The 72,089-nt window shown below is 47.6% G+C and overlaps 3 non-coding genes across 3 annotated transcripts; 2 read left to right on the top strand and 1 right to left on the bottom strand.

Moving 5' to 3' along the window:
- Positions 1 to 14,166: 14,166 nt before the first annotated feature.
- TRNAG-GCC (transfer RNA glycine (anticodon GCC)) lies at positions 14,167 to 14,237 on the bottom strand. The gene has a single exon. It is a non-coding gene; the product is annotated as a tRNA-Gly (tRNA).
- Positions 14,238 to 27,260: 13,023 nt separating this feature from the next.
- On the top strand, positions 27,261 to 27,331 carry TRNAG-GCC (transfer RNA glycine (anticodon GCC)). The gene has a single exon. It is a non-coding gene; the product is annotated as a tRNA-Gly (tRNA).
- Positions 27,332 to 50,165: 22,834 nt separating this feature from the next.
- TRNAG-GCC (transfer RNA glycine (anticodon GCC)) lies at positions 50,166 to 50,236 on the top strand. The gene has a single exon. It is a non-coding gene; the product is annotated as a tRNA-Gly (tRNA).
- Positions 50,237 to 72,089: the final 21,853 nt, after the last annotated feature.

The following is a 72,089-nucleotide window of genomic DNA, read 5'->3' as shown; positions in this document are numbered from 1 at the left end:
TGCTGTCGGTTTTATTTGAGCAGTCTGGCATCATTGGGGGTGCAAGCTGCAGCGTTTTTGTCATGCCGTGGGAGTGACGTGCGTTTTTCCTGGAAGAAAATTAATTATCCTTACACAGATAACATTTTATTGCTGTTCTTTTTCGTCGAACGAGTTCCTAACCACTCACCAGAGTAAACGCGCTGCTGAAGATAATGCTCACGTACGCTGCTTGAAAGCGTTTGATTTTTCTATAGAGTTCGACGCAACTCTACCGGCTTAATAGCCCGCGAAACTACCTGAGGGCCAGCGCCTACTTCGAGTTAAGTATATAGATTATTGTTCCGAAGGGCTTTAGGATGGCCACGTGACAACGCAATAAAAATTTAGTATTCCTGGCACACCAGGTATCCACGACACAAAAACTACAAATGAAACGTCATTGGAACCAAAAGAAAGATGGGAAAATAGATATTAATTCTCTTTGCATTACCTAAAGGTTTTGCTTTGTGCGCTCTCACTAAAGCTGTCGAGGAATCTTTGCTTGCCGACACTGTGCAAACATGTTCATTGAGACAAAAGCTAGCATATCACGTAACGTACTCAACAGTTCATCGGTGTCCTTATTTTGTTAGAAATGCACCCAAAGGTTGAGCTCATTATCAACTGCATCATGTGCTAACATCGCTGGGCGGCGTCTTCGCAGTGACTACCAGCCTAGGGGGCACTTAAGTCGACAACCTCCGGAATCGTGGTTTTTGGTGTCAGCCCTGCAGGTTTCCACGTCGTCATCAACGCTAGGCAGTTGTTTTTGTCTCGATGAACACCGTCCGCTTCTTAAGCAGCTGTGTACTCCGTTTCAGAATAGTAGGCAACGCTCTGGAAGGTATACGCAAGTAGTGCGGCCATATAAGTCTTATTCCGCGCGTTACGCAATGCCGCTCATATTGATCCGCAACGCTTTCCACACAATGGCTACTTCAAATATTAAAATTACAACTTGTGAATGTCAAGTTACGTCAGATTACGCATTATTGGTACCCCTGTGTGCTTCCAGTATGCGACGTACAATTTTGTGGCCGCTGATAGTAGATACGTGTCATTTGTATAGCCCGTTCGATGGCGAATGGGTTAAGATTTTCTATGTCTTCCATATAATAATTACGTCACATATTGAGGCCTAGAAGTGTGGAGCTCCAATTTAGATCTCACTGCACGACCAATCTATATATATGTTACATTCGTGCGTGACGAACCATTTTTGTTCACGATTGCCAGCAGTGAGAAATGCCTCTCCAGTCGTTTGTATCGATGCCTGCTGTGTATGAAACTATGGTGCCTAGAGGGGGGTAGTGTGACAGCGAGAGCAGCTTCCAGGTTTATTTTATGCGGACGCATTGTGGTTGCTAGCTAACAAGCAAAGTGATTTGCAACGTCTGGCTAATATCTGTGGACAGGAAGGCAAGAACATTGAAAGGTTTGAAATTTAGTGTTAGAAAATCAGGTGTCATGGTATTCAATGAAAACAGTGAACAGGCAGTGGCAATACAGGGCCATAAAATACCTCGGGTAAGAGAATATAAATACCTTGGCATATGGATAAACGAAGGCAATAGATATATGGAAAAACAGGAAAAAACAATAACAGTAAATGGGAAGATAAATGCAGCCATAATGAAGCACAGAGCGCTATGGGGTACAATAGGTACGAGGTCCTCCGAGGTATGTGGAAAGGTGTAATGGTTGCAGGACTTTTGGAAATTGCAATTGTTTGCTTTAAATCAGGGGTACAGTCAGGACTCGGTGCGAACCAAAGGTCAGTGGGATGCCTCGCATTGGGGGCTCACGGGAAGACTACAAATGAAGCTGTGCAGGGTGACATGGGCTGGACTAGTTTTGGAGTGAGGGAAGTTCACAGTAATATTGATTATGAAGAACGATTGCGGAATGTGGAAGAAAGTAAATGGGCTGGGAGAGTGCTGAGGTATCTGTACAGGAAAAAAACATTGATTCACAATGGAGGAAAAGAATTAGGAAGCTTACCAGCAAGTATACGGCCTGTAGGTTGGAAAAACAGCACCAAAGAACGTCAAGTGGAAAGCCAGAGAAGCCGAAATAACCTCATGGGTGGCGACAATGGAAAAGAAACATGTCATGAGAAACTACTTAGAGGCAAAAACGAAATAAGGAAAGAAACAATTTATGATAACTCAAAGGGAAGCTCATTACTTACTGTTCGAAGCAAGATCAGGATGCCTTAGAGCACGCACCTATAAAGCGAAATATAAGAAGTAAGAAGAAGCATGTGCTTGCTGCGGTAAAACTAGGGAAACGATGGAGCATGTTATATTAGAATGTGAAGACTTCTTCCCAGCGGTCGATTTAGGCGCCACTGGCCTCCTTGAAGCCCTTGGGTTCAGCGAGAGCAGTGGAAAAGTAAACATGTCCGCGATGGGAAGATTGGTGCAAGAAAAGTAGGGAAACGACAAAGAACGGAGACATGCAAAAGCAAAGTTCGCAATAGGGCGTCAGAAAATTTGGTTGTGGGAGTTCATAGTGTTTCTTCTTCTTTTTTTAACCTAGGTAGGACATCAGGCAGAGTTAATAGCAAGAGCTTGGTGGCGCAACTCACCGCCCCGTTCGAAAGGGGACGCTCATAACTTCCTTCCATCCATCCCGAGCGGAGGGCTGCACAAATTTGCGATGAAAGATGGCGGCCCCGGCAGATGGCACTGGATGTGCAACAGGTGATAGCGGCACCGGCGCTGGCTGGTTTTGCGTAGGGCCGCATGCAATTACTTTCAGCGTGTTTACAATAAGTACACGTCGTGTCCGTGTTTTGCGATAACAGGACATGAACTAGACATCTTGTTATTTCGTTGAAAAGCATGCTTTTGAAATCTTTAATGGTGCTGCTTAAGATATACAAAAACTACTACTATGCGAAAACTGGTATGAGTTTATAATAATTAAATGTTTCTTATTATTGTCCAGTTTTTACACGCTTCGCCTACTTCAGTTGAATTAATCCGTTTGCGCTAGTCAATGATAGCATGTTTACAACGTTTTTTTTTTCTTTTTCTCCCTCAGTGAAACTTGTTTGGCGTGTAAAGTACTTAACATTCCCGTTTATAGCGAGTAATGGTTCGAGTGTAGTGCGTTTATTTTTCACTCTCATTGTTCCTCTCTCTCATAAAGTTTCGTTCAGTGTGAAGGTTCAAGGTATTTAGATTTAATTTACCCTTATAACCCTTTTCCTTGGAGCACTTCTTTATATATTAGTGTACAAATGGCAATGCTGGTAGCCGGGGGCTCTGATGCATTGAACATCTTCATTTATTACTTTTTTAGCTCTCTTTCTCCTTTATACCGCATCCTTCACTTTATATGCACGCTCAATACACGTGAGGGAAATTGAAAAACACGTTTGTTCATAACACATTTCTTTCCACATGTTTTCACCACATTGGGGAGAGGTCAAATTACCTGCACCTCATCAACTTAAGATGCTTTTGTCCCTCCCTTTGGGGAGTCCTGACTTGGTTTAAAGACTCTCAAGAAGTGCATGCGTGTGAGTAGATAAAACTGCACTAATTTTGCCGTCAGTTCTTTGCCGTGAACATCACAGTCAGCACGATCCAGTCTCATGCCAGCTAAGAACTGCATGAAAACTTGTACGCTGGATCACTCTTTCTTCAGCAGCAAAAAAAGAAAAAAAGGAGAGAAAAAAGAAAAACTAAAGCCATCAACTAGGGTCTTGACCACTTTGGCCAGATTCTCACAAGAATGAAACAATCCTCCCTAGTCAAAGTGGTTGACTAGTTCAGCGTTTGGTATAACTTCGGCTTCTCGTTTCTCCGTGGCAAAGGTATATCAAACGATATGTATCTTCCTTGCTTCTCTTGTTTCACGCCACAACCTCCGCACACTATAAGTGCATGTGTGCTGTCGAGCACCGACAGCGCTTTCTCCGGCGAAAGAACAGCACAATGTTAGCGCAGTTCGCCCCACAGGAATGCAGAGCGAAACAACGATTCCGGTTGGTTGCTTTCTGACTTGAATTTCATTAACATGGGTTCCACGGCGTACAACATATCCGACATTTCCGCCTCAGGATACCTGTCATCTGGCTGCTCCTGGCGTAGCTTCGCGTGCGCTGTGGTGTCTTCTTGCTGGGCGTCTTGCCTGCTCATTGCGTTCAGCTTTCCTCGTTTTGAAGCAGGTTCACGCTGCTCACATATACTTCTGTCTTTCCTTACTTTTTATCGGGACTTTCTTCGTGAAATATTTAGGCCCATCAGGGGACACAGTAGGCATGCAGTCTTCTTTCAAACGCGGGCGATAGTGAGGTAGTAACACAACGTCGCCGTTGATTGGGTGCCGGTAAATCCTCTCGATGAATCTGTCATCGAAGTGCCCTTTACAAACCACGCTGTCGCGCATCAGGCCATTTATTATTCCGGGCCCTTGCTCCCACTGCAAGAGATCATTTGGGGCCCTAAGCACAAAACGTTTTTCCGAGTACTATCTATATCCGCCTTTGCCTCCAGGTACAAAGCACGTATACTTGAGCAGCGTGACAGCATGCTTCGCTGCATCATCTATCAGTCTGAAGAGCCGATTCCGCGTGTGGTAACACATCGACCGAACGCCATCGACGAATCTCACGAACGACGAGTATGAAGAGGTGAAATCGAAGCGTCTGCGCAGCCAGCGAAGCCTAGTCAGCGGCCGGCCGTCGCAAACATGGCATGAACGCGTGGATGGACGCTGTGAGCGCCCCCTTTTGAACCGGGCAGTGGCTCGCGCCACCAAGCTCTCGTTATGATATTGCCTAAGGCCCTACGTATGTTACAAAGGAAAGAAGGAAACAAACGAACGAAGAATTCCCGTAACCAAACATTGTGAAGACCTATAGGGAACTTTGCTTTTGTACGCCTCCGTTGTTTGTCGTTTCCCTACTCCCACCAATATTCCAATCGCATCCTACTAATCTCTATTGCAGACATGTTAACTTTCCCCCTGCGCTCGCTGAACCGGTTTCACGGAGGCCAGACCTGCCTAAATCGACCGCTGGCCAGATATCTTCTTCGAACAAAGCAGCGCCCCTAGAGAGAGAGAGAGAGAGAGAGAGAGAGAGAGAGAGAGAGAGAGAGAGAGAGAGAGAGTAAACTTTAATGACGACCAGCAGTTCAGTCGGCTGGGCCTAGGCCTCCCACGATGGGACGTCGAGGTCTTGCCTCTTCGCCGCTTCGTAGGCCTGCTGGGTCGCCCAGAGTTGGTCGTCGAGATGGGAGCTGCGCAGGGCGGCGTGCCATCTCGACGAGAGGGTCACGGGATTAAGGTCTTGGTATTGATCTTTGCACTCCCATAGCATGTGGGGGAGTGTTGCCGATTCAGTTTTACAGACCTTGCACGTCTGGCTCGGGTAGATGTCGGGGTATATAGTGTGATAGCGCGTGAGGGAGGGGTATGTATTCGTCTGTAACAGGCGAAGGGTGGTTGCCTGTGCCCTGTTTAACTTGCGGTGAGGGGTGGGGAAGGTTCTTCTTGCGAGGTAAAACGACTTTACAAGGTCGTTGTATCTTGTAAGGCGGTCGCGTCCTGCGGGTGCACCTGCACCGTCTCCGGCACGGTTGACTAGTCCTCGTGCTACGGAGTGTGTAACCTCGTTGAGGTTGGTGAGGTGCGGGTGGACAACACCGGCGTGTGCTGGGATCCAGACGAGGGTGATTTGATTTTCAGGCGAATGCGGGGCTTGTCGTAAGATACGGAGTGATTGATGAGAAATACGACCTTTGATGTAGTTGTTGACTGCTGCGCGAGAATCACTCAGTATGGTGTGACAGGCTGGGTCAAGAGTGGCCAGGGCGATGGCCACTTCCTCGGCCGTCTCGGCATTTTTGGTAATGATGCTGGCAGCATGTCGGAGCAAGCCGCCTACTGTGGTGACCGCCGCAAAGCGCCGTCCATCTTGGTACTCAGCTGCGTCGACGAAGGTGACGCCCGCGGTGTTGGCGTAAGCTTTGATGAGGGAAGTAGCTCGTGCCTTCCTGCGTTCTTTGTTGTAGTCTGGGTGCATGTTTTTCGGAATAGGGTCGGCGTGTATCCATTGCTGAATGTCGCGTGGTATTGGGTGTTTGTTTCCATGTTGACGGTGGTAGGCGATATTAAGCTTGTTTAGAATGCTGCGGCCCGTTTCCGTGAGAGTAAGCCGCTCTAGTTGAGATCGACGTTGGGCCTCGATTAGCTCGTCCAGCGTGTTGTGGATACCTAATTGTAGTAGAAGTTCCGTGCTGGTGTGGTTGGGTAGTCCTAAGGCCTGCTTATAGGCTCCTCTAATGATGATGTCCAGTTTAGTCTTTTCAGCTTTGTACCAGTTGAGAAAGGGTGCAACGTAAGTAATGTGACAGACGATAAAAGATTGGACAAGGCGGATGAGGCTTTCTTCCTTCATACCCCCTCGCCGGTTGGTCACTCGTTTCAGGAGTCTGGATGTATTGGCGGTCTGTCGAAGGATCTTTGAGATAGTCGTAGAGTTAGCTCCGTTGGCTTCTATGGTCATACCAAGAACGCGGATGCAAGGGACCACGGGTATAGGCCTTCCATCCCTCAGGTTGAGCTCTATTTCCTCGTATTGGCGTTTAGTCGTGGAGCCCCGCGGGGGGCGTCCACGGAGTGTGGGGCGGTATAGGAGAAGCTCCGACTTTTCAGGGGAACAGCGGAGTCCCGAGCCTTCAAGATAATTTTCTACGACGTCAATGGCGTCTTGTAGGGCAGTTTCGATTTGGCCGTCACTGCCCTTTGCAGCCCAGATTGTAATGTCGTCGGCGTATGTGGTGTGTTCAATGCCGTCGAGTTTTTGTAGTTCTTGTGCTAATCCGAGCATAACCAGATTAAACAGTATTGGGGAAATGACAGAGCCTTGCGGTGTGCCCGTGCTGCCGAGGGAGAGTTCCTCCGATCGAATGTCTCCGACCGACAGGAAGGCCTTCCGATTGGATAGAAAGTCTCTTACGTAGTTGTAAGTGCGTTCTCCAAGGTTGAGCAAAGAGATGCGCTCGAGGATGGTGGAGTGCCTTATATTATCGAAGGCGCGCTCGAGGTCGAGGCCCAAGATCGCCTTCGTGTGACGGGATTTGCCATCTAGGATTTGATGCTGAAGTTGGAGCATAGCGTCTTGGGTGGAAAGATGCTGTCTAAAGCCAATTATCGAGTGGGGGTAAGCGCATGTGTCTTCGAGGTGAGTGTTGACACGGGTTAAGAGTGCGTGCTCCATGTCCTTGCCTAGACATGAAGTTAGCGATATGGGCCGGAGATTGGCGAGGCTAGATGGCTTACCGGGTTTGGGGATGAGTATTACTTTGGCCGTTTTCCATGTCGGGGGAATGGATCCCTGGCGCCAGCAGTTGTTGATGTATTCGGTGAGTTGTTGCACCGAGGGGTCATCTAGATTTCTTAGTGTTTTATTCGTAACACCATCTGGGCCTGGCGCCGAACGGCTGTTCAGCTTATGTAGGGCAGCATGAATCTCTGCCACGCTGAAATCTTCATCAAGGGCAGGGTTGGAGGTCCCTGTGTATGGGCCGTGAGGTTGAGTGGGCCCAGATGGGATGTACTTTTGACATAAGGTATTCTTAACGTGGTCTTGGCCATGCGTCTTGCTTTCTGTGAATAAAAGCTTGGTGAGGCGATCTTGTTGATATGAGCGGGTGGCGGTACTATCAGTCAAATGTTTGAGGATTTTTCACGAGCGGGGGTGGTGGAGTTGCCCGTCTAGAGAGTGACAGAGCTCTGTCCATTGCTGTTGACTTAGAACGCGGCAGTGAGCTTCAATTTCCTTGTTGTGAAGTGCGACCTTCCGTCTGAGTCTTCTATTGAGCCGTTGTCCCTTCCATCTAGAGAGGATGGATGATTTGGCCTCGATAAGGTGGGCGAGTCTACTGTCCATGCGCTCAGTCGGGGCGTCTGTTGTGATATTGCGGGTGGCCGATTTAGTATCAGACAGTAGATCGCATGACCATGATTCTATGTCGGTAATGGGAGTGTCCGTCGCTGCTGTTACACGGCGTTTACGGAACGCATCCCAGTCCGTCCAAGTAAAGTCCCTTGTTCTTCTCATAACGGCTGGTAGGTGTGGGAGAGTAATTTCGATGATAGAGTGATCACTCCCGAGGTCGTGTTGGGTGTTGCGCCAATGGGCGTTGTCTGCGTTTTTGGTGAAAGTGAGGTCTGGCGTCGTGTCTCGTTCAGTAGAAGTGCCGAGGCGAGTGAGGAAGGCTGGGTCAGTAATGAGTGTAAGCCCGATATCATGGGAGTCTTGCCATAAGTTACGACCTGCAGCAGAGCTGTGTCTGTAACCCCATCCTGTGTGCGCGAGATTGAAGTCACCTCCGATGATAAGGGGGCTGCTGCCTGCGATGTTAAGGGCCTTTTTGTAGAGGGTTAGAAATCGGCTATGGCGTTGAGATGGAGTATTGTAGATATTGAGGATAAATATTCCTTCCTTTCGCTTTCTGTGCGGAATGAGCTCAATGAAGAGGTGTTCGGTGCGCCGATCGTTGAGATCGTGTTCGATTGCGGTAATTCTTTTTCGAACGAGTGTGGAGACTCCGTGTGGAGCGTTGTTCGCAGTGAAAGAGTGATATCCTGGAAGGCTGACCGGAGTATTGTGCGTTTCCTGGAGCAAGATTACGTCGGGTTGACATGCAGTAGTACGGAGGTGTTGACGGAGAACGGGTTGTTTATGGAGGTAGCCTCGGCAGTTCCACTGCCACAATGTTGTGTCAGTTTTAGTGTGGGCCATGATGAAGGGTAGGGGATGCCACAGGTGGCAGGGTGGCGGCGACGGTTCCTGTGGTGTCCATAGCTACGGTTTGAGCGGTGGAAGCGGTGTGTGTGAAAAGGGTTTGAATATTAGCTTCCATCGCGGTGACTCTGTGCATAAGGGTGATTAGAGAATTATGTAAAGTTTCCACCGTGCTTTGGAGTGTTACGAGCATATCCTTGACCTCGGAGCGTACTTGGCCCTGAGCTCCTTCTTGGAGGGCTCGCTTTTTTGGGGCTGGTCTTGAGAGTTCTTCTGTTTGGATGTTGGTAAGGGGTTCTGGGGTGTTAGGTGCGGGTTGGGTTTTGGGTTTGAGGCTGTGAACCTACTGGGTAAGCTTTTGGATTAAATCACGCATAACTGCGTTTTCTTTCTTAAGGTGTTCGATGTCTGTGTTGTCCTTGTTGGGTTTAGGCAGGGGGGGGGATATTACGTGACCCTCTCGCGAGACGCCCGTCAGGGCCTCTGCGAAGCTCACCTTTTCTGAGGTATATCTGGCTCCTGGAGTCGACGTGGATCTTGATCTGGACCGACCTCGGTCCGACCTCGGTCTGGAGAGGGAGTGGGACCGGGACCGGTGCTTGGTCTCCATGGACGGGAAATCTGATTGAAGGGCTGAATGCTGTGCTACTCGGCGTTCTCCGAGGCGTCTTCGTATAACGTACGGCGTTTTGTATCTGGCAGTACAAGCTTTGTCCGCTGTGGGGTGGGGTCCACCACACAACATGCACTTGGGTGTACACTGATGATCTTGATCTGGGTTGCGAGCTCCGCAGCCCCGGCAGAACTTGTTAGTAGGGAGCGGGTAAACGTCCATGCGGTGCCCGAGACGGCCGCAGTGGTAACAGATATCGATCTGCTTGCGGTACAGGGAGCATGGGATTAGTGTTGCGCCATACCGAACCATGTATGGTACGTCAGGTCCGTCGAAGGCAATGACGATGGTCGTGGTGGAACCGATTCGCTTTGCGGCCAGGGCTAGAGGATTACGGTCATTTATGATGTTAGCATCGACTTGTCTGGCGTCATCGGTGAGAGGGATGCCTCTGATGGCCAGCTCTGATGAGCTGGCCAAAGTTTTCACCGCGTTCCCCACACTCCTCCCTCATGTCTCGGATGAGGGAGGCGTTTGTCTAGCCACCATAATGAAACTGAGCTACCAGAGAAGTCTCCTCCAAGTCGGTCGATGTGGTACTTTCGCTGAATCGTGTGTGTAGCAGGCGTCAGCGGTGGTCACGGAACTTGTGCTTAACGGAACAAGCAATTGGTGTCACGCGGATTTCTTTGGTGTAGGGCTGATGAGAAACCAACCAATTATTCACACACTGTTCCTCAATCAGAAATTCGGCCACACTAGGTTCCTCTTGCCGGCGGTCAACTACTTTAAAGATTAGTAGTTTTCTTTTTCCTCCCTTAAACTCGTTCTCTTACTTACTACACGCAGAAACAAATGAACAGCGCTCGCATTCAATCCCATAAAGGATATATATATATTCATAGCACTCGTAGTACAGCCCCCTGCGCCGTTCTCTTTTCGAAAGTAGTCATATTAGGGTTATTATAATAAGACAAAGGTGTTTCGCTCTCGTGAGCAGCAATCCTTGGGATAGTTACTCGGACGAGCTTCCCACGCTAAGCGTGCCGCGCCCCCACTCGCACATGCTTAAGCTTTTCCTAGTCTCTAAAGCAGCTCGACTTCGCTCTCATCGACGGGCGGCTATTTTTCCAAGACAGTATGCCTTCCAACCACTCGAACCACGGGAGCTATGCCGTTTCAATGTAACCCGGGGCCTGACGGACCTACCGACTGAGCCATCTCTCCGGGCAACATCCAAGGGTCACGAGTTCAAATATCCTGTTCTCTTCCTTATTTGTGTGTTTTCCTTTTTCTTTTTTTATCTCTGTTTTTCTAGTTTATCACTATATCAGGGAATGCCATACCTTCGCCTCGACCGTTCGCACTTATTTATGACCACTCATGTCCAGGTCATAAACTACAAGGTTTCTCCAGTTGGATGCCATCTGTGCGGTTTAACCGAGCTCACATTGGCGTAAACAGGCTTGGAGTGCGACCTGATCCCGGTGACCAGAACCGGTAACGCACTCTCTCACCAGAGCAGGATTGACCACCCTGGTGCAGTACTTGGCCACAACCTCCTATATGAATACAACAATAAAACCTCGACCCTCAGTCCCCAGCAGCTGCGAAGCAATGACCACGGCGGCGGTCAGACCTGTGACGCAGCAGAGGGTGCTAAGAATCCCTGGCTCCGGACAGGCCGCCATTGGAATCTAAACCTGTCAACGTTTAACGTTAGAACGTTATCTAGTGAGGCGAGTCCAGCAGTGTTATTGGAGGAATTAGAGGGTAGTAAATGGGATATAATAGGGTTCAGTGAGGTTAGGAGGACAAAAGAAGCATATACAGTGCTAAAAAGCAGGCACGTCCTGTGCTACCGGGGCTTAGTGGAGACACGATAACTAGGAGTCGGATTCCTGATTAATAAGGATATAGCTGGTAACATACAGGAATTCTGTAGCATTAACGAGAGGGTGGCAGGTCTTGTTGTGAATCTTAATAAGAGGTACAAATTGAAGGTCGTACAGGTCTACGCCTCTACATCTAGTCATGATGACCAGGAAGTCGAAAGCTTCTATGAATACGTGGAATCGGCGATGGGTAAAGTCAAAACAAAATACACTATACTGATGGGCGACTTCAATGTCAAGGTAGGCAAGAAGCAAGCTGGAGACAAGTCAGTGGGGGAATATGGCATAGGCTCTAGGAATGGCAGGGAAGAATTATTAGTAGAGTTTGCAGAACAGAATAATATGCGGATAATGAATACCTTCTTCCGCAAGCGGTATAGCCGAATGTGGACGTGGAGGAGCCCGAATGACGAGACTAGAAATGAAGTAGACTTCATACTCTGCCCTAACCCTGGCATCATACAAGATGTGGACATGCTCGGCAAGGTGCGCTGCAGTGACCATAGGATGGTAAGAACTCGAATTAGCCTAGATCTGAGGAGGGAACGGAAGAAACTGGTACATAAGAAGCCAATCAATGAGTTAGCGGTAAGAGGGAAACTAGAGGAATTCCGGATCAAGCTAAAGAACAGGTATTCGGCTTTAACCCAGGAAGAGAAGCTTAATGTTGAAGCAATGAACGACAATCTTATGGGCATCATTAAGGAGTGTGCAACAGAAGTCGGTGGTAACTCCGTTAGACAGGATACCAGTAAGCTATCGCAAGAGACGAAAGATCTGATCAAGAAACGCCAATGTATGAAAGCCTCTAACCCTACAGCTAGACTAGAAGTGGCAGAACTTTCTAAGTTAATCAACAAGCGTAAGACAGCTCACATAAGGAACTATAATATGGATATAATGGTACATGCTCTCAGGAAAGGAGGAAGCCTAAAAGCAGTGAAGAAGCAACTAGGAATAGGCAAGAATCAGATGTATGCGGTAAGAGACAAAGCCGGCAATATCATTACTAACATGGATGAGATAGTTTAAGTGGCCGAGGAGTTCTATAGAGATTTATACAGTACCAGTGGCACCCACGACGATAATTGAAGAGAGAATAGTCTAGAGGAATTCGATATCCCACAGGTAACGCCAAAAGAAGTAAAGAAAGCCTCGGGAGTTATGCAAAGGTGGAAGGCAGCTGGGGAGGATCAGGTAACAGCAGATTTGTTGAAGGATGGTGGGCAGATTGTTCTAATGCCTCATGACCTCGAGCGTAGCGGAATATCGGAAGAACGCTAACATAATCCTAATCCATAAGAAAGGGGACGCCAAAGACTTGAAAAATTATAGACCGATGAGCTTACTGTCAGTTGCCGACAAACTACTTACTAAGGTAATAACAAATAGAATCAGGAACACTTGATACTTCTGTCAAGCAAAGGACCAGGCAGGATTCCGTAAAGGCTACTCAACAATAGACCATATTCACACTATCAATCAGGTGATAGAGAAATGTGAGGAATATAACCAACCCTTATATATAGCTTTCATTGATTATGAGAAAGCGTTTGATTCAGTCGAAACCTCAGCAGTCATGGAGGCATTGCGGAATCAGGGTGTAGACAAGCCGTACGTAAAAATACTGAAAGATATCTATAGCGGCTCCTCAGCCACTGTAGCCCTCCATAAATAAAGCAACAAAATCCAAATAAAGAAAGGCGTCAGGCGGGGAGATACGATCTCTCCATTGCTATTCACAGCATGTTTACAGGAGATATTCAGAGACCTGGATTGGGAAGAATTGGGGATAAGAGTTAATGGAGAATACCTTAGTAACTTGCGCTTCGCGGATGATATTGCCTTGCTTAGTAACTCAGGGGACCAACTGCAATGCATGCTCACTGACCTGGAGAGGCAAAGCCGAAGGGTGGGTCTAGAAATTAATCTGCAGAAAACTAAAGTAATGTTTAACGGTCTCGGAAGAGAACAGCCATTTACGATAGGTAGCGAGGCACTGGAAGTGGTAAGGGAATACGTCTACTTAGGGCAGGTAATGACCGCGGATCCGGATCACGAGACTGAAATAATCAGAAGAATAAGAATGGGCTGGGGTGCCTTTGGCAGGCATTCTCAGATGATGAACAGCAGGTTGCCATTAGCCCTCAAGAGAAAAGTGTAAACAGCTGTGCCTTACCAGTACTCACGTGCGGGGCAGAAACCTGGAAGCTTACAAAAAGGGTGCGACTTAAGTTGAGGACGACGCAACGAGCTATCGAAAGAAAAATGATAGGTGTAACGTTAAGGGATGAGAAAAGAACACATTGGGTGAGGGAACAAACGCGAGTTAATGACATCTTAGTTGAAATCAAGAAAAAGAAATGGGCATGGACAGGACATGTAATGATGAGGGAAGATAACCGATAGTCATTAAGGGTTACGGACTGTATTCCAAGGGAAGGGAAGCGTAGCAGGGGACGGTAGAAAGTTAGGTAGGCGGATGAGATTAAGAAGTTTGCAGGGCAACATGGCCACAATTAGTACATGACCTGGGTAGTTGGAGAAGTATGGGAGAGGCCTTCGCCCTGCAGTGGGTGTAACCATGATGATGATGATTACAGTGGACCATCTGAGAAGATACAGACATGGTACCGAACCACACTACAAGGAAGTGTTTCTCACCGAACCACACTACAAGGAAGTGTTTCTCTCCACTAATGGAGCATGCAATTTCTCTGGCTTTGCTCCCCACGTGACCTTGACATGCACCTACCAACTGACAGCTCAGCCCGAGCACTTTATAATAGCCGGAAAGAAAAAAAAAAAGGGGAGAATGACTGCTTGACGCAGTAAGTCTAAAATAAAGTGCCGACAGAAAAAAAAAGCACTGCGTCGGCCGGGAATCGAACCCGGGCCACCCGCGTGGCAGGCGAGTATTCTACCACTGAACCACCGACGCCAATGCCCCAGAAGGCATCAGCACCGTTTACTGTAGAACAAGGAAAATTGCGCAACGTTTAGCTGTTTCTGGGTCAGTCCGCTCGCGAGCGCTTGCTAGGTCAAGCACGCCTTTCCGACTGACCAGGTGCTTTGGTAAAAGAACAAGGAGCTCTGCGATGCAAAATGCCGCTTGATATGAATGCATGGTTGCAGTACAATAGCGTCCTCATAGAGCTAGGCAGAATTGCAACTTTAGAAACGGCGCATGTGTGGGCGGAAAATGTTCACGCTGCTCCCTTTCTTCTGAAAGCGGTTCCTTCAGTTGAATGGCATGTGATAAAGCTCTTCCCGACGCAATTAACAAATAAATCTACACAGAAATCGATACTATAAGATGTACACCATCTTTTAGAAAGGCTGTCAAAGCACTTGCACAACCCACTTGCTCAACTGCTCTCACAGCTCTCCTTTAAAATTGGAGCCTTATTTTATGTTCGTTCGTTGCCAGCCACCTAGCGTGAGAATAAAGCAAATCGTACACTTTCGAAACTTTGTCCTCATCGCCTGTGGTTCTGCTGGTCTTGCTTCGGCGCCCTTACACTAGTGGGATACATTACGAACTAAACAAAGTTAACACGCTTCCAAAATGCGGCGGAGCGCGGTCGCGCGCGCCGTATCTTGAAAGCGATCTGTGGACGGCTTATACTTTTGTGCTTGCTGTTTTATCGTTGCTGTTTGCTTTGCAGCGATAGACAGCACGAAGGTCACTTCACTCGCTGCTGCTACCTCGCTTGCACCAGCCAGCGTTTTGACAGCGAGTCTCCGCGGTGATCGAGTTCGTGCTTGCCTGTGCGCGCTGACACCATGCTTGTAAACTTAGTAAGCGAATGTTTCCTAGTTTATACGGCTGATAAAACTACTATACTTACTGTCTATAACTGTGTCGAAATCGATACTTCTACTTTGAGGTGAAACTGCGGCGTTTTTTTTTCGCCACCTGGCGCGCCCCTCAGACAGAGCAGACGAATGAGGGCGACCGCGTCACCCACTGTCCGTGTGGCAGCTGGCGTCATCCATAGCCGCCGAGCGGTTCGTTTTGCACTCCCGTTCATCGGGCTGCGAGCTTACGCGCGTTCGCGTTGCCACATGACTGTCGACCGCCAGTCGGTGTGGCCACACAAATCTTTGTTGGGCCGCGCAGCCGCACCTCCTCCTGATCACCGGCGTCGCACAGCGCCTTTGTATGACGGCGATGATGACGTTTATTGGCAACTACTTTGAAACAGGGCGGCGACGCGCAGTCACGTAGCCTGATTGATTTTACTACATCTATCGCTGCATAGCCTTTTGCCTATCTGATCCCTATCTTGAATTCGCATTTGAAACCTCTATCACTATATTGTCCCGTCACCTAAGATTGCAATGACTCCGGTTCTATCAATAGCTTGCCCGCTTTTTTTCCAGGAACCCCGTAAACGAGCGTCTCTTACTTATCTGGACTGCTGACCCGTTAATTCTTCCATATTCTTTGAATCGCAGCGCTTCTGGAAGGTGAACTTTTTCTGCATGTCTCGCTGGGTGACTATCTTGGCATTATATTACAATTTCACGTTTAACAGTGGACATTTTGGTGTTTACACCAAAATGTCCACTGTTAAACGTGAAACATGGACGTGTCAGACATGTAGCTCTGGTGCTGGTTCCAGTCATAGCGACGGCTCTGTCGGCCCCCACTTTTCGTTTATTAATACCAAACTTGACCAATTAACCAGCACTGTTCAGACGCTCACGGTAAAGGTTCAGGAACTTCTCTCTTTCAAGGCAACTTGTGAAAAGATGGCTGATACGGTGACCGGCATTCAAGCCTCTATCGCTTTCCTTTCTGAAAAGTATGATTCTATGCTCTCCACTGTGACTACTTATCGAACCGAAGTGTCTCAGCTACGGGCTCAAGTGGAATCACTTTCCGGTACAGTCGCCCGTCAGGCTGAAATTCTAGACCAAACAACGATGCAAATAGGTGAACTTGATCAATATGGCAGACGTTGCAATTTTGAAATCCATGGCCTCCCTTTGAAACCTAGTGAAGACTTGAAGTCCTTCATGTGCGACTTAGCCGGACAACTGCGCCTAAGTAACTTCCAGGAAGATGAAATTTACAGGATACACCGTTTACCGACCGGGAATACATTTAGCTCTAGCCCTCCTATCCTTGTGCAAGTACAGAACGCTTCAGTGAAAGCAAAATGGTTTCGCGCTCGGAAGTGTCTCTCGGATATTGCTTAGCCGGAGAAGTTTCCTCGTCTGTTATTCAACGAAAACTTGAGGCGGTTGAACCGTGAGCTCTTCCGGTTGGCTCGCTCCAAAGGAAAGGAAAATGGATATAAGTTCGTGTGGACGAGAAACGGAAAGGTTCTGGCGAGAAAATCTGAGGGAGCACCTTTCATTCGAGTTGAAAAATTCTCGGATTTGGATAGGATTGCCTAGACATGGCTGGCATAGAGAGGTTGAAATGCACTGACTTTGCGGATGTAAATAGTTTTTTTTTCTGATGCCTCCACCAGCAGTTTCAAAGTTGCACATGTGAACATTCGCAGCCTTCGGAAACATTGGAATCAGTTTTATGCCATCATTTCATCATCTCGCCTAACGTTCGAGGCTTTTGTACTTACTGAAATTAATATTCCTTCCGAGAGCATTCCACGGTATTCATTGCCGGGTTTCCAAGCCTTCTCGTACACGCGTCCAAGCAGAAAAGGAGGCATCGCTGTTTTTTAAGTAACAGATTGGCAGCTTCACAGTTAACTTTTTCCTTTTCCCAAGCTGAAGTGATATCGCTGCGCTTGAGCACACCTGTTTTTTCGGTGATACTGTTATCGGTGTGCCGACCTCCTAGTTTTAATGCGCGGCTTTTCTTATCCGAACTCGATTCCACATTGTCAACCTTATCGCTCGAAGAGCACGTGTGTATCATAGGTGATATCAACATTGACCTTTTGCATCCTACTGTAGGCTTGGTCGCAGATTACCTCGATAGCCTTTCCAAATGGGGCTTGGAATGCGTCATTTATCAAGCGACTCGTGAGGAATTTTTGGCTGGTAAGCTCGCTGTGTCCTGCATTGATCACGTTATCATTCGCGCTCAAAATCTAGCCATAAAATCCGCTATTGTAGAAATTAAACTTGCTGACCATTATTTCGTTTGCGCCTCAATGAGTTATCCAGATACTGCGACAGCACCCACAGATTCCAAAAAACTAATTTCAGTGCTTGATCCTAAAATATTTGATAATCTGGTGGCTCAATATGACTGGAAATCTTTTTAGCAATAGAGTCTCCTGCTGCCATATATGAAACTCGTAGAAGTGTTCAAAAACTTAAAAGAAAGTTCTACCGGAACAGTACATATCAAACAACGTAACGTGGATAACAAGTGGATGTCGTCTGACATACTCGCCGCAATAAGAGAAAAAGACTTGCTGAGGGCCCAATGCAAGCGTGCCCCGAATTGTGCAGACCTACGGGCCCAATTTAAGCAGCTCAGAAATAATGTTACTGCCATGATCCGCTCCGCAAAGCGAATACATTTTCGAGACAAATTTAAAGCCACTAGTTACAGTAGTAAGAAAACGTGGTCGTTAATTAACAGCATTAGAGGCACTAATACGCCAGCTGATATAATGAATTATTTTCCTTCCAGTTTATCCAGCGGCAGACAGAATATTTCTGATGAGTTTCATAATCACTTCTCTCGTGTAATGAGAAACGCAAACTTACAGGTAGATTTGTGCACTTTGCGTCACAGCATTAGTGAATCGGCATATCTGCCTTCAGTTTCCCAGGAAGAGCTAAGATCGATTATATTCAATTTAAAGTGTAATAAATCTCCTGGAATTGACGGCATTTCCATTAATGAGTTGCGCAGAACATATGAATACATCCAAGAAGTTTTGCTAGCACTACTTAATCGCATAATTTCAAGTGGTGAAATTCCTGTACAACTGAAAACAGCAAAAGTTATACCTCTTTATAAATGCGGTGCGCGTAATAAAACTGAAAATTATCGCCCCATTTCAATTCTGCCTTCTATCGCTCAAATACTTGAAAAACACTTATTGTTAACAATGACAAGCTTTCTGGACGCCCACAGCATTTTGTCGCCTAGTCAGTATGGTTTCCGACCCGGCAGGAGCACTCAAACACTCCTGGAAGATTTATCCGATCAGTTGAATATAGCTTTCGATAATAATAAAGTTGCTTGTGCGCTCCTTCTTGATTGTAGCAAGGCTTTTGACAGTGTTCATCATGGTCTGCTGTTAAATAAGATTTTATTGTTAGGATTTCGCGGTGCTTTCTGGTCGTTGCTGGCAAATTGCCTTCGGGGTAGGCGTCAGCTTGTCTCAGTTGGGCAAGCTCATAGTGCATCCTCCATTATTAATGCTGGAGTTCCGCAGGGATCTATACTCAGCCCGTTATTATTTAATATTTTTGTAAATGACATCTCTAGCGTGATACGTACCCGTTTCTCTTTATCAATACGCCGATGATACGATGCGTAACGTCTGCCCACAGCTACTATGATGCGATTACTTCTTTACAGTCTGCTGCCACAAAAGCTATGGGTTGGTTTCGAAGCAACCTAATTACTATAAATGTACCCAAGACGCAATTAATCTGCTTCCATAGTCCTTTAAGGAGGGTAGCCCTTGACTATCCTCTTGTTTTGCATTCTTCAGATTGTTCAGCTTGTTCTTATAGACCATTACAGTACTCATCTGTTGTAAATTATCTTGGTTTGTATCTTGACAGCGACCTTTCTTGGAACAGCCACCTTGCTTACGTTTGTAAAAAACTTAGCGCCGTATCCTGTCTACTGTACAATATAAGATACTACATGCCCTTATCAGTAAGAAAAACTATAACACATGCTTTACGCTACAGTCTACTCCGGTATGGAATAACAATTTACGGGCACTGTGCTGTCCGCTGGCACAACAGAATAAATGGGATACTGCACTCCCTCTTAAAAAGCATATCTTATGATCTGAACCTGAATGCTGACACAGACCGTTTCAAAGTACTTTCGATGCCGAATTTCAACGATCTTTTAATGCAAACGGTTGTTTTAAAACACTTCTGGTCCAGTCAATTCCTAGTTCCGTGCACAGCTTGCCGTTGCTTAAGGCCCAGGGATCCCTTTTGGAGGCCACGTTGTTCCACAAGGTACGGCACTAGAGCTCGGGCCCATTATGCGCCCACCTACTTCAATAAATTACCGCACAGCTCCTTCTGTGCAAAAGCGAAATATAAGTTAAAGAGACTGCTAAGGCGTATCTGTTCGTAAAGGCGCACTTGTTCCGTTTATTTACCGTTATTGCTTGTGTTCGTGCATGTGATTGTGCAATTCCTTTGCACCATGACGGTCAGTCTGGTATATGGTTATGCATTATCTCATGGTAATTTTTGTTCACACAAATTGCTGTACTTCTGTGTTTCATTATGCTCAATGAAATTTCTTTTCATAGACACTGTATAAATTCTAATAACCTTTTTTGGTGTTCTATACTTGAGTTCGCTGCTTATAACTGGTCTATCAATGTACCGTGTATGGTTTTGCTGCCTGCCAGGCGCTGCCGCTCAAGCCTTCAAAGGCTTTGGCAGGCCTGTATGAATGTACTGATTTGATTATTGGCAATAAAGGTATTATTATTATTATTATTATTATTATTATTATTATTATTATTATATTTGCCGAGTAGTTCTTAGGCTTTTTTTTCTTTCAGTACACACACATCCCCATGCTGTGGCGCATGTTTGCTCCGGTAAGCCTCATGTAGCCAGCCCGTGCCTCAAATAGCAAGGCACTCCGCTTTGCATTATCATACAGATCTGATTTTTTTGTTCTATTGTTTGCATCCAAATTACGGTCTATGTCTGTCTCACTTTCCTTTTCATGATTCCTTGTTGTCCATTTGAATTTTCAAATACCATGTACTAGATTGCCAACTTTCTTCACCTCTTCCCGCATTCTGTGTCCACGTTTTTGAGGTACAGATATTTGCGAACTCTTGCCGGCCATTTATTTTCATTCACGTTCCTTAGTTTTTCTTCAAAACTAACTTTGCCTTGCACTTCTCTGACTTCAAAAGCAGCCCAACCCATGTCACCTATCACTGCCTCGCTTGTGGATTTACCGTGGGCCGCCAAAGCCAGTCACTCCATTGTCCAGTGGCTAATCTCCAACTCCGACAAGATTTCTGATTTAAAGCACTGAATTGCATTTGTCAATGTTAGTTGTGCTGCCATCATTACACTTTTCCAAATTCCTCGCACCGCGTCGTATGTCTCGAAGCCCCACCTTGCACTTACGTTAGTACTGCCTTCCGCTTCCGTTTCATTTTTTAAAATAATCTTCGTTGACTCTTGAGTAGGTCTTTCGTTGACAACAAGGCATTTATATTTCTTCGATCGGTGCTACAGAAAGACACGAACAGGGGATGGCACTAAGATTTACCTTGCTTGGCTACGGGTTTATGTTTTCTTCAACTGATACCGCGTCATGGCTCTACTCTTTATTAAAGATCAGAAATCCCGATTTTAATGGGCTGAACCAGTAAACTTAGTGCCTAGATTTGTCGCTTCATTGCCGTACATATTCGCAAGTCTTTGTAATGATGTCTCGCATTGTCGAATAGTAGCACTATGTCATCCACATAAATCAGCCCAGTGACCTTCTGTTACACCCTTTGCCCGTTAGCGTTGTGAGATAAATTAAAAACTTATTTACTTTTTCCAGCCGTCTTTCTACGCCCTTAAAGCATGGACACTGATGACGACAGATGGAATCCTTCTTTCTATACTCGGTGAACTGATATAAGTTCATTGCATTTCCGACCTTCCCATACAATTTGCACTTGGTTGTTTCTATAGATATACATCAGAAGCTTCACAATATCGTGAACTGTGTACTCGTGCTTGAGAATATCCCATAGCAAATCACTGTACACGTTGTCGTACACTTCCTTAATATCCAGAACTGCTATCCACAAAGTTCTCTTTTGAGCTTTTTTGAAATATCCATGCAGTAAGTTAGTACAAAAAACATTATCATCTAAGTATCTGCCTGACGGAAACGCAATTGGTACCTCGCACAATACAATAATTTTTTCTGCCAACTTCGACAGCTCTAATTTTATGGCTTGCATTTCCATTATATACATTACTGATGTTGCTGTGACCGACCTGTACGTGCTCGTCTTTTCCTTATCACCTTTCCCGTTATACATAACGTTTCTGCTTTCACGCAACCCAATTGGTGTTTCCTTCGTTTTAATAACTTGCTCTATGGCACTAGTCAGCTGTACCTCGCTGTTTGGGCCTAACTATTTTATTAGCTCTGTTCGTATTTCATTTGGTCCTGCTGAAGACGGTTACCAGTTCCTTGCATTCACAGAGTACTGGAAATTCCTTCGTATCCTTGTCTATGGTTTTTGCGATATTTACTATCTCATTTTTAATCATTTTAAATGATTCAGCTCCTGACGCTTGTAGTCTTACTTAGGTATCCCTCCCAATGTTTAAGGTTATACGTTTACGATCGTTACCCAAGCCATATTTTCTTTGTTCATCTATCATCTTTTGGTTCAGTCCTTCGTAAACAATTTCTGAGATTAAGGCGTAGTCGATTGTCTTTTACATGATTGTCTATTACAGCATTACCACGTTACCTGCCCATGACGCTTGTTTTTCTTGTTAAAAGCTACAAGGTAAAGCTACGCGTACAAATCTAGCACTACAGAACCTATTAAATTAATGTATTCGTACAGATCCTCCATTTGCGCATTCATATATCATACTAGTATCACCTGGGCCGATTTCGTGAACACGTTAATATCACTTCGATACAGTCAATCTATTCATTATTTTGACCTCTGCTACCACTACCTGTTCACAGATAAGCTACTCTCAACCATGACTTTTTTTCTTTCCTGTGTGCAGCTAATCCATAAATGCTCATTACGTGTCTCCTAACATTCATTACATGTCACGAGAAAAGCATATGCCGCCTAGAAAAAGTCCACTTGTCAAAGCACTGGCTCCCGCTTTTACATTGTTCTCGTTTTGCTCTTCGATTTTTGCCCTTTGGCACTTGATGCTTCGCTTAATCAGCATGCCTATGGTTCCGCCTTTCCTTGACCAAGTCATCCTGTTTGACGCTGCACATAACAAATTGTCAATAACAGGCGGCTTCTTTAAACCTCGTAGATGTGTTTCGGTCAAGGCGTACGCAACAAAGAGTTCAACGGACCGAGTTAGCTAACATCGCCATGTGGCGCTTCCGGCGGACTAACTTCGAAGCGTACAAGAAACGCTGCGACCTCGCCAGTCGCGCGGACAGGGACTGTCACCAACCACGTGGTATTTATGCCTCTTTGCGATTGGTTTCTTTACTCCTGCAGCGTTTACCAGCCTAAACTACTGAGCTCACATAGCTTGGTTAAGTAATTAAATGCGGCTTTTTCGTTTAGAAAACAAAATAAAACTGCTGACTTAACAGATTATTAAAGCCTACTAACGGTTCGATGCACTGCATACAGTGCACACGGCCTGGAAGATTCACGTCCGCTGCACTGTAGTTATTCAAAGAAAACGAAACAATAGTCCATAAACCTGAGACACACATATTTACATAGACAATCTAATTGGTGCAACAACACGTACAAATGATGTGCTGCAGACATGGAACCGTTTACAATTATGCATGCAGCAGATGTGTGCGTACTGCTCAAATAGAAGGTTTATTGCATCCCGTAACATACTTAAAATTTACACGCCCCCAATGTTTGCAACGTTTCATCTTCCCTATATAAGACTTAATTTTAACTAATCAACCAAATTGGGTTAGGACAGTTTTGGTGGTGCCGAGTATCAGCGACCGTAAAGCTGTATATTCTGTGAAATGAAGCTGACGCACGAAAAAGACGCGAAGCTCGAAAGCCACACGGACGTGTAATTACAGCCAAGCCAACGCAAATGAAATAGATCATGCATTACAGGAATTCCTTCCGGAATTTGAACTGCTTTTTGAAACAATCGGTGCTCGTGAGTTATGGGTCCTTTTTAAAACGAAAATTATTGAGATACAAGAAAACTATGTGCCGTCGTGGGTGCAGACCCAACAGCGCACTAAATCTAAGCCATGGTTTAATGGCGAGCTACGACGCCTTACTAATCAAAGGAATAGGGTATACAGAAAATATAAAAGAAACTCCATTTCGGGAACTTGCGATCAACTCGCGACCATAACGAAAATCTTGCAAGCAAAAATCCGCCAGGCAAAAAGAAAGAATTCTTTGACGCTTTGCCTTCTCGACTTCAAACAACGAAAAAGATATTCTGGAATCTTGTCAAATGTAACAGAAAAGACAAAGTATGTATTCCATCTCTTTATCACGAGGGAGTGGAAATAGAAAATAGGTTAGAAAAAGCCAACTTCTTCAAGAAGTCTTTTGCTTCCATTTTCTCACCAAGTGCATCGAGCGCAATTCTGCATCCGTCTGCTAATGAGTTCATCGAAAACATCGATGATATAGTGATTGATGAAAGTGGAATACGGTCTCTTCTTTAACGTCTAGATCCCAGCACAGCAGGGGGGTCGGATGGATTGACAGGCGCTTTTCTCAAATTGTGTGCGTCGTTCATCCCGCCCTTTCTTACGGTACTCGAAGTCATTGGGCACCTGGGTCCTACCACACGAATGGAAGATGGCGTGCGTTGTGTCAGTGTATAAATCGGGGCCTCGGGAACTAGGCAACAATTACAGACCGATATCTGTAGCAAGTATTGTTTGCAAAGTATTAGAGCACGTCTTGTGCAGTAACATAATGGCACACATTACCAATCATAACCTCCTGAATGCGAAACAGCATGGTTTCAGGCAAGGGCTTTCCTGTACAACTCACTTAACAGAATTCGTTCATGAAGTTTGTGGTGCACTGGATGCTCGTTCTTGTGTTGATTCGGTATTTGTAGATTTTAGAAAAGCTTTCGACCTGGTGGATCACACATTGTTGGTATGTAGACTACGCTGGTTTAATATCAATGAACAAGTAATTGCATGGCTTCAGGAATACCTTTCTTTGCGGTTTCAGCATGTAGTGGTGAATGGCGCAGAATCTAGTGCGGCCCACGTAACGTCTGGCGTCCCCCAGTGCTCGGTATTGGGCCCGTTACTTTTCTTAATATCTATAGATGACCTTCCCAACACCTATTGTTTCTTCCGTAAGATTGCTGATGACCTGATAATATAGAGGGAAATTACAAGCATTGCCGATACTGTCATTTTGCAAAATGATTTATTTAAAATACAACGCTGGTGCAGAGAATCACATATGCAAATCAACACACAGGAAACTGTCCAGGTGCGCTTTACTAAAAAGTGTATGCCAGAAGCAGTATATTATCTATCCGGTTCCCCATTGCAAATTGTTTCCTAGTATAAGCACTTGAGTGTGTTTCTCACACTGTCCATATGTTGGCACAGGCACGTTTATTTCATCACAGCAAAGGCATGCAAAGTGTTAGGATTTCTACGGCGCAATACAAAACTGTTTCCCCAGCAGGCTCGTGATCTTCCGTACAAAAGCTACATTAGACCCATTTTAGGATACGGATGCACCGTATGGGACCCTCCTGCGTGTACCGACTGAGATACACTTGAGACAGTTTAGAATATAGCAGCACGGTACGTAATCGGAAACTATGAGAGAAACCTTAGCATTACTCCTGCAAAACAAACGTTAAAATGGGACACTTTAGAAAACAGAAGGCAGACGTTACGCTTGAAACATCTTCAGAATTGACCTCAATAAGTATATTCTTCAGCCGCATTATATATCCAGACAAACAGATCACGAGCTCAAAGTTAGGGAATAGAGTTGTAGAACAAAACTTTTCAAAAGCACTCTTTTTTCCCCAGAACCATTTTAGAACAGTATCGACTGCCTGATGCCGTAGTTAATACACTTAATAATGAACATTATGCAACTGATCTTCGAAATTTCGTTCTTTATTTTACACTATATAGTTAATGTAGAGTTCGCTATCATTACATAGTTCTTTGTTACTTAGTTGTATGATGCCGTTTCTAGCCTAAAAATTTTTTTTGTTCGTGCTGTACATTAATATCCTGATGCACAACTTTTATTCCCTCACGTTCTTTTTTTATTGTATTGCATAGCATACTGCTGTTTATTGTATGCCTTAATCTGTTTACATTGCTGCATGCAATGCCCACTGGCGGGCATTCACTGTAATGCCTAAATAGCGCTGTGGGTATGAGAGTAAATAAATAAATTAATAAAGGGTGATAATTTTTATGTTTTATGGAATTTTTAACGATAGCCTGTTGCAGATAACATAATTCTACTCCTTCAGTTGGATTATTCAGAGGGGCGGATATTTCTTGCGCGAGAAATTGAAACACATACTCAAGTAATCAGTAAGAATGCACCAATTACATTCTTAATTAATTACTTTACGGCACATATTACAATCACGAATTGTAGCCGGTCAGTTTGCAAGGCCCATCCAGTTGAAATAAACTTACAGAACGATGGCAGTTTAGAAATGTGCGCCATCAAGCTTGACGTGAAAACGCACTGTTGTTCCATCTGCTTTTTTAACAAAACACTCTTGTATACATTGAAGCACTAAAGTACCTGGAACGCCTGTGCGTATTGTTCTACATTTTGGGAAGTAGTATGTCGAAACTGGTGTCACCTTGGAAATTCAGTTCAAGTGGATGTGTCTTGCAAAGTCAGCGGCTACAATTCATGAATTGCAATATATGCCGTAAATTTAGTAATTAATTAAGACATTAATTAGCGAACTTTTTGTAAATTAGTTGAATACGCGTTTCGATTTCTCGTGCTAGTAATGTCCGCCTCTTCGTATAATTCAGCTCAGGAACACGAATTATGCTATCTGCCACAGGCTATCTAAAGATTCCATAAAACTTAAAAATGGCGAACGAACATTCCTAACAGACTCTGGAAATTACCTCGTGTTTTGTAAACGCATCACAATCAGTGCTTAATGTCCGGGCAGACTCCCCACTCCCATTCACATTCGTTAAGGCAGGTTGTGATAGATTAAATGTAAACATTCGAAGAAGTTCTGTACTTAGGCAATTGCTGCCGTTGTTCGGCGTAGAGAGGTCTGTCGCACCATGATCCATGCTCGGAGCGCTGAGCTACGTTCGAAAAGTGCGTGTTCAACTTTTCTTCTTGGGAAGCAGTTCGGAACTCTTTGGCGGTGCTTTTCGGTGGCTGAGTCGGTGGGGAGCTTTGACCAGTAATGATGCCGCACTTTAGAAGCGTGATGACTTGGCTTAGGGAGTAATGTTGCAGCCCACTAGTTTAACGGCGCCAAAGCAGGACCAGCAAGACCACAGGCGATGAGGACAAAGTTTCGACAGTGTAGGATTTGTTTTATTTTCACGCTAGGTTGCTGGCAACAAACGAACATAAATAAGGCTCCAATTTTAAAGGAGGGCTGTGAGAGCAGTTTAGAAACTGGATTGCCCAAGTGCTTTGACAACCTTTCTAAAAGATGGTATACATCTTATAGTATTGATTACTGTGTAGATATTTATTCGTTCAAATTGCGTGAGGAAGAGCTTTATGACAGGTGATTCAACTGAAGTAACCGCTTTCAGAATAAAGCGAGCAGCGTGAACATTTTCAGGGCCACACATGCGTCATTTCTAAAGTTGCAATTCTGCCTAACTCTATGAGGACGCTATTGTACTGCAACCGTCTATTCATATCAAGCGGCATTTTGCGTCTCAGAGCTCCTTGTTCTTTTCCCAAAGCACCTGGTCAGTTCGAAAGGCGTGCTTGACCTAGCAAGCGCTCGCGAGAGGACTGACCCAAAAACAGCTAAACGTTGCGCAATTTTCCTTGTTCTACTATAAACAGTGCTGATGCCTTGTCGAGCATCGGCGTCGGTGGTTCAGTAAAGAGAAAAAAAAAAAAAGAAAGCGTCGGTGGTTCAGTGGTAGAATACTCGCCTGCCACGCGGGTGGCCCGGGTTCGATTCCCGGCCGACGCAGTGCTTTTTTTCTGTCGGCACTTTATTTTAGACTTACTGCGTCAAGCAGTCATTCTCACCTTTTTATTCTTTCCGGCTATTATAAAGTGGTCGGGCTGAGCTGTCTGCTGGTAGGTGCATGTCAAGGTCAGCTGGTAGGTGAGGTGAGCTGGTAGGTGCATGTCAAGGTCACGTGGGGAGCAGAGCCGGAGAAATGGTGTGCTCCATTGGTGGAGAGAAATATTTCCTTGTTGTGTGGTTCGGTACCATGTCTGTTTCTTCCCAGATGGTCCTCTGTACGAATCTTTGAAGTAGTTGGCTGCCGTCAAGACGAACCTAGTGTGGCCAAACTTCTGATTGAGGAACAGTGTGTGAATGATTGGTTGGTTTCTGTGTGAATGATTGGTTGGTTGGATGATTGGTTGGTAGGTGCATGTCAAGGTCACGTGGGGAGCAGAGCCGGAGAAATGGTGTGCTCCATTGGTGGAGAGAAATATTTCCTTGTTGTGTGGTTCGGTACCATGTCTGTTTCTTCCCAGATGGTCCTCTGTACGAATCTTTGAAGTAGTTGGCTGCCGTCAAGACGAACCTAGTGTGGCCAAACTTCTAATTGAGGAACAGTGTGTGAATGATTGGTTGGTTTCTCATCAGCACTACACCAAATAAATCCGCGTGGCACCAATTGCTTGTTCCGTTAAGCACAAGTTCCGTGACCACCACTGACGCCTGCTACACACACGATTCAGCGAAAGGACCACATCGACCGACTTGGAGGAGGCTTCTCTGGTAGCTCAGTTTCATTCTGATGGCTAGACAAACTCCTCCCTCATCCGCGACATGAGGGAGGAGTGTGGGGAACGCGGTGAAAATTTTGGCCAGCTCTAGGGTCGCTGCTTTGTTCGAAAAAGATAATAGCCGGAGAGAGATCTTGAGATTTTGTGGCTAATGGACGTACTTTCCGGGGCTCTGTGGCGGCGACGAAATCATAAGTTTTGTGCATGCTTTGAGCTTGCTTCTGTTTTTGATTTGTTGATTTCTTTGCCTTTAAATAGTAATTGGGTGGTTTTAGTTCTTTTTCTTTCTTTCTTTTTTGTCTCTCATATTTCGTGTGCGCGTGTGTGTTTCGTGTACATTTCGTTTTGCAGGATGGTTAGAGCGTCCTTTCGCGCCACGTGCTTCAACACGTGCAGCCGGATGGGACGCTGAGTGTTTGTAGCTTTTAAATGGTAGCTTGGAGGTGGCAAGACTAATAGCTATTAGTGGTTTTACTGTGCGTGTTTTGGTATGAAAGTGAGAGCGTGGCCGCGTGGTTGAGCGCGTGCGAAAGCGTGTCATACCTTCGGTCTCCGCGGCATTGATTGCTTTTGAAACGGTGCTGAGAGTTGCTTTGCGACAATTTGAGGATTTGGATCCTGTGCGTATCGGTTCTTGCTAAAAGGCACGTGCTCTGCATTGATATAGTGGTATGGTATTGTAGTATTTGCATCAGTAGTAGCATTATTATAGTATTATAGCATTTGCAAAAAGCCGTGCAATACATGGCGAGAAAGCTGGGAAAGCATGCAATGCACTCAAGGCAGATGAGGATATGGATGAGAATGGAGAGGGCATCGAACCAACCGGCACACAATGTGATGTCGATACTAGGTTGCAGAAAATGGAGGCTTTCCAGGAAGAGCTTGTCAAACAGGGGCAAGAGTTCAAAAATGAGCTAAACAGGGAGCGTGATGCACGGAAGGAAGTTGAAAAGAGACTTGAAGCAGCCGAGGAAAAGGTGAACAGTGCCGCCATTGTGAACGAGAATGTGCGTGACAATGGAACACAGACCTCCGACGCGACAGGCGAGCGAGCGTCACCAGGGTACGTGCTATTCGTGCAGCGTGATGAAGGGTTAGCTGGAAATAGCGGCAGCTACCTCGAGGCCGCCGCGAGGAAAAAGCAGGAACCTAGGGGACAAGGCCCCTTGTCGAGTTCGAATCACGCACAAAATGACAAAGGGAAGCAGGGAGTGGTAGGAGAGAGTGAAAGGGTGATTATCGCCGGCGACTCAAACGTGGCTAATTGCCCACAAGCAATTGTGGAGAGGGTCAAAGGCGATAAAAGAGTGGTGGTAGGGACATTTCCAGGGCAGACACTGGTTTCTGTCATGGGGCGAGCAAAAGAAAATCTCGCGGAGAATGCCCATGTGCGCAACCTTGTCATAGTAGCAGGTGGGCTAAATGACGTCCTGAGCAGGAAAGGGACAGGTCTAGCCCAGCGCTCGGCGAAGGGGGTGGACGACTTGCGCGAGCTATCCCCTCAGGAGCAGATCGTGGCGTGCACGGTGCCGGAGGTGCCTGTGCGTGACAGTCACGTACAAAGAGCCGTAATGGCTGCCAATGAGGCAATATGGAAAATGAGCCGAGAGAAGGGCTTCGAGGTTGTCGATGTAAACGGGGAAGTGAGAAGGTGTGGTGGTTTTAAACGAGACGGGATCCACTTCAATTACAGGCTGGCACGAGAAGTCGGCTGGCGACTTGGTGGTCGCGCTGTAGCTTTCTTGGGGGGCCCGCGGGCGCTCAGGAGGCCAGAATAGGTAGTAATAAAGAAGGTCCCCTAGGGGAACTTCAGAAGAGCATCGCCGTCGATAGTAAGAAAAGGACGAAAGCAAGAACAAGAGCTCGCCATGCAATAGGCTACATAAACATGCAGGGCGGCAGAAGAAAGGAAAAGTGGGCAGAGATTGAGGAGCAGTTAAATAGAGAACAAATAGGGGTGTATGCGGTTACAGAAACGCACCTTAGAGACTCAGAAGAGCCGCCAGTTATTGAGAATTATGTTTGGGAAGGGTGCAACAGAACTAAGTCGGAAAGAAAGGGAGGAGGAGTGGGAATGCTCATCCATCAGGGAGCCAAATGGAAAAGAGTAAATTCAAAATGTCGAGAGCATCTTTGGTTATCAGGTATAATGAGTGGGAAAAAACTTGGCTGGGCATTACGTATTTGTGGACCGGAAATAATTGCACAGAGAAGAATAAAGAGTTAGTGGAATGCATAAGCGCTGATATTAAGGGTTTCGGGAATGGTGCTGAAATTGTCCTATTAGGTGACATTAATGCCCACATACAGAATTTAGATGGCTATACCGACAACAACGGGAAGTCAGTGCTAGACCTTTGCGAGCAACATAACCTCGTGATTGTGAATACAGGGCCTAAGTGTGAAGGACAGATCACGTGGGAAGTGGGAAACCATTGATTACTGTCTGATGACAGAAGGAATTCATGATAAGTTGAGAGAAATGGTCATCGATGAGGAAGGGTTTAGCAGCATAGGGCGTGACCATAAACGCTTCATATTGAAAATTGGATATGTAGTTGGGAAAGAGAGCAAGGAAAGCACAATTGCCAGTCCAAATTTGAACGCTGAACAAACAGCAAATATAGTCACTAGAGTTGAGGAAGAACTTGGCAAGTGGCCAAGTAAGGAGTGGGAATATGGTGAGCTTCTAAGTGTAATAACGACAGAAATATGGAAAGAGAAACAACATGTTCGTTGGAAAGGAAAAAAGAAACCGAAAAGCTGGTGAAACAAGGAGATACGAGAAGCGATCGCCGAACGACAGAAAGCATCTCGAGAGCTCAGGCAGGCAAAGAAGGCGCAGTTGCCACAGGTTGAAGTAACCAGTAAATGGGAAATATACCGGGAGAAAAAGTCTGTGGTTCAAATACTAGTGCAAGCAAAATTAAAGAGTGAAAGTGAACGTTGGTTGTCAGAAATACGTGAAGGAGAATTAACTCGTATAGACCGTTGACCATTACATCGGTAATATACAGGCTAGCAATGCAGGCAATCAAATTAAAGCTTCAAGCATGGGCAGAGAATAATGACATTTTGGGAGAGCTTCAGAATGGCTTTAGAATAGGTAGGCGTTTGGATAATAACTTGTTTGTTCTTACTCAGTGGATTGCAATATCAAAAGCAGAAAGCAGACCGTTGTATGTGGCCTTTTTGGACATTACAGGAGCCTACGACAACGTAGACCGCAACATTTTGTGGGATATTCTGAAAGGGGAAGGCTTAGGTGACAATTGTCTACAGCTTTTGAGAGAGATTTACCTAGAAAAAAACCGTTTGCGTTGAATGGGAAGGGATGAGAAGCGAGGAGAATGTTCATATCAACAAGGGACTGAGGCAGGGGTGCCCTTTATCCCAGCTGCTGTTTATGATGTACATGGTGAGGGTGGAGAGGGCGCTAGAAGGAAGTAATATCGGGTTTAATCTCTCATACAATCAGGCGGGTACGGTAGTAGAGCAGCAGCTCCCAGGTTTATTTTATGCGGATGACATTGTGTTGCTAGCTAACAAGCAAAGTGATTGCAACGTCTGGCTAATATCTGTGGACAGGAAGGTAATAATATAGGTTTTAAATTCAGTGTGAGAAAATCAGGTGTTATGGTATTCAATGAAAACAGTGAACAGACAGTGGAGATAAAGGGCCAGGAAATACCTGGGGTAACAGAATATAAATACCTTGGCATATGGATATACGAGGGCAATAGATATATGGAAACACAGGAAAAAAACAATAACAGTGAAGGGTAAGAGAAATGCAGCCGTAATGGAAGCACAGAGCGCTATGGGGATACAATAGGTACGAGGTCCTCCGAGGTATGTGGAAATGGGTAATGGTTCCAGGACTTACTTTTGGAAATGCGGTTGTTTGCTTTAAATCAGGGGTACAATCGGGACTCGACGGGAACCAAAGGTCAGTGGGTCGCCTCGGAATTGGGCGCTCGCGGGAAGACTACAAATGAAGCTGTGCAGGGTGATATGGGCTGGACTAGTTTTGAAGTGAAGGAGGCTCGCAGTAAAATTGAGTACGAAGAACGCCTGAGGAATATGGAAGAAAGTAAATGGGCTGGGAGAGTGTTGAGGTATCTGTACAGGAAAAATACAATGATTTACAGTGGAGTAAAAGAACTAGGAAGCTTACCAGCAAGTATGCGGCCTGTAGAGTGGGCAACACAACAACAAAGAACGTCAAGCGGTAAGTCAGAGAGGCTGAAATAATCTCATGAGCGGCGGCAATGGAAAAGAAACCTGCCATGAGTTACTTAAGAAGAAAAAACGAAATCAGGAACGAAACAATTTATGATAACTCAAAGGGAAGCTCATTACTTTTCGAAGCGAGATCGGGATGCCTTAGAACACGCACCTATAAAGCGAGATATAAGAAGGAACAAGAAGCATGTGCTTGCTGCGGTAAAGCTAGGGAAACTATGGAGCATGTTTTATTAGAATGTGAAGACGTCTACCCAGAGGTCGATTTAGGCTCCACTGGCGTCCATGAAGCCCTTGGGTTCAGCGGGAGCAGTGGAAAAGTAAACATGTCCGCAATAGACATTAGTAAGAGGCGATGGACGATGGCGATGGACGAGTGAGAGGCGAGGTGGACGAAAAGTAGGGAAACGACAAAAAACTGATACGTTTTTAGGGGATCAGAAAATTTGGGTGTGTGAGTTCATAGCGGTTATTTATTCTTTATTTTTTATTGCTTAACTTAGGTAGGACATTAGTCAGTATAATAGCAAGAGCTTGGTGGCGCAACCGACCGCCCCGTTCCAAAGCGGACGCTCATAACATTTATCCATCCATCCAAAATATCTGGCCAGTGGTTGATCTAGGCACTTCTGGCCTCCGTGAAGCTGGTTCAGCGAGAGCAGGGGGAAAGTTAACATGCAGGGGGAAAGTTTTTACTATGCACTCGCGTAAACGGATTAATTCAACCCAAGAAGGTCAAACGTGTCAGAACTGGTCAATGCTAAGAAGCATTTAATTATCATAAACTAAGCGCCGCATACCAGTTTTCTAATACCAGTGGTATATAAAACCACTGTACAATATACATGAGCACTATATACCAGTACTTTCACTGCGATTCCCTCTTTCCCATTGCAGAGTAGCAGACTAGGGCGCACTAGCTCAGGTCGACCTCTGTCTTTCGTGTCAATAAAATCTATCTATCTATCTATCTATCTATCTATCTATCTATCTATCTATCTATCTATCTATCTATCTATCTATCTATCTATCTGTAAAGGGCGCTACGCGCCATGCGTTCTATATATGTGGTTGTGGAATAAAGGTGTGAGCATTCGTTCGGTCAAGGCGGCTCCGAGTCACTTGCGTAGACGCGGCTAGCGTCTGTCAGCACCCCACGTCGTACATGGTGTCAGAAGTGGGATTCGAACCCACGCCCGGAAAACCGGGCGTCGATGCCTTTTATTCCGCGTTGCGAAACATGGTAAAAAGATGCAACTACGGCTCAGCGTCCGTTGAGGACAGGCTCGTTCGAGACCGATTTATTGTTGGTCTGCTGGATAGCAGGTTATCGGAGCAACTCTGCCGTACTTCTGACTTGACGCTCGATAAAACGCTTCTGCATGCACGGCTGCACGAAGATGCGGAACGAGAAAAACGTGAACGAGAAAGCCAGTTATCTGGGCCAGTCGCCGTTGACGTAGCGAAACACAGGCCAACGAGAAGGCCGTCACGTAATCAAGCGTCGGCAGCAAGAGAAACGCTCCTCGCCGGCGCGCACAGATCGTGTCACTTCTGCGGACGAGATGAGCATCAGCGGAAATTTTGTCCTGCCACAAAAGCTGTTTGCAAGTTTTGCAAAAAGAAAGGACACTTCGAAGCAGTTTGCTTAGCCAAACAGCGCACGCAAAGCCGACAGTCACATGCCATCGAGATGCATGCTGTCAAGAGCAGACAAGAGGCAAAGGCTAAGTTTGTTTGGGTCCACGTGAATGGAGTCCCACTCAAATTCAAGGTCGACTCAGGAGCAGAAGTTACCGTCATTCCAAGCACTTTTTCAGGAGTACCGTCGCGACTCGAAAAACCGGAGGGTCTTCTCACCGGTCCAGGAAATTGCCCGTTGAAAGTAACAGGCCAATTCACAGCTACGTTGGAGTGGAAGAGCCGCACCTGTGTACAGTCAGTGTACGTCATGCCTTCGCAGTCTACACCTCTACTAGGCTACCCTGCTATCCTCGCATTGGGAGTCGTGAAGTTCATCGACGCCGCACAGCGACCTGAAAAGCAAGCTAGCTCTGCAAGCGACGCAACTCCTGGCCAGGACATCTTCGAAGGGCTTGGTACTGTAGGGGAGGAGTACACTATTCGACTCAAGCCAAATGCCAGGCCATTTGCTCTCAGTGTACCTCGCAGAATTCCCATTCCTCTGTACAACCAGGTAAAGGAGGAGCTGGACCAGATGGAAAAACAAGGTGTCATCAGGCGCATTACCGAGCCGATGCCATGGTGTTCCGGTCTGGTCGCAGTACCGAAGGCATCAGGCGGAATCCGAATATGTGTGGACTTAACGAAGCTCAACAAGGAAGTTCTCCGTGAAAAGCATGTGCTTCCAACGGTCGAATGGGTACTCGGGCAACTGGGTGACGCCAAAGTGTTCTCAAAGCTCGACGCGACAGCAGGATTTCACCAAGTGCGATTGTCCCGAGAATGCCAAGAGTATACCACATTCATCACACCATTTGGACGCTACTGCTACTGTCGTCTACCTTTTGGCTTGACTTCAGCACCGGAATATTTTCAGAGAGAAATGGCTCGGATTCTGGAGGGGCAACCGAACGTCGTCAACATGATAGATGACATTCTGGTTTTTGGCAAAGATCGAGAAGAGCACGACAAGCGACTTGTGGAAGTTCTTGAACGTCTAAAGACAGCCGGAGTTAAACTCAACAAGTCAAAATGCTGCTTCGGTCAAGACAAAGTAGAGTTTCTGGGTGTGGTGATCGACGCCAACGGTATCTCGCCAAGTCCCAGCAAACTCGAGGCACTGCGCAACTTGAAGCCACCTAAGGACGTCGCCGGGGTTAGGCGATTCCTCGGCATGGCTAATCATATTGGTCGCTTCCTGCCCAACCTTTCGCAAGCAACCGCCCCTATTCGCGCCTTGCTAGGTGAGAAAAATGCATGGCAATGGGGACCGCTTCAAGAGACCGCTTTTAATCAGGTAAAAGCGATGCTCACCTCGGACCTGTGCGTCGCTAAGTATCATCCCGGTCGTAATACCATTGTCTCATGCGACGCGAGCTCGCTTGGATTGGGCACGGTTCTTCTGCAGGAACAACCATCAGGCGAGCGACGCGCGGTAGCGTTCGCATCCAGGTCGCTTACTGAAGCGGAAAAGCGCTACAGCCAAACAGAGAAAGAAGCGCTGGCGGTAGCATGGGCAGTGTACCGTTTTGACCAATATGTGCGTGGCCTAAACTTCACGGTAGAAACCGATCACCAGCCGCTGGTAACACTACTTGGAAACGCTGACTTGGACACGATGCCCCCACGTATTCAACGGTTTCGCATCAAACTTATGCGCTACCAGTTTAGCGTGGTCTACGTTCCTGGCAAACAGCTAGCCACTGCGGATACTCTTTCTAGGGCTCCGGATGAGAAGCCGTCGATCAGTGTGGTGGATGTGGTAGAGGAGTTTGTTGAATTTCAAGTTGCTACTGTCACAGACACGAAGCTGGTTACCGTAGATGAGGTTCGCAGGCACCAAGAACTGGACTGGGAATGCAACCAGCTCGTCAAATACTGCACTCAAGGCTGGCCTCGTCGGGACAGGCTTCCGGAGCACCTCAAGAAGTACTGGAGCCATCGAGGTGATCTCTCTTTGTGCAACGGCATCCTGCTAAAAGGTAATCGCTTTGTCATCCCAGCTTTGCTGCAGAAGGATACACTCGAACTTATCCATGAAGGCCACCAGGGAATTAACCGATGCCGACTAAGGGCGAAGGATTCTGTGTGGTGGTATGGACTTTCGCAGCAAATACGTGATAGAGTCACTCGCTGCAGACAGTGTGCAGTCACAAGAGCGCAAAGAAGAGAGCCTTTGGTCGTAACAAAGACTCCAGAACAACCGTGGCAAGCAGTAGGAATGGACTTGTTTAGTTACAAGGGACACAACTATCTACTAGTAGTTGATTATCGTTCTCGATACCCTGAAGTCATCTACATGCGAAGCACGAACTCTGAGGCGGTCATCAATGCAGTCAAAAGCATTTTTGCTCGTTTTGGCATTCCCGCCGTAGTACGAAGTGATAATGGACCGCAATTTGCTTCACGAGCCTTTGCAGCTTTTGCGAAGTACTATGGCTTCCAACACATCATCTCAAGTCCAAACTACCCGCAGTCAAATGGGGAAGTGGAAAGGATGGTGCGTACGATCAAAGAGTTGTTTGCAAAAGCAGACGATCCTTTTTTGGCTCTTCTGTCGTACAGAGACACTGCGGGCGTCACAGGGTTCAGCCCAGCGCAGCTACTGTTGGGTCGCAGCTTGCGAACCAGGCTTCCCAAGACAGTCGACCGCCTGGAACCGAAGTGGCCTGCACCAGATGATGTGAAGTGCCAAGACGAAGAGGTGAGAGGGCGGCAGAAGAAAGACTTCGATCGCCGTCATGCTGCGACCGTACTTCCTCCGCTGCAACCGGGTGATACGGTGTGGGTTCGAGACATCAAGGATACGGCGTCTGTTCTCAGCCCAGCCTCCAAGCCGCGCTCGTACGTCGTCGAAACACCCAACGCGGTGCTTGTGCGTAATCGGATACATCTAGTGCCCTATTCAGACACAACGATGAGCCAGCTCAACGAGCCAGCTCGGAGTGAAAACCGTGAGGAGCATGAAGAGCAGACCACGGCAACAGACGCCACGGCAACAGCAACACCGCAAGTTTCCAAAGATTGTAGAGTGAGAGTCACCAGGTTTGGTCGTCGTGTCAAGACTCCGAGAAGACTTGACTTGTGAAATGTTTGGTGTTTCTTGTGTGCATATCTCGGGGGAGAGATGTAGAGGGCGCTACGCGCCATGCGTTCTATATATGTGGTTGTGGAATAAAGGTGTGAGCATTCGTTCGGTCAAGGCGGCTCCGAGTCACTTGCGTAGACGCGGCTAGCGTCTGTCAGCACCCCACGTCGTACACTATCTATCTATCTATCTATCTATCTATCTATCTATCTATCTATCTATCTATCTATCTATCTATCTATCTATCTATCTATCTATCTATCTATCTATCTATCTATCTATCTATCTATCTATCTATCTATCTATCTATCTATCTATCTATCTATCTATCTATCTATCTATCTAAGTAGCATCATTTCAAATTTCAAACGCTTGCTTTTCAACGAAATAAGAAAATGTCTAGCTCATGTCCTGCTCATGTAGCACGGGCGTGGCGCGTAATTATTGTAAACATGGTGAAAGTGACCAGATGCGGCCCTACGCAAAACCGACCAGCGCCGGTGCCGCTGGCCCCTGTTGCACATTCAGTGCCATCTACCGGGGCCGCCATGTTTCATCGCAAATTTGTGCAGCCCTCCGCTCTCGCCCATCACACTACGTCCCTCTATGCACCGTAGTTTCATACACAGCAGGCATTGATACAAAAAAGTCTAGAGAGGCATTTCTCACTACTGGCAATCTTAAGCAAAAATGGTTCTTCTCATAATAACGAAACATAGATATACATCGGTCGTGTAGTTTGATCTAAAATTGAGCGTCACACGTTTATGCCTCGAAATGTGGCGTAATTATTACATGGAAGACATCGAAAATCTTACACCATTTACCGTCGAACGGGCTCAATGGCACGTATCTGCTACTAGTGGCCACAGATCACGGCTAGCGCTCGTGGCCACAACATTGTACGTAGCATACTGGAAGTGCAAAGAGCACAAATAATACTTAATCTGACGTAACCTGACATTCAAAAGTTGTAATTTTAATATTTGAAGTAGTCATTCTACACAAAGCGTTGCGGATCAAAATGAGGGGCACTGTGTAATGTGCGGAGTAAGACTTCTATGGCCGCACTGCTTGCGTATACCTTCCAGAGCGTTGCCTACTATTCTGAAACGGAGTACACAGCTGCGTAAGAAGCGGACGGTGTTGATCGAGGCACAAACAACTGGCTAGCGTTGATGGCGACGTGGAAACCTCCAGGGCTGACACCAAAAACCACGATTCCGGAGGTCGTCGACCTAAGTGCACCCCCTGGCTGGTAGTCACTTTGAGGACGCCGTCCAGCGATGTTAGAACATGATGCAGTTGATAATGAGCACAACCTTTGGGTGCATTTCTAACAAAATAAGGACACCGATGAACTGTTTAGTACGTTACGTGATATGCTAGCTTTTGTCTCAATGAACATGTTTGCACAGTGGCGGCAAGTAAGGATTCCTCGACAGCTTTAGTGAGAGTGCATAAAGGAAAACTTGTAGCTAATGCAAATAGAATAACTATCTATTTTCCCATCTTTCTTCTGGTTCCAATGATGTTTCATTTGTAGTTTTAGAGCGCAGCTCTTTGGCGTCCGTTCCTGGGTTTCGCGTCGTCGTCGGCGTTGTCGTCGGCCTCGTAACCAGCTCCGCCTCCCTTTCATCCCCCCAGCGCTAGCAGCGACCGACTGATACCGCTGGATGCCGCTGACGTCGCTAGAGAGTCAAGATAACGTGACTGCATAGAACACCGTCGCCGCCATGCAGAAAGAGGAGGAAAGGGTCCCCCCCCCCTGTTCTTGTGTGGCGGATAGGGTGCTCTTCAGTTGCCGACGCGCCGGTTATTTCACGTAGGCCCCGGCACGTCGACGAATACGTGACCACCTTCCCACGGCTAGACCTGGTTCTTAGCGCTGCGGAAGCGAGGGTATCATATTGTTTGTGTCGGCATCGGCGGCGTTGTCCCTGAAACCAACTCTGCAGCTGGGGTTGACTCACTATCGGCGTCAGCGGCATCAGTCAGTCGCTGCTATCTCTTCCCTCCTCCCTTTATCGTGTTGTCCGCTTGCTGCGCGCGCTTCTGCCCCCATCGTTTGCCGCTGGGTGTACACGCCGCCCCCCTCCCCCCTCTTCCTGCGAGTCTCCGGTTGTCAAAGCGCCGGCTCGAACTTAATTCCTTTCTTCGCTCCTCCTCCAATGCAACCCCTGTGCGGTGGCAATCAGAGAGCCAGATCGGTGGCGGCGGATCTGTATATGTGCACCGCCCGAGCCGAAATTGCCGCTGCCGTTCGCCCTGTGCGGTGGCAATCAGAGAGCCAGATCGGTGGCGGCGGATCTGTATATGTGCACCGCCCGAGCCGAAATTGCCGCTGCCGTTCGCCACTGCGAAATTATCTGCCAGTTCTTTCTGAGCCATGAGCGAGACGACCGATGGAAGTCCTCCGTCTGCTGCTGCTGCTGCTGCTGCTAAACGAGCTGCCAGAGCAGAGGCCCAGCGCCGTCGCCGTCAGAATCCAGAGGTGCGTGCCGCCGAAGCAGAAGCTTACCGTCGCCGCCGTCGAGATGATCCAGGAGTACGGGAAATATAAAAAAAAAATTCTGTGATAGCGCATACATGTGTTGCTTGATTTCTTTGCCTCAATCTATCGAAAAGGTGAAACAGCTTATTTGCTGCGCTCAAATTTCGCATTAGGAAGTAACGTAATCGTCGGTAATTTTTTTTGTGTTGTGGGTATCTGGTGTGCCAGGAATACTATTTATTTTGGTATCATGCGGGCATCCTAAAGCTCTTCGAAACAATAATCTACGTCTACTTGCATATCTTTTACGGGTAAGCGCTTTTCACCGTCTAACAAATGTTATCGCTCAGCGCGAGGCGCGCCCGCATGTATCGAAGTTCCTCGAATGTTATCGATGGTTCTGTTGTCTCCGAAGCTTGTGTAATCTGGTTGCATGTGCGATGCGGAGTGTGTAGAACTTTCTGGAAGACCATGCGGGCACCACCCATTACTCTGGAACCTTCGATGACTCGTTTATAAAAGCCGACGGGCCGGCGCGCTTGACCGGCAGATCAGATTTTCGATGACCGCCGACTGTGTTCGCCGCTATCGCCGTTCTTTGAGTCTAGCCTGTTTTTTGTGGGCACAGGTTCACCCAATAAAACGCCAGTTTCGTCATTCCCAGTTTTTTTGCTTTCTTCACCGTGACTACTAGATGACACTATAGACTTAACACGAAGTAGACGCTGACCTTCGGATATTTTCGAGGGCCACTGAATCAACAGTCTACCGAGCCGATGGAGTTGTGTGGAACTCTATAAAAATATTGTTACGGACGAAGCGTGTTTGTTTACAGATGATGTATGAGTCTAGGAAAAACAGCCCAGCACCGGTTTCGTTCTGCATGCATGCGCTTCGCACCAAAAAGATCTGTCGTCCTTTTCCTTTCGCCTCAACCAAAGCGTTACATTCCCCGTGTCGCAGACAAAGCCCACCATGGGAGTCAGGGCTGAGTGAGTGTGATATCGCTTGAGGCGCGTAACATGCGCAAGTTGAGTAGCGCTAGAGCGGCGTCCTGGTGTCTATACATGGGCGACACACATACATTAAATCACTAATGCGGTCAATGACCGTGAAGGGACCGGTATGCTGAGCCAAGAACTTTTGGCATAACCCGTGTCTGCGCTGAGGGGTCCACAGCCACACCTAGCCACCTTTTTCGAATTAAACTGAGTCGTGGCGGTCGTCGTATGGCTATTTGGAGCGATCTTGTGATACCAATGTGCGCAGACGAGCAATTTGTCGGGCTTCAGCATGGCACAAAGTTTCGGCAACTGAGTCCTCTGTATGGAGCGTAAAAGGGAAAATGGCATCGAGACAGCTGCGCGGTGCCTGCGCACAGAGTAGGTAGAAACGTGTGAAGTCCGTGGTTTCGTGTTTCGCTGTATTGTAGGCATGGTGATAAACATTAAGATGTCATCCCAGTTATTGTGATTGGGTGATACATGCATAGCCAGCATGTAGGTCAGGGCGCAGTTCGTATGTTCGACAAGGCCATTCATCTGGGGATATGGTGTTAAGTGGCGGAACTGCGAAGTGCAGAACCTAAGCAATTCTTCCACGGCGTCGGCGACGAATTGGCGACCATGGTCGCTGATGGTTACGCGTGGCGGACCATGGCGAAGAATTACGTAGCGTAACGAGAACGCAGCGATGCAAGCGGCTGTGGATGAAGATATCGCAGTGTTTTCCACGTATCTAGTAAGGTGATCGACACAGACGATGACCCAGCAATTATTGTTCGAAGATCGTGGGAACGGTCGATACCACCTGCTACCGAAAGGTGTAGCAGGCGGCGCTACAGGATGAAGAAGGCCTTGCGGAGCGCTTGGAGGTCGCTTGTGACGCTGGCAGTTGTTGCAGCTCGACACGTATTGTTTAGTAGAATATTGCATATTAGGCCAGTAAAACGGCTCCTGTATTTGATGTAAGGTGCGAATGAATCCAAGATGGCCTGACGTCGGATCATCATGAATGACACGGAGAAACGTCACTTTGCAGGCTTTCGGGAACAACCAGTAAATATGGCGCGCCACTTGCTCAGTAATTTGTCTTGTATAACAGTCCTTCGCGAAGACAAAAGCGACCACTGGCATTGGGACTGCGGACATCGGCGAACAAGGGGTCCAAACATAAATCATTGCGCTGTTCCTGCTGGAAAACGGTGGCCTCAGGAAACGTGTGAGAAACAGCAGCAAAGCTGGTGTCGAGATTGCCCGCGTTATCCTCCGTTGTGGACAGAGCAAGGCGAGAAAGGCAATAAACGTCGGCATGACGTGTGCCACTTTTGTACGAAACAATGAAGTCAAATTCTTTGAGCCGTAAAGCCCAGCGTGCTAGACGACCGGAGGGGTCACGGAGGGTAGCAAGCCAACATAAGGAATGAGGTCAGTTACAATGGTGAATAGGCGCCCCTAGAGGTAACAACGAAACTTCTGAACAGCAAACACATCCGCTGAGCATTCTTTCTCCGTCACAGTGTAGTTTCGTTCAGCCCTGCTGAGAGAACGGCTCGCATAGGCAACCACATACTCTTCATTATTATGGCGCCGCACAAGCACCCCTCTGATGCCGATCCCGCTGGCGTCACTGTGCACTTCAGTAGGAGCAGACGGATCGAAGTGACGAAGAATGGGTTCTGATGTCAGCAGAAACTTGGGGTTGAGAGTGCCGCGTCGCATTCAGGTGGACACTGGTATGAAATATCTTTTCGCAAGAGACTTGTCAATGGATAAGCAATATATATGTCCGCGAATTTGGGCGCGAACTGTCGGAAATAGGAGCATAATCCCCGGAAGCTGCGGAGTTCTTTCAGGGTCTGAGGTGGCTTAAAGGCACTGACTACTATTTTCCGGGGGTCTGGCGTGACACCATCTTTGTCAACCAGGGGACCAAGGAATAATGCTTGTCATTTGCCAAACCGGCACTTAGAATTCAAAACCAAGCCGGCCTTTTCGACTAAGTCTAAAACGAGACCTTAACGAGCGTTATGCTCTTCGAATGTACGTCCGAAAATAACAATGTCATCTAGATAGCACAAACATACCTCCCATTTCGAACCGCGAAGAATCAAGCCCATAAATCTTTCGAAAGTAGCGAGAGCATTGCTAAGGCCCAAACGGCATAACATTAAATTGATACAGTTTATCGGGCGTCACGAACGCAGTATTCTCCTTGTCATCAGGGCGCATGGGGATTTGCCAATAGCCCGATCGTAGATCTAGTGAAGAAAAGTAGGAAGCCGAAGACATCGTCTATCCGAGGCGATGGATATACATCTTTTTTGGTGACGGTGTTTCATCGTCTATAATCAACGCAAAACCTCCAAGAGCCGTCTTTCTTCTTAGCCAAAATGACAAGTGCTGCCCAAAGGCTGCACGATTCTTCAATAACGCCCTTCTTCAGCACATCCCGAACATGTTCGGCAATAACTTTCCCCTCCGATGACGACACTCGGTAAGGTTCTTGCCGGACCGGATGAGCAGAGCTTGCATCGATCCTGTGCTGAGCTCGAGAAAAGGGTAAAGATGGTCGCTTCTCCTTTTCGCAGAAGTCAAACAGAGAAGCATGTCTCTCCAATAGCCCGACCAAGTTTTGTCGCTCTTGTGGCTGTAGGTTCTTACTAACCATGCTCAGCTTCGGCGACTCGTAGGAGCAACTGCGTTCACAAACGGTGAAGCGTTTTTGATCTTCTTCGTCGTTAACGACAGCCATGTAACTTCCGATGCCATCATCAAAGACGGCGAGCTTCATTCCTCGAGGAAGTATAGCCGGCACTGACGAACAGTCAAGTGCCCACAGAAACGTGGCTCGGTTGTTAATCGACACAATACAGCGAGGCAATCAGACGTCTTTCTTAGCACACTGACCAGTCATAGGTTGAACGGCGTCGTCAAAGGGAGATACGGCAGAGGCGGAAGCGAACACGCCAACTGACCGCGTGGACCATGTTGGCCCTGTCAGTTTTTCGGAAACAGTCAGTGTGTCTTCCGCGGGTGGCAGCTCGTCACCGAGGACAGCTATAACTTCACTGCTGACCGAAAGTTCACCGGTGCCACAGTCGACGAAAACACCACTCTTGGAGAAATCAATAACGAGAATAACTTGGTGTGTACACCTCTGCAGAAACAGGAACTCAGTTGCGAACACATTTCCGGCCAACAAGACGTTAACGAGGCAAACTCCGAGAGGATGAAGTATTTCCCTGCCGACAACACGAAATCTTGTAGATTCGTGCCAAGAAAACATAACTTTGTGGCCAATGCAATCTTTGAAGGAACGACTCGCAATTGAAATGGTTGCACCAGTGTCCACTAAAGCCGTTGCACATACTCCATCTATTAACACATGTATATTGTTCTTAAGCATCGTAACTGGCGGAGGCATCCGAGGTAAATCATTTTGTGCGACCTCACCTCCATTGGTCGTGCCGGCGAGTTTCCCGGCGGTGAAGGCGAGCGTTGCAGTCGGGCGGACGGCGGTGTCAAACGACGGTGTAGAAGCGGGAGAACTATTGCGCCGAATCGTTGGTCGTGAGGTGCTCCTGCAATAGGTGGACCAGGGATCGTTGTTGTGACCACTGCCGGCTCGAGGAAACGTTGATGGCGATCGCGTCGTGATGTTTCCCTGCACTGACGACAGAACCGAGCTATGTGCCCAGTAGCACCAGAACAATAACAGACAATAGGTTGGCGATATGCGTTGTACTTCGGAAAAGCTTGGTCGCGGCACTGTGGGACCAACGCATCTCCACACGGCTCCTGGTGTGTAACGGCCTGCTGACGAGGATAGCTGAAGCGGTGTTCGTACCTCGACTCTGGGTAGTGATTGCGCTGCGGCCTCGGTGGCGAGCGAGAACTGTTGTTGTAGTCCTCGACGCCAGTTGCAGCGATAGAAACATGACGAGAGAAGCCCGGGATTGGCGCACCGTCATAAGGTGTCGAGTGCGCATGTCGGGTAAGCTCCTCCCGTACAATATCGCAAATACAAAATTTAGGGGTGATACGTCGCATCTTCAGGGTATCGAATGTACGACAATGCCGCATGACGTCTGCTACCGTACCAAGGTTGTCCTTGCCGATGAGGAAACGATATACACACTCAGCAATTCCTTTTAAGACGACCTTATCTTCCTCTAACATACGAGGACTGACGGTCGTGCAGAGCTTCAATATGGCCTCAATATACGTCTCGCACGTCTCGCCTGGGACTTGGTCCCTTTGCAGCAGCGTTTGTTCAGTCTTTTTCTTTTCGCGACTGAGTCCCCCAAACATTCCGTTATTTCGGAAACAAACCGATTCCACGTCCTGACGGTGTTCTCGTGGTTGTCAAACCACACAAGCGCCGTGTCCGTTAAGAAAAACACAACGTTGGACAGCTGAGTTACCGCATCCCAAGGACAATAGCTGCTCACCCGTTTGTAGTGCGTGAGCCACTCATCCACGCACTCGCGAGATTCGCCTCCGAATGTACGAGGCTCTATCAGGTACTGACGCTGCCAGGGACTAGCGGCGACTGATGCAGGTACCGAAGGGGCCACTGTAACCAGGGCAGCGGCTACACCTGCAGGAACTGGGACATTCCGGGTTCCGTCTTCCCCGCGAGACATCTCGATCAGTAGCGGCAACGGGGGCAGGCCAGCAAGGCGGCGGCTTCGGCGTAGATCAGGTGGTTGCAGAACCGTGCTGCTTGGTTGAGTACCCAGCACTTCCACCACAAAACTGTTACGGATGAGGCGTGTTTATTTCCAGATGATAGATGAGATGGGTGAGTCTAGGAAAAAACAGTCCAGCACCAGTTTCGTTCTGCGCTCCGCACCAAAAAGATCTGTCGTCCTCTTCCTCTTCCTTTCGCCTCAACCAAAGCGTTACAATATCAAAGGCTTTCAAGCAGCGGATGCAGACATCCTCGTCAACAGCGTGTTTACTCTGGTAAATGGTTAGCAACGCGTTCGATGAAAAAGGCCAGGAAGAAAATGTTATATATGTAAGGATAATTATTTTTTTTGCAGCACGAACGCACGTCATTCCCAACGCATAACCAAAACACTGGAGCTTGCAGCTCCAATGTTGCCAGAGCGCTCAAACAAAACCGACAGCAATTCGTAGAAAATGGGCAAATGCGATCATCACGTAATCTAAGAACAGCACATTATTTCGGCGTGTCGTTTAAGTACCCTACAGCAATGAAAACGCGCTGTTTAGGTATTTAGCATAATAGTTAGGGGTGCGCCTACTTTCGGGGATGAAGAATTGTCGCTCACTATAGAGGCGCAGCAGGTACTTGGTGTCAGATTGCTGAAACATTTCGGCGGCTTTAAAGTGTGCTGTATAGCAGCGATACAATTCCTTCAAATTCTGTAGAGTTTGATAACTTCGAACGTCATCGACTCCGTAGCAGTTGAAAAGTGCCTGTGGGACCTTTCGTATCGTAGGTTACTTTGTTGTGACGAATTTCTGATAAAAAGAACAGATTTTGACGCACCCTTCGAATTCGTCATTTGATAGCGTCTAGTTTGTTTTGTTGTTCCACCGGATGGCTATAGAACGATCTTAAGTCACTAATTACATGGTTCTGAGAACAGTGCAGCAGCGGGATTACGCGAGTGCTCTGAACATTTACGACAGCCTTTCATAAACCTGGTTTCCCTTTCCTTGAAGAGAACGTTGCCTAGCATTGTCTTTTGAAACGTGGGTTCTGTGATATGCGAGGCAGCTGAAGGGATCGCGTTTATAAGAAAGCGACACGAACGTTCATATTTTTTACGACTGCCTCTATGTTGTTTTGAACGACGCAGCCTTGCATTGCGCACTGATGATCCATCTTGTGATCAAGTGGCAAAAACCTTTGTTGCGCTTTTAAGCATCTGGTCGACGGAGAGAGAGAGAGAGAGAGAGAGAGAGAGAGAGAGCAAACATTTTTATTAGGTAAATGCAGCTTTGGAGAGGCGTCCTCGTTCCATAATGCCTTGAGCTCGTGCCACGTCCTGGGCCCTCTCAATCAGCCGTAGCTAGTCCTCGAGGTTGGAGCTGGCCAACGCCCTCTCCCAAATCTCGTTGGTGTGGCAAGGGTTTGGATGATTAAATGGTGCCGCTCTGCAACTCCCTACTATGCGCATGAGGGACCCGGGCTCTGCACAGAAGCGGCATTGAGGAGAGAATTGTGTACGGGCTATGAGGTGATTTCTGGTTGGGTGGGGGAATGTATTAACCTGTAGAGCTCGGAGGAATCGCTCCAGCTCGCTAGGTAGCGACTTGTAATCATCATCATCCTCCGTCTGGTTACGCCCACTGTAGGGCAAAGGCCTCTCTCATATTTCTCCAACAACCCCGGTCATGTACTAGTTGTGGTCATGTCGTCCCTGCAAACTTCTTAATCTCACCCGCCCACCTAACTTACTGCCGCCCCCTGCTACGCTTCCCTTCCCTTGGAATCCAGTCCGTAACCCTTAATGACCATCGGTTATTTCCCTCCTCATTACATGTCCTGCCCATGCCCCATTTCTTTTTCTTGATTTCAACCTAAGATGTCATTAACTCGCGTTTGTTCCCTCGCATAATCTGCTCTTTTCTTATCCCTTAACGTTACACCCATCATTCTTCTTTCCATAGCTCGTTGAGTCGTCCTCAATTTGAGTAGAACCCTTTTCGCAAGCCTCCAGGTTTCTGCCCGTAGGTTAGTACTGCTAAGACACAGCTATTATACAATTTTCTCTTGAGGGATAATGCAAGCCTGCTGTTCATGATCTGAGAATGCTTGCCAAACGCACCGCAGCCATTTCTTATTCTTCTGATTATTTCCGTCTCATTATCCGGATCCGCCGTCACTACCTGCCCTAAGTAGATGTATTCCCTTACCACTTCCAGTGCCTCGCTACCTATTGTGAATTGCTGTTCTCTTCCGAGACTGTTAAACATTACTTTAGTTTTCTGCAGATTAATTTTTAGACCCACTTTTCTGCTTAGCGTCTCCACGTCAGTGAACATGCATTGTAATTGGTCCCCTGAGTTACTAAGGAAGGCAATATCATCAGCGAATCGCAAGTTACTAAGGAATTCTCCATTAACTTTTTATCCCCAATTCTTCCCATTCCAGGGCTCTGAATACCTCCTGTAAACACGCTGTGAATAGCATTGGAGAGATCGTATGTCCCTGCCTGACGCCTTTCTTTATTGGGATTTTGTTGCTTTCTTTATGGATGACTACGGTGGCTGTGGAGCCGCTATATATATCTTTCAGTATTTTTACATACGGCTCGTCTACACCCTGATTCCGTAATGCCTCCGTGACTGCTGAGGTCTCGACTGAATCAAATGCTTTCTCATAATCAATGAAAGCTATATATAAGGGTTGGTTATATTCCTCACATTTCTCTATCACCTGATTGATAGTGTGAATATGGTCTATTGTTGAGTAGCCTTTACGGAATCCTGCCTGGTGCTTTGCTTGACAGAAGTATAAGGTGTTCCTGATTCTATTTGCTATTACCTTAGTAAGTAGTTTGTCGGCAACTGACAGTAAGCTGATCGGTCTATAATTTTTCAAGTCTTTGGCGTCCCCTTTCTTATGGATTAGGATTATGTTAGCGTTCTTCCGAGATTCCGCTACGCTCGAGGTCATGAGGCATTAGAACAATCTGCCCACCATCTTTAAACAAATTTGCTGTTACGTGATCCTACCCAGCTGCCTTCCACCTTTGCATTGCTCCCAAGGCTTTCTTTACTTCTTTCGGCGTTACCTGTGGGATTTCGAATTCCTCTAGACTATTCTCTCTTCAATTATCGTCGTGGGTGCCACTGGTACTGTATAAATCTCTATAGAACTCCTCAGCCACTTGAACTATCTCATCCATGTTAGTAATGATATTGCCGGCTTTGTCTCTTAAGGCATACATCTGATTCTTGCCAATTCCTAGTTTCTTCTTCACTGCTTTTAGGCTTCCTCCATTCCTGAGAGCATGTCCAATTCTATCCATATTATACTTCCTTACGTCAGCTGTCTTACGCTTGTTGATTAACTTCGAAAGTTCTGCCAGTTCTATTCTAGCTGTAGGGTTAGAAGCTTTCATACGTTGACGTTTCTTGATGAGATCTTTCGTCTCCTGCGATAGCTTACTGGTTTCCTGTGTGACGGAGTCACCACCGACTTCTATTGCACACTCCTTAATGTAGGTTGTTCATTGTTTCAACACTAAGGTCCTCTTTCTGAGTTAAAGCCGAATACCGGTTCTGTAGCTTGATCTGAAATTCCTCTATTTTCCCTCTTACCGCTAACTCATTGATCGGCTTCTTATGTACCAGTTTATTCCGTTCTCTCCTCAGGTCTACGCTAATTCGAGTTCTTACTATCCTATAGTGACTTCAGCGCACCTTGCTAAGCACGTCCACATCTTGTATGATGCCAGGGTTAGCGCAGAGTATGAAGTCTATTTCGTTTCTAGTCTCGCCGTTCGGGCTCCTCCATGTCCACTTTCGGCTATCCCGCTTGCGGAAGAAGGTATTCATTATCCGCATATTATTCTGTTCCGCAAACTCTACTAATAACTCTCCCCTGCTATTCCTAGTGCCTATGCCATATTCCCTCACTGGCTTGTCTCCAGCCTGCTTCTTGCCTACCTTGGCATTGAAGTCGCCCATGAGTATAGTGTATTTTGTTTTCACTCTACCCGTTGCCGATTCCACGTCTTCATAGAAGCTTTCGACTTCCTGGTCATCATGACTGGATGTAGGGGCGTGGACCTGTACAGCCTTCATTTTGTACCTCTCATTAAGTTTCACAACAAGACCTGCCACCCTCTTGTTAATGCTATGGAATTCCTGTATGTTACCAGCTATATTCTTATTAATCAAGAATCCGGCTCCTAGTTCTCGTCTCTCCGCTAAGCCCCGGTAGCACAGGACGTGCCTGCTTTTTAGCACTGCATAAGCTTCTTTTGGGGGTGCATATGTTCGGCGGGTTAGCTTGCAGTGTTGCGTGATGTCTTGGTACGAGACTAGAGGGTGCATTCCCTCGGGTTCAGATTCCTCGGCTTCGGCTCGGTGGGTCAAATCTCGAGCCGCGTGGTTGGCGACCTCATTGCCAGGAATGCCGTGATGAGCTTGCGCCCAGATGATAATGACTGATCTCGTTGGCGGCTTTTGATTGATGACCTTGAACGTAGTGGTATGAATTCTGCCGCTATCGGCACGCCTGTTGCGGCACGCCTGTTGGGAGTCGGTCACTATGACTTCAACCTCTGTTTGGGAGAGCGCGAGGGCTATGTCCGCTTCCTGGGCTTGGAGGGGATTGTTTCGGGTGAACGAAATGCTGCTCCGATGCTCTTTGTTGACGACTACGGTGGTTGTTGTGGCTGCGCGTCTGGGGTAAGGCCTCGCATCCGTGTAGGCTGCAGACGGAACATTTGCAGGAACGAGCAAGCACTCGCTAGTACAGACTGACCTAAATAAAGCTGCACGTTGAGCAATTTTCCTTGCTCTATTTTTAGCAGTGCTGCGTCAGTCCACAACGTTGGCGTCGGTGGTTCAGTGGTAGAATACTCGCCTGCCACGCGGGTGGCCCGGGTTCGATTCCCGGCCGACGCAATTTTTTTTTTTTACATAGCAGCTTTGAATTACGGCTTAAAGCAATCGATCAGCTTTCTAGCTGGCTGTTAGGCTATTATGAGGCGCCTAAGTGAAGCTTTGTGCCCGAAAGGAAGGAAGGAAGGAAAACTTTATTCAAGGTCTTGCAGGCCACGAGAGCTTTGGGGCACTCATGGAGTGGGAGCCTCCCACGACGGAACCAGGAGGTTAAGTTTCCTGGCGACGTGTACTTCTGAGAAGTGGGCTTGCCGGACGGCCCAGAGTTGGGGAGCGAGTTCTTCGCTCCGGATTGCTCCTTCAAACTTGCGCTTGTCCGGTTCAGAATTTATGTAAGCTTGCTAGCACGGCCAGAATAAATGATAGAGGTTAAGAGATGTATTGCAATTGGTGCAATAAGACTTGTCGTAGAGCTCAGGCATGTAGTAGTGTAATTTGTTTTGCGTGGTGTATGTGTCTGTTTGTAGCATTCTGAGTGTAACCGCTTGAGATGGAGTGAGCGTGCGGTGTTGCGTGCTATACTCTCTACGTTGCAGGTAGTAGTATTTAGTGATTTCATTGTATGTCCTTGTTCTCCGAGTGGTCGGGTGAAGCCGCGCGGTCTGTAAGCGCGCGCGCAGCCTCGTCTGCCGCCTCGTTAAGGTTGGGAACGTCGCCGATCTTTGCTCCTAAGTGTACCGGGAACTAGTATATGACGTGGTTCTTAATCTCGTTCTTTGTGACAATTCTGAGGGTCTGTGCACAGACCGTGCCCCTTTGAAGCACATGACAGAATGACATGGTGAGCAAAGCAAGCGTAATTGAGTGCTCGCACTTGTGGAGAGAAACACACGATTGAAGCAGGGCTTGGTAGCATGGCCGCTTATTCTGAGACGTTAATCTGTGATAGCCTTTAATATATAACTAAATTGCACAATAAATGGCCTCTGATTGAACATCTTGATGCAAATAGAAAGGCATTCCTGTGCGTAATAATGCTAGGATTTATTAACGTGACATTGTTTTCCAGTTTGGGCGCCCGCGTTACAGGTGATACAATATTGGCGATTACAGGAGCGGCAGTTTGAGGCAGGACAGCAGTTGAACAGCTAAGCGAGTTATTTGGTTTCCCAAAGACCATTTCGAGATTTAAACGCGGTATTTGGAAAATATAATTTTTGTTACGTTGATAAATTTACCAGTGAAACGCAATATCGTACAACGATAAGAAAACAACCTTTTTTTTTACTATTGCGCAATTGTTGTGAGATGCTTCCCGCGTTTGGGGGGGGGGGGGGCGGGCGGTTGCTGATCCTGAATTCAAAAGCAATATATGACATAGCTGTATTTCATATAAATTGAGATAGCAGATATTGTGCTACCGATTTAGAATCATAGTGCAATTGCATTTGCGAATTCACAGGCAAATGTGCGACCGACCTTTCGTTCAGTATGTACGATATGCAAATATGTCAGCATTCCGCAGAGGCCTACATCTTCTTGCGAACCGTACGATCTCCTAGTGCACTTTCTATATTACCACCTATATCTGACCGTACATCGTCCCAGCAAGCCGCGGGGCAGTTGCGCTAGGGCTGCATTTGCATATCGTACGCGGGTGTCTCAGACACGGTCTTATCAAAGAACAGCCGAGCTGCGACCCATTTGCGAGCACGTGTCGCGTGTAGCCCACCGTCGACTGGATGGCCGCGAAGAGCACTTCACCGAGCGCGCTGAACTCACCGAGAGAATTGGCCGATTATGAACGGCAGCTTTTGCGCTCAGCTGCGTCAAAACCGCGTCTGTTTCACATGACCGTAAACGCTTTGCATTTTTCAGCGTGAACACATTATATTCTTTGTCTCGTTCACTTCACTGAATGTGCGATCACATGAGTGCAATGACCGGCGACATCTGTCTAGCTGCCGGTATATATATATATTCTGTACTTACTGTGAATGAGCGTCAAGAAAGAGGGGTTCCGGTATACGCATTTAGGTTCTGCTTTATTTGTTTATGTATTTATCACTTTTTTGAGCTGCTGTTCCGCTCTCGAACCTCGGCACAAAGAAGTCGACGATACTCAAACGAGTAACCTACCTGAATTTATTCACACAGAGCATACACTAGAGGTTATACTGCGAACGGTGAAGCAAAATAAGTCACAAGGTAAGGTAAGCCCCCCCCTAGACGGCTCCTCCTTCAATAAACTCAGCTGCGAAGGCTACGGCGGAGCGGGGCGGGCCCACAACGCTCACGCAGACTCCCCTGTGTCCGATTCTGGCGCCCACGACGCCCCAACGGCGCCCGGTCTAATCACGGCCCACCGCAGCGGCCGCCGGATCTACGCTACGTAGCAGACCGCAGTTAGGTGCAAATACAGTGCGCGTGCGCAGCGTTTGGTTTGTGCGCGACAGAGCTCGAGTGTAGCCTCGCGATCGTATGCTCCACCATTCTGGCCGTGCTTCGGTGCTACGTGGTGCGCACCGGCTTTGTCCTCCACCAGCTTGACCGATCGATAGTAGCCACATCCAACTTGCGCATTTTGAAGCGCTGTCATTGGCTCAATACGAAGTGAAGTCTGCCAGGGCGTCCAACCCAGAGCGGCCAGGAGCGAGCCCACCCTGGCATGCATGCGTGTGGTCTGATCCGAAGTGTCGCGTGATTCGCGGCTAGTCGAGTGCTCAACACTAGTCGGAATAGGCGAGACCCGACGGCTACGACACCAATACGTAAAGGGGCCAAAGTTTAATTCTTACACGGGCGGCCGCGGCCGAGCGTGAGCAGACGGCTTCTTCCGGAAGTACGTAAGTATTAATGAAATTCGAAAGCAGATTTTCGCTTACTTCAGCTTGTTTCTTAAACTGCGTCGATAAATATACGCGGTAGCAGTAGCAACAGGCACACTGATCCAAACACGCTTCTTGATTGACGTCAGCTATTGGCCAACAGTAGCCGTGTATGTGAATCTGCTATATTACGAAATAAAGCATCCAGAAGAGAGTGAAGAGCATGCTTCTGTTGAAATTAGAGCACAAAAAGGGATGACTTGGCGCTCCACTTGCAAGCTCCACGAGACGCGCACGACTGCAAAATTCCGCTTACATGTTCACAACAGCATGTACTAAATAGCGACATTATATATATATTGACACGTGTACTTGTTTGTCTTTATCGGGCGACACGTTTCACCACCTCACAAATATTATCGCACTGCGCAGGACGCGCCTGCATGTAACGGAAGTTTCTGGAATGTTATCGATGCTTCCGTCCGCTGTCTGTGACAGAACCTTCTGTAATCTGATTGCACGTGGGTCCCAATGATAACTCTGGGATATTCGACAACTGATGTATAAAAGCCGACGCGCTTGACCCGCTGATCAGATTTTCGACGATCGCCGACCGTGTTCGCCGCTATCGTTGTGCTATAAGTGTAGCCTGTTTTTGTGGGCACAGGTTCGCCCAATAAAAGTTAGTTTTGTCCTTCACAGTATTGCTACTGTGTTTTTCAACGTCACCACCGCGTGACATCTGGTGGAGGTGCTTGCGCGTTCATGTACCGAACGCCCCCGCAAAGCCGCGATCCAAGCCCGAAGCCCGACGACAAAACCAACATCGCCCAAGACCAGCGTGCTAACCGCAGACTGCAAGGACTGCGCCCAGAGCACGGACTTCTACCTGAGACGACAAGGAAGATCGTGGTCAAGGCAACCCCAATGGCTGCCACAGCGTCGTGCGTTATCATACAACAACCTCGGGACCCACCGACCTTCTATGGAGCAGCGACTGAAGACCCGGAATCTTGGCTGGAGACCTACGAACGAATTGCGACATTCAAACTGGGACGCCGACGACAAGCTGCGGCATGTCTACTTCGCCTTAGAAGACGCCGCCAGAACGTGGTTCGAGAACGGGGAGTCGACCTTAACAACGTGGGACCTGTCGTAGCGGCTTCCTGCGCACCTTTATAAGCGTCGTGCGCAAGGAAAGGGCCGAAGCTATGCTGGACGCCCGAGTGCAGCTACCAAACGAGAACGTTGTCATATTTACGGAAGAAATGAGCCATTTGTTCCGCCACGCCGACCCGGATGTGGCCGAGGAGAAGAAAGTCCGCCTACTGATGCGTGGTGTAAAGGAGGAACTTTTCGCCGGAATGGTAAGAAGTTCACCGAAGACCGTCGAAGAGTTTCTTCGTGAGGCGACGAACATTGAGAAGACACTCGAGATCCGAAACCGGCAATTCGATCGCCGCACGAACTCGACAAGCTACGCGGGAGTTCAGTCACTGCCCACCGACGACCTCCGCGAGACTATCCGAGCGGTCGTGCGGGAGGAGCTACAGAAGCTGTTCCCACCATCACAGTCTCAAGTGACTTCGATTGCCGACGCCGTGCGTGAGGAGCTCCAACAACAACTCGGAGTAGCCGCTGAATCACCGCAGCCTCGGCCGCAAGCGATGACATACGCCGCTGTAGCCCGCCGTCACGTTCCCCCTCCGCGCCAACGGCCGGGACCAGTGACGACACAGTTCCGTCGTCCACCCCCGCCGCCAGCACGCCAACCCGTCAACCCACGCGGCATTCCAAGGAAGACTGACGTCTGGCGCGCCCCCGACCACCGCCCGCTCTGCTACCACTGCGGAGAAGCTGGCCATGTGTACCGCCGATGCCCATACCGGGAGATGGGACTGCGATGTTTCGCCGTTAACGCGCCGCGGCCACAGATTGGCGAACGATCTCGCGGACTACCTCGCCGCCACTCAGTGGAGCCCTCGACGACCTTCCTGTTCGCCGTCACCAGGCCGCTACCTGTTGCCGCAGCGCCGAACATACACTGGCCCAGCGCGGGGCCGGTCCGTCAGCCCATATCCGGAAAACTAAAAGCAGCAACCGATGGAGGTACGGTTGCTGTTCGTCGAACTGAAGAAGATCCTCCGCCGCCGAAGACGCTGAAGAAACTACCTCGACGACATAACGACACGCCACCGTCCCGACGAAGTCTGGAAGCAAAGAATGCGACGACGGAAGACGACCTGACGTCACATACCAGCCACAGGTCAACGCGACGCAGTCGTGATCCGACGCCAAGACAGAACTGTAATGCAAGACAAAGAACCACTGATCTCGACGTGCTTCTCGACGGGCCCGCAGTCACCGCCTTAGTCGACACAGGGGCTGATTATTGCGTCATGAGTGGACACATCACCGCCCAGTTGAAGAAAGTTAAGACTACGTGGGAAGGCCCTCAAATTCGGACTGCTGGAGGACACCTCATAACGCCGACTGGAATGTGCACGGCAAGAATTACCATTCACGACCGGACTTACCCTGTCACCTTCGTTATCCTCCAACAGTGTTCACGAGACGTCATTCTCGGCATGGACTTCCTCAACCAACACGGTGCAGTCATCGACCTGAAGTCGAAGTCAATAACGCTGTCGGAAGATCATGCCATACCGCCGGAGAGCCTTCCTAGTCACCGCGCCTTGAGTGTGCTCGAAGATCAAGTGAGCATCCCGCCTCGCTCGAGCTTTGTTATTTCGGTCGGCACCGAAACACCCGCTGACGTAGAAGGCGTGATCGAAGGCGACCAATGTCTACTGCTCGACCGTGAAATTTTCGTCTCGACTGCACGGAGGAAACACGAAAGTGTTGCTGACAAACTTCAGCCAGGAGTTTAAGCACATCAACAAGGGCACGACGATCGCATACATTGAGGAAATTCTGGAAAACAGCAATGCGTTTGTCCTCTCGGATTCTGCCGCATCTACCCGGAGGACCGTAGTTCCCGAGCCAGACTTCGACATAAATCCAAGTCTCCCCACGATTAAGCAACAACAGCTCAGAAGTCTACTTCGACGATACAAAGAGTGCGTTTCGACGTCATCAAGAATTCGACGAGCCCCAGTCGCAAAGCATCGCATAATAACCGAAGAGTGCACTCGACCTCTCCGCCAGAGCCCATACCGAGTTTCTACGCGAGAAAGTGAAGCTATAAGGCACCAAGTCGACGAAATGCTGCGCGACGACATCATCCAGCCGTCCAAAAGCCCGTGGGCATCTCCTGTAGTCTTCGTTAAAAAAAAGGACGGAACCCTACGTTTCTGCGTCGATTATCGTAGTCTGAACAAGATCAAGAAGAAGGACGTATAACCCCTCTCACGGATAGACGACGCATTGGATCGGCTCTGCAACGTTGAATACTTCTCTCGATGGACCTCAAGTCTGGCTATTGGCAAATAGAAGTCGATGAAAGAGATCGCGAGAAAACGGCCTTCATCACCCCAGACGGCCTCTACGAGTTCAAGGTTATGCCATTCGGAGTGCGCTCGGCGCCTGCAACGTTCTACCGCGTGATGGACACGGTTTTAGCAGGATTGAAGTGGCAGACCTGTCTCGTTTACTTGGATGACGTCGTCGTCTACGCCGGAGATTTCGACGATTACCTGAGGCGGCTTGCGACATTATTAGAGGCCATCAAGTCATCAGGGCTCACTCTGAAGCCGAAGAAGTGCCGCTTCGCTTACGATGAGCTTCTGTTCCTAGCCACGTAATCAGCAAATCTGGTGTCCGCCCAGACCCGCCAAAGAGAGCTGCCATCACACAGTTCACGCAACCCATCGACAAGAAGGCAGTGCGTAGATTCCTTGGCATGTGTGCCTACTACAGGGGCTTTGTCAAGGACTTTTCAAGCATCGCTGAGCCGTTGACACGTCTAACTAAATGTGATGTTTAGTTCAAGTGGGAAACGCCGGAGGCCGATGCATTTGAAGGACACAAACGACGCATGCAGTCGCCGCCGGTACTTGCGCACTTCGACGAGTACGCCGATACAGAAATCCATACTGACGCTGGTAGCCTAGGCCTCGGTGCCGTTCTAGTCCAGAGGAGAAACGGAGTCGAACAGGTGATGGCTTATGCTAGCCGGTCGCTGTCAAAAGCGGAAGGCAACTATTCTAAGACCGAAAAGGAATGCCTCGCCATCGTTTGGGCTACAGCTAAATTTTGCCCTTATGTATATGGCAGGCCATTCAAAGTCGTCAGCGACCATCACGCGTTGTGTTGGCTAGCGAATATAAAGGATCCTTCAGGACGACTGGGGCGGTGGAGCCTCAGACTACAAGAATACGACATCACTGCAACCTACAAGTCCGTACGAAAACACTCCGATACCGATTGCCTATCACGTGCCCCCATTGACCTGCCGCCGCAAGATGACGAGAATAACGACGCGTTCCTTGGAATGATAAGCGCGGAAGATTTCGCTGAACAGCAATAGGCAGACCCGGAGTTAAAAGGCCTCGTCGAATATTTGGAAGGGCACACCGAAGTTGTCCCCAGAGCATTTAAGCGCGGATTATATTCCTTCACGCTTGAAAACAATCTACTCATGATGAACTTCTCACCAGTCCGCGCCAACTACCTTCTTGTTGTTCCGTCGGCGCTGCGTCCAGAAGTACTGCGCGCCCTACATGACGATCCAACCACTGGGCACCTCGGCTTCTCCCGGACGCTATCGAGGATACAAGAAAAGTATTATTGACCGCGCCTGACCGCCGACGTCGGCCGTTATGTCAAAACATGCCGAGACTGTCAGCGACGCAATACACCGCCGACAAGGCCAGCCGGATTACTACAGTCAATCGAGCCTCCTTGCCGGCCATTCCAGCAGATCGGGATGGACTTGCGGGGACCCTTTCCGACGTCAACAGCCGGAAATAAGTGGATCGTCGTGGCGACGGACTATCTCACCTGCTTCGCTTAAACTAAAGCTCTACCGAAAGGCAGCGCAGCCGAAGTGGCGAAATGTTTCGACGAGAACATCCTGCTGCGACATGGTGCTCCAGAAGTCCTCATCACCGACAGGTGAACGGCTTTTATAGCAGAGCTCATGCAAACCATTCTGCAATACAGCAAGACAAGTCACAGGAGGACAACTGCCTACCATCCGCAGACGAATGGTCTCGCGGAGCGCCTGAACAAGACCCTTGCTGACGTGCTTGCAATGTACGTCGACGTCGAGCACAAGACGTGGGATGCGGTCCTGCCGTACGTAACATTCGCTTACAACACGGCGGTGCAAGAAACAACGCATATCACGCCATTCAAGCTGGTTTACGGCAGGAACCCGATGACGACGCTCGACGCCATGCTGCCGCACGTCAATGACGAGGAAAACCTTGACGTCGCTACCTATCTCCAGCGCGCCGAAGAAGCCCGACAGATCACCCGCCTGCGGATCAAGAACCAGCAGAAGACCGACAGCCGACACTACAACCTCCGACGACGCTTCGTCGAGTACCAGCGGCGCCGCGCACGATCTGAAGTTGTCCACGTGGTGCGCCTTAAACCCTTTTACGCACACTGAAGAACTTCCTTATTTTTGTTGTTTTCTTTGCTACGAGTGCTTTGCCTTATTACTTTCGTTTGTTTGCAGAATCGGGTCGATGCTCTTTAGGAGGGGGGGGGGGGTATTGACACGTGTACTTGTTTGTCTTTATCGGGCGACACGTTTCACGGCCTAACAAATATTATCGCACTGCGCAGGACGCGCCTGCATGTAACGGAAGTTTCTGGAATGTTATCGATGCTTCCATCCGCTGTCTGTGACAGAACCTTCTGTAATCTGATTGCACGTGGGTTCCAATGATAACTCTGGAATATTCGACGACTGATGTATAAAAGCCGACGCGCTTGACCCGCTGATCAGATTTTCGACGATCGCCGACCGTGTTCGCCGCTATCGTTGTGCTATAAGTGTAGCCTGTTTTTGTGGGCACAGGTTCGCCCAATAAATGTTAGTTTTGTCCTTCACAGTATTGCTACTGTGTTTTTCAACGTCACCACCACGTGACTATATATATATATATATATATATATATATATATATATATATATATATATATATATATATATATATATGTTGACGAGAGGAAACGAGGTTAACCGAGGGGCCCGCCGATTTTGAAAGTTCATATCATAAGAAGCCAACAAACACTGACACCAAGGACAACATAGGGGAAATTACCCGTGCTTAATAAATGAAATAAAGAAACGATAAATTAATGGAAATGAAAGTGGATGAACAAACAACTTGCCGCAGGTGGAAACCGAACCCGCAACCTTGGAATTTCGCGTGCCGTTTAGACCGGGGCGGGTGGCGAATCTTTTAGTTTGAAAGGGCGGACAGTAGCACAGCAAGTCTTTTATGTAGTTTCTTCGCCGCTACAGGCATTGCATGTGGCGTTATCGATCACTCTAATAAAAAAATTAATATGCGTTTGTGAATAAAACGACTGTTCGTAAGCGACGCAATACGGCTTCTTCATTTCCCGGAAGACCTGATCGAGAAAGGCCGTGTGAATGCAAGCGATAGTGAGCGAAGTCAGTTGCGCCACTACTGCAGCAGCTGCAGTGTAAAATCTTACGATAGCGGGCATAGTTGCTGGTTTTCAAAAGATGAAGCGCCAACAGTGACGGCATACTAAAAAGGAACAAAGAGAGGACAAGGCGTCTTGCCTTGTTCCTTCTTAGTGTGCCGTCACTGTCGGTGCTTCATATTTTGAAAGGTATGCACCAGTTAGCCCCACGACGTTTTGCTGCAATAGTTGCTGGGTCGCGCCAGTCCTCAATAAAATGTATAGAAGCGAGGTGTGTGCCTTCACGTGCTTTTCTAGCAGCTTCGTCGGAGTGGTCGTTGCCAGAGGTAGTGCAGTACGACCTGGCAACCACTGAAACACGATGTTGTGTCCTTTCGTGATCACGGAGTGCTGCGTGTCTCGCAAATCCGACGGGAGTTTTTTTTCACAGGACCCGCGACGAATAGCTGACAGAAAACACTGTAGAACTGCATTTGCGTCGGAAAAATACTGCCCGCTGATTAGCCGGTTGGATAAAATAATTAATGGTGCACCGCAAGGCAATACGTGGATGTTGTGACGAGTGAAATGTTGTATCTGATGCCGAACGGCAGGCTTTGCTACAATATTCCCAGCCCGGGCGCTGTTCGGTAAAGGCGAGACCTTTGCACTAGCAAACGTGCCCCCGAAATTCGACGTTTGACCGTAGGCGATCGCACGGTTCGCCTCACAGTCGAGGCAGAGAAAAGCAAGGCGCAACGCACCGTCGCTGTTTCTCGAGCGCAGTTCTCTGCATACGGCCATCCAACTACCGATGCGTGCGCCGCGTCTAAACGCATACGCGAGAGAACCTTGTTGCTTTATCAAGCGGCCGCCACACATGGAACGTCGGCGAGTTCGAGGTCGCTCACGACACACCGTCTTGGCACGTTAGCTGGCGACACGTGTGCGCACGCATCGTGGCAGCGAGCGAGGCCGGCGCCGGACGCGGTGCAAGCAAGGGCCGGCTGACGGCGCCGCATTCGCGAGTCCCACGGCTGGAAACGCGTCGCGGAAGCGCGCGCGCTGCAAGCGGCCGGGAAAGCCCGAAGCAGCGAGCGTGGCGCCTCGCGGCTTGGCGCAGGTGCGCTGCTCTTCCGCGTCACGTTCCCATTGCCCAACAATGCGCACAGAGCATCGCCGCAAGGAAACGTTTTCTCGTCGCTTGGTTCCATTTTCTTCGTCACTGTACCTGTCATCAAAAGCAGCTACAGAACCGCTAAACGTGAAGAGTAATTAAAATCTGGGTCCGAATTGACAAAGATTTTCGCTCGTAAGTGCTCTTTGCCATTGGCCGGCGGCCTCTTCTAATAATATGTCCAGCATCGGCACTTGCTAGGATTTGCTGTTACGAACAATTCTATCGTAAGAACATTTTGTGAATACGGGCCCTGTTGAAGAGGCACGGAAAAGTTGCGCATTCGTAAGCCATGGGGCGTGGCGGAGTCCAGGCAAAATAAGCTGCCGAAGATGCGACGTACAGGGCGTTTCAGCGCGCACTTTCAAATTTTTTAAGATTGTTGCCTGTGGCAGAGGGCACAACTCTAGTCCATGAGCTAATCTAGTCGAAGAGGCGGAAATAACTTACGCAAAAAATTCAAATACATAATCGACTAACCAACATAAAATGACTAATTACGTTTTTAGCTAATTACCTTACGGCACATGTTGCAATTTACAAATTCCGGTCGGGGAATTCACAAGGAATATCCCCTTGAAAATAATTGTGTCGATGACAGCATTTACGAGATACGCGCCGTCAAACTTGCGGTAAAAATGCGCTGTCGTTCCACTTTCTTAAAGAAACGTCGTTTTATGCATTGCGGCCCAAAGGTAACTGAAACACCAATGTATTTCTCCGCGAAGTTCGGGAATTAACATCTCGAAACTGGTGTTAACCCATGAATTCTTTCCAAGAATTCTTGCAAACTCCCCGACTAGAATTTGTAAATTGCCGTATGTGCCATGAGGTTAATCTCTAGAAACATAATAAGTGAATTTCGTTAATTAGGCGTTTACACGTTTCAATTTTTGCGCAAATAATATCCGCCTCTTCGAGTAGACCAGCTCGCGGACTAGAATTGTGCTCGCTGCTACAGGCACTTAAAGAAAAGAAATTGAAGGTGTATACGCACGCTGAAACACGGGCACGAGACCGCTTCTTCTCCGCTGCTCGCTGCCCTGAACGAAAAAAAAAAAAAAAGAAAAGAAAGAAAACACGGCTCGATGACTTCGAAGGAAGCGGCACTTCAGTGTTGATTTCGACACAAGTGGGGCCGAATTTACAAAGCTTTGCGTTCGCGAGTGCTATTTGCCATTGGCCGGCCGCCTTCGCTAACAATATGCCCGAGATCCCAGTTGGCTGCCGCCTGCGCTTACGAACAGTTCTAGCCCAAGAACCTTTTTGTGCCGTCGTCGCCGCGTTATCACCTTTGTGAAGTTGCCATGTCATCGTTGCCCTTCCACCGTCTTCACTCTGTGGCTGTCACTGCGTACTCACACCGCCGTCACCGCGCCGCCATCTTCCGGCCTTCGTCGTACCGTCATCGTCATTCTATTGTCCTCAGTCCGTCGTCATCACGTCACTGTTCTCATCGTGTCATCGTGTCACACTACTGTCGTCATCGTTCCGGCTCTGTTATTTCCTTTGTGACACAGCCGCCGTCGCTACAGCATAGGCACCGCATTGAGGTCGCGCCTTCGTCAACGCACCCTCGTCGCCTTCACTGTCACGCCAGCGTTGTCATGCCACGGGTGTCATGCCATCGTCGTCTCATCGCCATGCCATTAGGATCACTGCTTCGTCACCATGCAGCCGTCTTCGTGCCGTCGTGGTCATTACATCGTCCTCATGTTTTCGTCGTCATGCGTGACATGTCCATAATCGAGCGCCACAAGTTTATGTTCAGCGAGGCGGGTCCCAGCGAAAATATGTCCAGGGTCGTGTGGTTTCTACTTGCAAATGGTCGCTAAGCAGGAACAGCGTTCTTCACAAAAGAAAAAAAAAATTGAAAGCTTTGTCTAAATTGATTCCCACGACGCGTGGGATTCGTATATTTTTTTCTTTGCTTTTTTTCATACTCAGAGCCAGAGTACGTGACTTGTGCTCCCTGCCAACCTGTCACCAAGAAGATGAAGAAGGAGAGAATAAAAGAAGAGAATGAGATCAAGAGGTGGATTAAAGAATAATACAAATAATTTTATTCAACCACATGTCAGAGTTTACATGCTATTAAATAAATGTACACCCTTTGGGGCTTATCTTGTCCCACAACGATAATCGTCATCTGTCTTGCCCGCGTTTCCTTTCTTTAAAGGGAAGCTGAAGAGTCTGTCGAATTCAATAAGACGCTCATATACGGATGCAGGAAACTTATGAACCATGCAGGTCAAATTTGGGGCTTTTTTTTCAATTAGGAGCGACGTAATCGTCCGTTGAAATTGCGCTGTAGCTCCGCCCCCCGTCGAATGCCGCGCGCTGCTGCTGACGCTGACGATGCGAGCGGAGACCGGAAACCGCGGTGTTGTGACGTCAACTCTAGCTTTTTGTTCCTTCGCAGCGTCCGCGACCGTGCCTGACCGCGCTTGTTTCTGCGTGCGTGCCATCGTAATCTGCTTCGATCGACCCTGCATTCCTTTGTTGGTGCGTCTGCGTGTATGTAGAGTGGTAGTCAACGTGCGTGGTAGTCAACGTGAGTGGTAATCAACGTGAGGGGTAGTCAACGTGGTAGTCAACAGATGAAGGTCACTACACGTACTGCATGAACCGGGAAGCTTTTCACGCGTTTAAACCGTCTTTGTAGATTGCCGACAGCTTTGGACAGCGCACAAATGCCGACGATCGCATCCCCGCTTACGCTCCACGAGGAGGCATGCAGGAACACAACACTACAGTTGTTTGACCGGAAACGAGCTCACTAGATCGGCGATAGATCGGCGAGACCACTAGATCGCTTTGCAAAAAACATACTCACCAAAGAGCATTTTCAACACGAGGAGATCCGAAGACTTTGCTTTCGTTCGCGTCGAAAGCACTGCTCGCACCAGCATCGTTTGCTTCTTCGAGAGGCCGACTCTTCGCAATCGGCTCGTACATGTAGGGAGTAACGCCGAACTCCTCAGAAAAACGCAGTCTCTCTAAATTTTCCATTACCGTCTCAGAAAAGCAGCACCAAACTACCTGGCACCGTGCTTCATGTGTAGCGGCAGCGGTCGCTTACTAGAGTTGACGTCACCAGGCGCCCGACCAATCACAGGCGGAAACCAGACGCGCGAGCTGGGCGTGTCCGCTGCTGCACTTTTCGTCGAAATAAAATATATTTGCGCTTTCTTTCGCTCAATTTCGATACGATATTCGAATTCGGAGGGTTGAAAACCATTATGTACAGATGTTCACTCATTTTTTTCTGGAAAACCTTTCAGCTTCCCTTTAACGCTGCGAGCCCGGTACTTCCCAGTCACGAACGGCATGCGCGTTATCAGTGCGATACATCATTCTCGACCGGAAAGTAGCGAGCGCCGAGTTATCAAGAAAGACAAGCAAGGCAGATGAGATTATCGTTGTGGGACAAATATACACTCTAAAGAGTGTGAACTTTCTTTAGAGTGTAGTGATTATACCGACTAGCCGAGAATGATAGAAAATGGGCCCTTGAAAAACTATTTAAAAAATTTTATGCAACATGTGTTATGTTTGTGTGATCGTATACAGCAACCAAAAACTATCAGTGCAATATAATAGTATACAAATAAAGTAGAGATACAATCATCAACGCAGATACGTAAATACAAAGAAAAGTAATAGGTTCCACGAAAATCTATAGTTTCCTGAATAGGGACTTTCTGCATGTGTTGCATGCCGCGTGCTATGTTTTGTCCTGCTTGTGCCGATGTACCTCTAAGGACAACCTGTTGTGCACCAACTTCGCTTCCATACATTCCCTAGCCGTTGCGGAGAGAACAATCTTGAGCGTCCAAAGTAAAAGTTCGCTATGATCTCCACAATAACCGTCATCTTATGTTACGCATATAAAGTATCTTCCAAGAATCTTCTCTCGTGCCCAAGGCAGGAATCGGGCTTGATTGGATGCTTGAATTATGCGAACTGTTCACAGGGCACGGAAGAAACGCGAAACATGTAGCATACAAAACTGGCCCCTCAGCCTTCTTGTCGTGCTTATTGAACACATTTCCATCTATGTTTTTTTTAGTTGTGAATAGTTCACCTAACGTTCCTTTTTTTGCAATGCACGTTCTGACATCTTCCTTAAACAGTAACAGACTTAGTGAAAAACATTTTATGTCGCTGAGAATCCTTTAGTTTCGCCGAAGCATACGCAAGAGTTCGGCTCCTCTATTTGAACTGGGAGGTTTGTAGTATTGACTAACGGAAATAATAAACGATATCATCGGATTTTAATACATCGCTTGGCTGTCGAGGTATATGGACGCGTGTACTTGTTCATCTTCCCCCGGTGGCCGCTTTTCGCCGGCTACCAAATGTTAAGCGTTATCACTCGGCGCAGGACGCGCCTGCATGCGTAGGAAGTTAACGTTATCGAAAGTTCTGTCCGACGTCTGTTGTCACCGAATCTCTCGTAATCTGGTGATGGCACGCTCGAGGCGAATTGCGCAGTACTTTATGGAAGACGCGCGGGCACCAGCGATTGCGCTGCGACCTTCGAGGAGTCGTGTATTAAAAGCTGACGCGCTTTACCCGCTTGTGAGAGTTTCGACGATCGCCGACTTTACTCGCCGCTATCGTTGTGCTCGAGAGTTACTTCTTTTGCTGGGCACAAGTTCACACATAATAATAATAATAATAATAATAATAATAATAATAATAATAATAATAATAATAATAATAATAATAATAATAATAATAATAATAAACCTGCATGTCTACGCCCACTGCAGGGCAAAGGCCTCTCCCATACTTCTCCAACCACCAAGTTCGCCCAATAGAGAGTTAAATTTGTAACTCGCATGTTTGACACTGTGTCGTTATTTGCCATCGCTACAACGTGATAATATTATTAACGCGTGAGCGTTAAGGGCCCCGTGTCGAAGAAAATCCGGTGTCAGCGTTAGCGGAGTTGTCCGTGAGCGAAAAATGCCCTATATATATTTAGGTATATGCATACGCCATGCCTTGCTGTATATAATGCGGCATATGCTGGTTATAATGCCACACAATTCGATCACTAAAGCTGCTCATACCTTGTCTTACATTCTTGCCAAAGTTATTCCTCGGAATTCTAAGAATGGCAGCCCACAAACAAATGTTATGAAACAAAACACTGGCAGCGCATGCCTTTTGTGTTAAACCTTCTAAGGCTGAAGTGTTAAAAATGCGAAACAATAACAGAAACGTGAAAATTACGTAATTTGTTTGGCGCGGCTGTGCACTGCCTCCGGGATCGGCCCACGCAAGAGGCCGCGTTTCTACCAGAAAGCTCGCCTTCGTGCATAGCGTTCGCCGCCAGCGTTTCCCGGTAAGCATTACGAAAACATAATCACCAGTTGCCGGGAGACGCGAGAAACAGTCAAGGGTCCTTGAATGCTATCGCGTTCCACTCTTAAAAGCAAAGCCTAAGCATCTTCTAAGCTTTTGTTTATTGATCCGGTGGTTCAATCGCTGTAGTGCTCTGCTACCGAACATGAGGCAGCGGGTTCGAATACCGGACGCGGTGGCCGCATTTCGATAAAAACAAAGCGCAACAAAAGAGGAAAGACTTTAATGTATTTAGATTTAGGTGCCCAGTAACGAACTATACGGGGGGTGAAGATTAATCGCGAGACCTCCACCTACGGCGTCCTTCATAACCAACTCTTCAATTTCAGGACGTCGTACATCAAAATTTCATTACGATTATGTTGGGTGCACTAATTAGCAGCCTAATAAGGGGCTTCTGCAGCGAGCCATTAGTTGGGTAATTAGGTTGGTTTATGTCACTAAGATAAGTCGTACGTGATGCATGGAATCGTTGTTTTGCAGCCTTGAAAACAAGACTTCGTTGGCAAAATGTTATGACAAATAGCTCGCAGTATTTTTACGAGAATGTGAACGAGTCCAGGTGAAAAGTCGTTATAACCGAAGGAAAATGTATTCCTGGCACATTGCCGAAGATCGCAGGAGCCTTCGAAACGCGCGCGCCATAGCCATGTAACACCGCGCGGAAGACAAGTCACTTATGGCAGCTATTTGGTGCTCAAGTTCACGCCGTCGCAGGAAACAGGAATCTACGCACTGGCAACCTCGAAAGAATCGGCATGTGCTCAGAGTCACGCATCGACCTACAGTTGGAGAGGCCTTGGTTGCTGAAACTGAACAGAACGGCAAATCGCCCTAAGTCTCCAATCCACTTAACACAGCGCAGCAAACGCGTTTTCGTAAAGCAATAAAATGGCCCATGCGTGAGCTTTCGAAGACGCTTTAGGGGTTTTTTATTTCACCGACCACTTTCCGCTCAGTCATAGGCATCTGTCTGCTGATAGCGGCCTTGAGGAAGAAGAATCTTGGCAGTGCGCAGGGGTGTAGCGACGGAAGGCGAAATAATTCGGGAAGGACGTACAAAATTTCTCCTATATCGCGATATGAGCCGCGGAGAAAATCATATTTACGTCTCCTTTCTTGGCGTGGAAAAGCTAAGCACAGAAGCAATTCAAGGCTATGAAAGCGTAGGCGCAGCAACAAGGCTATGAATATGCAAATGTCATCATGGGTGCGCCGTATTTGATATGCTAGCAAAGGTTTGTCGCGCAGAATCTGCGTAGTTTGGTTATTTCGTAAAGCGAGTAGTGAGATTGGAACATCGAACGGGACATGTGCTAAAAGTTACCAAGCATTAGAAATCTAACTCTATACACATAACATGCTTCGCACGTTTTATGTCGCAGAGCAAGCTTTCTAATAATAACTAAATAAAGGTTAAAGAAAAAGAGCGACAATAGCTGCAAACGACAAATATAACACAGGAAGCTAGGGAAATTTTAGAAGTCGTGAATATAAGACTTTCTGGCTCGGCCTGCCTATTTTTCTCAGTCCTACCTACGCTTGGCAGGCCCTTACTCGAAACGTGATTTTGCATCATTATATTTACGTGACCTCAGGCCTCTCGCATTCCATTGGAATATGGAGGCATCATCCCGGAACGATTGCTGTTGTCGATGAGCCATGGTTCTGCTGTAGAAGCTCTCAAGCACTGGACTTCTGAAGGCTCGCAAGAACCGGATTGATGGCATCCAGTACTTGCAACGCACTTCGATCTGTTGGTGTCTGTAGCTTGTCCAGAAGAACATGAATAACACTCATCAGAGAGCTGATCATGACAACAACTTGTTGATCCTTGTCCAACAATTTATCAGGAACAGACGAGGTATCCCATGCTGTGGAACTCTGATTTCGCTCAGTAGGGGCATGTAACCTCGGGAGTTGCGACAGTTCGTGTTTAACAACCACTTTCCTATACTGGTTATCTGAACCGAACTTATCACCCTCATAAGACTATCAGGATATGAACCTTTAGTTTCAACCACGTGTGTCCATAGCAGTAAAGTTCTGCTTTACATTCGCAAAGACCTTACGTATTTTTCCCAACCTGTAGCGCCACACGATGGTAACCAATACGTCTGTGTTACTGTGAAAAAGAAGAGGCTGCCTTTTGCATTCATTGGTGTCTACCTTTCCCCAACAAGTCAGTTTGATAGCAAAAGACTAGAAGATATCTACTCCCGGGTCCTTGGATAATAACAGGGGATTTCAACGCTCACCACCACATATGGGGAAGCTCTAGGATAAATTCGAGGGGCAGGTCACTAATATCCTTTGCATCAGGCCACTACCTGTGTCTTCTAAATGACGGAAGCCCGACATTTCTGCGACAGCAGCTGCCTTGACTTGACTTTGGTGTCACGTTGCCTGACTTCGAGCGTGCAGTGGTTCACCGATATTATAGAAGTGATCACATTCGGGCCTGTGGGAGAATCGATGGACTAGACACCGTATTACAGGTTGTATCTCGCCAAATCGACTGGTCAGTCTTTCAAGATCGTGTAGAAGACACACGCAAGAAACATCGCACGCAAATTAGAAGACATAATTGCAGACGCAGTGCAAGATTGCACGCATTGCTTCACACATTCATCAAAGCGTACAGAGAATGACATTGAGTTGGAAAGGCTTCGTGCACTACGTCGCCGAGCTGAAAGGAGGTACAGGCACACGAAGTCAATTCTTGACCTCAGAGAAGCTCGCCTCACGGAAAATAAGATGAAGCGCGGAATGGATAAGCTAGTGGATCAAAGATGGAAATGCTTTTGCGAGTCACTGGACCCCCGCAAGCCATTATCCCGTGTGTGGCGTACCCTACGGGGTCTTAGCTCAAGCCCTTAGCAACGACGCCCTTTCAACACTTTTGCTCTCTATCAACGCCGGCGTGAGATAGAAGTTGCGGAGGAATTTTGTGCGAAAGTCGCCGGCGGCACATTTTTAGTCTTTGACATGACTTTAGGCGACATCCCCGGTCGATGAGATACAAGTATGGACGCTCCATTCTCTATGGAAGAGTTAGAAGCTGCTATGGCGCTCTGTAGGTGTTCGTCTTCACCAGGGCCAGATGGAATAGCATATACTGTTTTGCGCCACCAAGGTCAAGAAGCACGAAGAGAACTCCTCAGCCTTTTTAATAGTTCATGGCGAGATGGTGTCGTCCCACAGGAATGGAAACGCAGCCGCCTGGTATCGCTACTAAAAACAGGAAAATCACCGCTCGAACTGGCATCGTATTGGCCTATAGCGCTTGTCAGCTGCGTCGGGAAACACATGGAACGTGTGATCCTCGTGCGTCTCGATTGGTACCTTGAACACAACAAAATTTACTCTGACTCAATGTAGGGATTTCAACGAGGTCGTTCATCGATTGATAGTGTCATCAATCTAGTATCATCTGTAGAACAGTAAAAATCTCGGAAGCGATTATCAGTAGCACTCTTTCTTGACGTGAAAGGCGTTTACGACAACGTTTCCCATCAAACCATTCTAGACGTACTTTTGAGAGTTGAACTAGGAGGGCGAGTATATCGATGGATCAGAAACTACTTGACACAAAGGTCCTTGTTCGTGCGTACGGAAGATGGTCCGACTAACGACCACTACACATGCCGAGGCGTTCCCCAAGGCGGTGTTCTAAGCCCCATTCTTTTCAACCTCGCGCTTCTTGGGCTGGCCGAATCCCTACCGGAAACAGTGAATGTTGCAATCTGTGCCGACGACATCTGCATCTGGGCATCAGCAGTCACTCGCGTGCAGGTTCGCGCAAGGCTACAGAAAGCAGCAACAGAGTCATCTAACTATCTTCACACACAAGGCCTTACCATCTCAACAGAAAAAGAATGTGCGTTAGTCGCTTTTACGCGAAAAGCGATGGCTGGTTATCCAGTATGCATCAATAGTCAGCCTATCTGCTACAAGAGAAATCATCGGTTTTGGGGGCCATTGTTGACCGGGACCTCTCTTGCAGCCCACAGATTGTCCACTTGAAGAAGAGGCTCACATCTATTGTTCATGTCTTCAAGTTCATCGCCTGCAAAACATGGAGATCGTCAGTGGGTTCGATGCTACAGTTGCATCGAGCACTTTTTATCGGATTCCTACGCTATAGCTCTCCCGTGCTTGCTAAAACATGCAAGTCAAATCTTCGAGAACTTCAGCGCGCACAAACACAGGCACTACGTGTTTGCCTAGGCCTTCCGCGGAGCGTCTCAACAACAGGAATCATTATAATGGCTCAAGACCATCCGATCACGACTTACATCAGCACCGACACGCTTAGGGCCCATGCTCGTCATGTTTCACGGATGCAATCACGACCACAGCACGCCCACAGGCGTACTTCTCCAACGAGGTCAGCATCCATCGTGCCTCCCTACCATCGAGCTTCACACCCTCAGCACGTTCAACATCAGCTTTGTGGTGTTTAAAACAACCCCAAGTGCGTCTTACGGTTCCAGGGATAAGACAGAAGACCGACCTGCCTACCTTGGCCCTGAAGAAAGCAGCTCTGGATTATTTGCACACTTTCTACTTTGACCGAGTCTACATATATACGGATGGCTTTTCCACCCAGACCAGCTCCACTGGCGCAGTGGTTATACCATCACGATCACTAAGCATCCGATACAAAATTTTTCACTTTAATGGTTCAGAGCTTGTCGCCCTCCGAAGTGCCGTTGATTATATTAACAACCAACCGGCTAATCGATGGGCAATATTCTGCGATTCGAAGACGGCCTTACAATGTCTTCTGTCTTCTCTTCGTCGCGGGTCCTGTGAACAACTCGTGTCGGAGATACGAGAAATGCACCATCACATGGTCGCGAAAAGGCACGACGTCCTGTTTCAGTGGCTGCCTGGCCATTGCGGTATCTCCGGCAACGACCTCGATGACGAAGCTGCTAGGTAAGCACACGAAGGAGCAACCCTTGTTTCTATAACTTTATCGCGGACTGACGCAGCCCAACACTTAAGCAAGCTAGCGCACCGTATGACATTGGAGAAGTGGCACACACCTGAATTCACTCAACATTGATTGCACTCCCTCGATCCTTCTATGCAACTGCGGCTGTTACCACGGCTTCCGCGGAATAAGGAAACAATGCTGTGCCACTTACGCTTGGGCGTCGCATTCACGAATGCATATACGTTTTTAATTAGAATGGCTGATAGCGCCGAGTGCAATGCCTGTGGTGTCGAGGAAACTATAGCATCTACTGTGCTACCACCTATCTTTTGAAAATGAAAGACATGATCTCTGTAGAGCTCAGTTAGATAGAACCAGTTAGATAGAACTAGTTAGATAGAAAAGCGTTCACCTTGAACAAGATCTTGGAACCATGGCCTCGCATATCGCAGCTAAAAAAGGCCACAAAAGCGCTGCTGCGATATTTGAAAGATACATGATTGAGTCAGCGTCTGTGATCCGGACTGAGTGAGCGAACGATATCCAAAGTGGACTTTCTCTTCTCTTACTCTTTCCGTCCACTTTACCCTTTCCCCAGTGTAGGGTAGCCAACCGGGCTCAGTCCTGGTTAACCTCTCTACCTTTCAATTATCATTTGATCTCTCTCTCTCTCTCTCTGCATCATTAATTAGTGCCAGGCTTCGTTGCCGCTTAAGTCGGTCTCTAAACAAGCTTCGTGAGGTCCCTTTCACTTATTCTCGGATCAGATTGCGAGGCATAAAGCCAGCGTGGAGGCTCAAAGACATTGCGTGCTGCATCACCACATCCTTTTTGTGCTCCAAGTTCTTGGCTTCCGCTACTCATGCGAAGTATGTAGCCGTGGCGCATCTTAGTACAGGTTACAGAAGTCACCTTTTGGTACAGTTGGAGAAAGATAAGCTGGAGCAGCTGTAAATCGATGCACAGAGCTGCTCAACATTCATTCTCTTGCGCTGTCATGCTCTGGCCGATTGGTTCACTT

This window comes from Dermacentor variabilis, chromosome 4, assembly GCF_050947875.1.
Source record: "Dermacentor variabilis isolate Ectoservices chromosome 4, ASM5094787v1, whole genome shotgun sequence".
Taxonomy (NCBI): domain Eukaryota; kingdom Metazoa; phylum Arthropoda; class Arachnida; order Ixodida; family Ixodidae; genus Dermacentor; species Dermacentor variabilis.
This window is presented reverse-complemented; position numbering and strand designations above follow the sequence as displayed.